The 71,545-nt window shown below is 40.3% G+C and overlaps 5 protein-coding genes across 6 annotated transcripts in view; all 5 read right to left on the bottom strand.

Moving 5' to 3' along the window:
- LOC121400818 (vomeronasal type-2 receptor 26-like) overlaps window positions 1-8,444 on the bottom strand; it is a 13,136-nt gene extending 4,692 nt beyond the window's left edge. Inside the window, exons 1-2 of the mRNA XM_041584777.1 lie at window positions 8,407-8,444; window positions 6,899-7,025 (exon numbers count right to left, since the gene is read on the bottom strand). Of these exons, the coding sequence (XP_041440711.1) occupies window positions 6,899-7,025; window positions 8,407-8,444 (165 nt within the window). The remainder of the gene's footprint in view (window positions 1-6,898; window positions 7,026-8,406) is intronic.
- A 17,158-nt stretch (window positions 8,445-25,602) lies between these two features.
- LOC121400817 (vomeronasal type-2 receptor 26-like) lies at window positions 25,603-32,471 on the bottom strand. The gene is made up of 4 exons (XM_041584776.1): window positions 30,768-32,471; window positions 28,465-28,698; window positions 27,765-27,888; window positions 25,603-26,501 (listed from the first exon to the last, which is right to left on the bottom strand). Exons 1-4 carry the CDS (start codon window positions 31,623-31,625, stop codon window positions 25,603-25,605), a joined length of 2,115 nt encoding a protein of 704 aa, XP_041440710.1. The 5' UTR covers window positions 31,626-32,471.
- Window positions 32,472-32,624: 153 nt separating this feature from the next.
- On the bottom strand, window positions 32,625-39,228 carry LOC121400738 (taste receptor type 1 member 2-like). The gene is made up of 2 exons (XM_041584695.1): window positions 37,291-39,228; window positions 32,625-33,995 (listed from the first exon to the last, which is right to left on the bottom strand). The coding sequence occupies exons 1-2, from the start codon at window positions 37,656-37,658 to the stop codon at window positions 33,596-33,598; spliced, it is 768 nt and encodes a 255-aa protein (XP_041440629.1). The 5' UTR covers window positions 37,659-39,228; the 3' UTR covers window positions 32,625-33,595.
- Window positions 39,229-39,612: 384 nt separating this feature from the next.
- On the bottom strand, window positions 39,613-50,347 carry LOC121400739. 2 transcript variants are annotated; one of them, XM_041584696.1, is made up of 2 exons: window positions 49,775-50,347; window positions 39,613-40,590 (listed from the first exon to the last, which is right to left on the bottom strand). In XM_041584696.1, the coding sequence occupies exons 1-2, from the start codon at window positions 50,274-50,276 to the stop codon at window positions 40,421-40,423; spliced, it is 672 nt and encodes a 223-aa protein (XP_041440630.1). In that variant the 5' UTR covers window positions 50,277-50,347; the 3' UTR covers window positions 39,613-40,420. The 2 variants fall into 2 exon arrangements, with proteins under 2 accessions (XP_041440630.1, XP_041440631.1); XM_041584697.1 differs by lacking the exon at window positions 39,613-40,590 and adding an exon at window positions 46,033-46,499.
- Window positions 50,348-59,326: 8,979 nt separating this feature from the next.
- On the bottom strand, window positions 59,327-66,193 carry LOC121400740 (vomeronasal type-2 receptor 26-like). The gene is made up of 5 exons (XM_041584698.1): window positions 65,970-66,193; window positions 63,021-63,845; window positions 62,284-62,517; window positions 61,566-61,689; window positions 59,327-60,257 (listed from the first exon to the last, which is right to left on the bottom strand). The coding sequence occupies exons 1-5, from the start codon at window positions 66,159-66,161 to the stop codon at window positions 59,353-59,355; spliced, it is 2,280 nt and encodes a 759-aa protein (XP_041440632.1). The 5' UTR covers window positions 66,162-66,193; the 3' UTR covers window positions 59,327-59,352.
- Window positions 66,194-71,545: the final 5,352 nt, after the last annotated feature.

Below are 71,545 nucleotides of genomic sequence, written 5' to 3'. Positions count from 1 at the left end.
TTATTTAGGAACAAGAACTGTAGCAGCTCCTGTAAGATCATGAAAAGTAGAAATGAAATGGAAAGTAGGAATAACTGAGCGGCTCAGAGCGCAACTATACGGAAGTTTGAAGAGTTTATTTGGACTCAAGTACCTTTTACTGAAAAAGGTTTTAGGCGCAACTCACTGCAGGGAAAAGCACAAGTTGCCCAATGCACTGGCTGATGTAAATGAGTCCTATAGGTCTACACTGATGGAACTAGATTTGTCTGACCACATCATATGAGACACTGGGATATTTATTACAATGGGATTTGGCTCTGGTGCGGTGATCCTTTTTATGAGTATTTGTCTATAATGTCCTCTAATGTACTTGTAAAGTCTAATCATGTCCCCTCACAAGCGCCTTTTTTCCCCCAGAGAAAACAACCCCAACCTTGTCAGTCTCCCCTCATAATTTAACTCTTCCCTCCCTCTAACCAGTTTAGTTGCACTTAGTCTCTGCACTCTCTCCAGCTCATTTATATCCCTCTTATGGACTGGAGCGAGTGAGTGAGAAGTGGATGAATGTAGAGTATTTGATAAAGTAAACTGAGACATTTCGAGGTGATTCCTGACAGTTTTTGTTACTGTTAGGGGCAAGTTGCTATTTCTGAGTTTTCTTTGTCTCATCCCATTTGTGCAGTTGTGTTCACAATCACCTGAGCTCTGTGTGTAACTCCTGCTGCTACACTGCTCTGGGCAGATCTGTTACATATAAAACCATAAATTGAAGTCAAGTATCATCTCTTATTAGCCCTTCTAAAAGCTTTCCTACCACTGATGTCAGACTAACCGGCCAATATTTACAGGCTAAATAGCAGCACCACATTAGCAATTATATAGTGTCCCGGCACTGTGCTAGACCTCAATAATTCCCGAAAGAGTAAATAAAGAGGTTTGGCCATCACAGAGCTGATCTTGTTTAGTACCCTGGGGTGAATATCATCTGCTCCCAGAACTTTGGCCGATTCCCAAATATTGCATGGAAGTATCCCTTCAGTTCAGTTGGGTGCAGTCACACTTTGGCTCAGAAATGCTCAAGTTTGCATCAAAATAACAGTCAATAAAATATACTTATCCTTTTCAGGATTTTCTTGACAAAGCCGCCAGCTTGTTATTTGCCATAGGCCTATGTAAATATTATATTTCAAGGCAGAAAGGTTGTTACAGGCCTAGGCAAGGGATTTCAACAACAATGCACTGAAAGGTCTAATTGGCTAAAAGTTCCAGTCCATCATAATGACAATAAAAAGCAAATCATGCCCCGTTGGATTGAAATTATATCATTGTTACAGGTCAAAAGACAACATTAATCACATAGCACCTTGTTTTAATAACCGTAGTTTACTACATTTGCTAACAACCTGACCAAAGAAAGTGATCTATTCTTATGTTCCTGGTTAAAGTTCTACATAACAATGCAGTAGCTGAGGGTAATGGTGGGACCCAGTGAGGACAGACTCAGTCAGGGTAAAGTCAGTGAGGAGCCCCACTATAGTACCTGAGGGACTGCTACAAGTTAGTGAGGAAAGAAACATAGAACATTGCTAAAATATGAAGAAACTCCTTGCAGTACAGTACCTGAGGGTAATGGTACAAGCCAGTGAGGTGGGACGTTATGAAGGAAGAGTCAGATGTCAAATCTCCAATGAAACCAGCCAGGACTCCCCTCGGCTCACACTCATAATTAGGAACTAATTCTCTTCCTCCTGACAGTATTGACATCACAGACCTCATTGATCTTCCTTCTAGAGCCCATGTATTACACACCATATATCCCAGGGTGATGTTGGGTAAAATGTCAGTTCTTTGATTTATCTCGTCAATGGTGAACTTGAGTGCCAGATAGTGATGATAGTAATATTCAGCACTGCTGTAAAGGAAATGACATTCTTACTCAAATCCCATACCATAATTCATCATATTCCATACTCTACTGGATACATTTAATGTAAGGATCTTTAATCCTGTTGAAAAGAAGTGGCATTTAGACAAGATTCCCAGGTCCATTGTTTGGGGATAGATTCCACTCGTGTATCTAATTAGTAATGTGAAAGTAGAAGATTTATATAGTGCTTTTCTCCAGTGGTACTCTTTAAATGGTCTTAGCAAACAAGCCATCATTTCCAATCTAAGCATGCCAGGGCACCATGAGATCAAGTGACTTGAGCAGGGTAAGATACATGTAATACACTCCATCATGGAGTAACACAATATGTGATGTTCATGGTGGAATCCTGTGTGGGTCCAATCTGCAGACCAGTGCCTAACCTGGACCTGCTGACCTGCAACTTAACCTGCACCCACCACCACCCCAATAAGTTCCCCTACCTAGACTCGCTACCTGAGCCAGCCGTAAATAGTTTACTTACCTTCTGACCCAGGACCCATGAAACCGTAAATGACATTACTAGTGATGGGACAAATTGTGTACAAACCTCAGGGGAGGGATCAATCCAGCACCTTAACCTGTTACCCAGGTGGGTTACCCATGGAATACCCACAAAATCAGGAAATCTGAACATGCTGCTAAAACCCCTGATCACTTTGCAGGTATTCGTCTGGTACCCGACCTGATGTAGGACTCAAGTTAATGGTCACATCACATAGACAAGAGCTTCTCTCAACTCAACCCATTATCATTATATTAAGTGAAAGTGATTGGAGCATTTGCCAAACTAGGAATGACTTTGACATCCCCAGTTTCCAATATTGAGGAATATGCCCCTTAGAGGCCCATTTATTAAAGGTCAAATTTAAACTGTATTTCTCTAAAACCACAAATGTCATGAAAATTTATTAAGAGATACAAATTTAAAAAGTATAAAAGGGAAAAAATGATGTGGAAAACATACGACTTTCTCTAAAACCTCTATAAAATTTAGTTTTTTAGATAATTACAAGTAAAAACAGAAATCCTGAAAAGTCTGAATGGTTAAAAAAAGGTCCGATAGGATGAGTGCAGCTCTCATTGACCTTTATGGGACCTCAGCTGCTTTTACTTGAATAAGTTTTATTTTAGAGTTTTTATGGGTTTACACTTAATAAATATAAAATTTTTATAGAAATTTAAAAAAACACAAAAATACCATTTGTGTGAAAAAAAATCAAATCTGAATGTTATTCAATTATTCCCTTAGTGATATTTTTAATCACTTAAGACTTTCCTCTGTAGATTTCATTTCTAAATTGGATCTGTTGTCTGGTCGTCAAGATCCTTTGCTCCAGAACCTCTCATAATACAACGTGTATTCAACTCAGAATTCATGCAGTGGACTTACATTTTATGGTCAAATTGGACAAAATTAATTTTCTGAACACTAAGCGGAAGATTTATCAAGGGGCAAATTTCGAGTTTATGGGCGTTATTAAAAACTCCCAAAAACTTGAAATTCGAAACAATAAACCCAATCAAAATTTATTAAAAATCTATTTTTTTGGTTTTGTGAATATTATGGTCCTGCAAAACCAAATTCCAATTGTATTTGATCAAATTCGATTTGAGTTTTAACAAAAAGAATTTGATTTTTGAAAGTCCACCAAATAACTCCAAATTGTTTGTAAGAGGTTCAAGGGCTTGAGAAATGGCTTTTGCCCGAAACTTGTTGTGTGGATCCACCTCCCAATAAAGAGAATTGCAGTTAAAGTTTGCTGCTTTGGATTTGTCCTACACAATTTATCTTCTTCAGATGAACCTATTTGGGATATGAGCACAGGATAATCCGTGGGACAAGCCACTAAGACTATTTGGTGAGCTGCGCCTGTTTTTCAATTTGAATTATTCCCTAGTCAAATTACACTACAATAAACTTGAAATACGAATTTAAAAATGTGAATTTTCAATTTGACCCTAGATAAATCTGCCCCTAAAACATGAAGCAATCAGAGAAGCAATATCTGTAGAACATGAATACTGTGACTGCAATGTTTCTGTCTGCCCAAAGCAAATTCTTTTCATGCAGAAATGGAGCAAATGCAATGAAATGGTTCATCACCGGAAAGCGCTCACTGCACATTAACTTCCTTTATATAAACAGAAAATGGACATTTTTTCAATACAAAATACATAAAATTGTGCCCTCCATATTAGAAGTTGCAGAAGTTACCTATTGACGTTTAAAGAGAATTATCAGGCACATAACAATTGTTTCTGCTGCAGCTTGAAAAACACTGAATACATTAAAGGCATTTTCGCATTTTTTTCTGACATTTCAGTTCAAGGCCAAAGTGTTTCCCTGTGTGAAATCTCTCCCAACACAAAACTGCAGTTAAAGCTACAAGTCTGTAAAGGAACCGTCCAATGTAGTCTGTATAAAGGAGAAGCAAATTAATTAAAAAAACCTTACCCCTTATCCTTCATAGACCCCCCAACCTGCTCCTCTTCCAGCCTAGGTGGTACCCTTGGTGCCCCTAACTCTTTACTTACCCCTCGGTGAAGTTTCTGAGCAGTGGAGATAGGGGGATAAGGTTTTTTCAATTAAGGGTTTGCTTCTCCTTTAAAAAGAACACAGAATCTGGAGAGCAGCAGATGAAGCCATCACTGAAGGGTAGTTCCATCCAAAACACTTCTTATATCACTTATTTTAACATGAGCCACATAATACAGGTATGGGATCCTTTATCTGGAAACCCATTTTCCAGAAACATCCGAATAAAGAAAAGGCCATCTTCCATAGACTCCATTTTATCCAAATAATCCAAATTTTAAAAACAGTCGCTTGTAGTTGATCCCAACTAAGATATAATTAATCCTTATTGGAGGCAAAACCAGCCTATTGGCTTTATTTAATATGATTTTCTAGTAGACTTAAGGTATGAAGATCCAAATTACAGAAAGATCCATTATTCAGAAAGCCTCAGAGCATTCTGGATAACGGGTCCCATACCTGTACTGACATTTCACTTGTAAAGACTGAAAGAAAATTTTGTTTATAGATAAATGAAGACACAGGGGTCTGACTTGTATCTCAGTTTGTTCTTACTCAAACCCTTGGCTACAGAGATCTGTATTTGAGAGAACTAATAGATCATTTGTATGGATAGTTTATGTGTTTAAGTATTAAAATGTATTGTTTGGTTTAAAACATTGGTACTATCAGTAATATGAGTATCAGTGGGACAGAGCTTCATACATGAGTGGTATCATTTCTCTCACAATGTTTTATACAGTGATTTTCCATTAAATACAAGTGGACACTTACTCAAAGTTAAACTTTGACCTGAAAGCATTAACCATTGGTATATTATCAGGTTCTAATCGTTTTCGATCAAAGCTCATCTGCATTATTCCTCCCAGTAAAATGTCCCCAGCCTGGTACAGATGATCACTTTCGAAGTAATTATTTAAGGAACATTGGGGGTTCAACTTCTCCTCAACAACAGCAGAGACAGCAGCAGAGACAGCAGAGATAATTAACAGAGACAGGTCACAACAAAATAGCAAGAGGAAAGGATTCGTGTGCATGTTGTACTGTTGTCTCAGTAATGTAATAGCAGAAACTTGTCTGACACAGACACAGACTTCCAGACAGTTGCAAGTCACCAGCCTTTTTCATATTGCCCATGTTTCATATAGTCAGATATAACAATCACATCTCAGCCTTGGCTCAGAGAAGCAGTGGGGAACTCGGCTCTGACAAACCTCTGTTTATATAACAAATCCACTACATTCTATTCACTACCCTGTACAATATACAAACACTGATTAGCTTTTGCTAAAACAGAGAGATCCCTGGGCTGTTGCTAAATCAGTTTCATACAAATCTTGTTTAATTGCTGCTTTGTGTCTGAAGCCAAATATATCAGTTCTACAAGGAATGGGAAGCAGAAAAAACAGAAAGTAATAACATTATTCTTCCTTTTTTATGGTATTGTATTGTGTGACTGTGAACTGGACTGTGGTTTCCAAAGGTCCAAGAATTATACTTCCATATTCCTTAAATATGATCAGAATGTGGTCATTATTCCATATATGCGACGAGCTACATAGAGACTTGCTTTATTTCACAATAATGTAAATCTCATTGTGGTTACCACATCCTTAGTACCACCTACTAGCATTACGGGCCACAAGTGCAGTTGTAGTAACGTAGTATTAATGTAGTCAATGCAAAAAAATGCCATTCCTTAAAGGTAGTTGCTTTTAAAAGCACTTCCATTCATTGGCACAGCGGAACCCTGGAGCTATTGCCACGTCCGCAGGTAGAACTGGGAGCACACAGAATTTAATGCCAAAATTTACTTAAAGATTTGTATGAGGAAAATGTTAACTTTATGAACAGGAATGACTCTCAGCTTATTTATCAATAGGGTTTGGATCTGCTCCCTTAACTGAAGGCTCAGATATGTGAGCTTCCATGTTTTTGTTGAGGTATGTGAATCTACTTTGGGATCTTGATTGTCTCTATTAAAAGTTAAGCCATCATTCGTTGGTGTGTAGACAGATAGAAATAACAGTTCAAAATCTCTGCTTTTCCTCTGTTCTCATCAAACAATCGGCCTCCCTCTGAAACCAAGGAGCTAATTTATAAAAAAAACTGAGTTAGCATTTTTTCCACAATTTGAGAAAATCACAGAGAAAAAAGGTTAGTTAGTTAGTTCATGGGAATAGTTTCTAACTACTTTATTTATTTATTTTTCCAGTTCATGAAAAATTTAATTTTTTTGCCTTGTTAATCCTTAATCACGTGCTGACACGCAAATTCTCAGGCTGCAAAGAATGTACAGCATACGTTCTTTAGCAGCTGAGCTTTTTCTCTGCAGCAGTGGCTTTTGCTGCCTCCACAGAGAGTGGGGAGGTAAGACAACCCCCTAGGCAACGAGGCTAGGGGACTGTCAATTCTACGACATCACAAGGAACGTCTGCTACTTCACTTACCTTCTTCCTCCCTGCAGAGCCGCCCACGCACTTCCTTCTGCACAACAGCTCTGCACACCCACTGCCCAGGACTCCTCCAGCAATTCCAGTGATCCTCCTGCTCCAAAAACGTGTCCAAGTGCAAAAACTGGGAAGCAACATAAAGACAAAAGATCCTCTAATGCCCTAGACATGAGCCCACCCTAAGACAAATGTGGCATGCCCCTCAAATGGTTGGGAAAAAAAATGTTAACACAAAAAAACAGTTAGAACTTTTGAAGGCAATCCCACTTTAAAATATAAAATAAACTCCAGCAATCTTTAGATCTTTTTGACTTTCCAGAATACAGGCTATGATGTGTCTCACATAAGATTGAGAAGGGTGTAGCTTCATCTTATCAGTTTGCCAAGGAAACTCTGGTGAAAGAGGTTCTGTAAAACTCATAATAGTGAATTTGGGGAGTAACGATTGTTTGGCTGAGCGAAAATTCGCCTGGTGATAGGGTGCAAAACTGCACTAGCGACCATCTCATTTGATAGCGAATTGTTCTCTACACCTGTTAGTAAATTGGTGATGTCCCTGTGGATGGGATTTCTGGGAAATTTTCACTAGTGACGGCCACTTCATCCTTTAATAAATCTGCACTAGAGAGTGTGAGAGGAGTCTAGACTGAAGGAATCAGCACTTGCAAGGGATTCCCATCTGAGTATTGACTGTGTGTCCATAAGTGTTTGACTCACCTGAAGAGTGACTGTAACAGACCCAAAGAGACTTTTGGAGTAATTAAAGTGACAGTAATCTATAGAGAGTGCTTGAAGATTTCAAAGACTGTGTTTATTTGGAAATACATCAAATGACTTTGTGCCAGTTAGCAGTACTGCTTGTATTAGCTGCTCCTTTACATTTATTTTAGATAAACAGTTATTTAGTTTACCAATGACTGTGTTTGAATTATTACTGTGTTCCTAGCGGGGCCCCCGCAGGTGCATTCCCGGATCCCATTAGGTGGAGGCGCTAGTAAGTACCAGGTACCCAGTCTCTCCCAATACCACTGTAGAGTGGCTCAGGTTTGTCCCCTGCCATCAGGTAAGTACCACACGTGGGGGTGACAGATGGTTCTTACTAACCGCCATTCAGAATGGAAGACGTTGCCCTGTAGCCTTGTCAATTGTCTTGCCCTTTCATGTGTCTTTGGGTTCCTTGTCTGCTATAGCATAAAAAGGTTAGAAATATAGAATCTTATGTCTATTGATTAATCTACTTATTTATACTGAAATATTTTGAAGCACGTAATGCGCAAATGACACTTGTCTAAAAAATACACAGGGCCAAACAACAACATTACTATGATTCTGCTGGAAAAAAGAAAGTGATTACAGTGTTATATAAATGACATGAAATGAAAATGAACATGTTAATAACAAGGTAGTAGCACGTTTGTAAGCTAAATATCTCATGTGTAAGAGCACTTGAAATGAATTACAAGAGAAGTGTCCATGAATGATTTGTTGCTGGAACTGGTTCTTACGTTGGCTGCATCTGCCGGATAAACAGGAGGATCTTCATGTTGCTCCTCATCAATAGCTTCAGGTAAGTGTAGATCCCCCATAAGCTGATTGTCCGCTGCAATATTATGTAAAAGGCAGACTGCTAAAATGATATGGCTCACTTTACTAGGGGAATACTGCAGAACACCCACAGAATGGTCCAAATGGCAGAATAACCCAAAAACACACACATAATAACTTGTCCAGTATGTCAATTCATCAACCATTCATCAACCACGTATTTACATAAGAAATGATTTGAGTGTTGATTGAATGAAACTGCTTTCTGTCCCAGAAAATTTGCTCCTCACCAAAAAGGGGCAATAAAGCCACATGAGCAGGGGTGCTTCGCCAATGAGGTGAGTTGAAGATGTCGCCTCAGGCGGCAGTGCCCCACTAGTTACCAGGGGCAGCAAAAATGCTGCTCCTGGTACTTTAAGAGCGAATTTCCGGGGGAGGGGGGGCAGCAGCAACTGCTGCTGCCTCAGGCGGCAGAGGGGCCAGGAACGCCCCTGCACAGGAGTACAATCTATTGCACCCATGACGTTACGCAAATTTACTCGGACATAAAAGTGCCTTTTCACTTTCAAACACCCCTCTCTGGTGTTGGGAAAATTGATAAATAAACGAAATCTTTTATAAAGAGCTTGTAGAACTTGAATCAGTGAGCCAGAGAAAGTGGATTGAGACATGTCATTGACTAGACCTACTGATGACTGAAAACTGACAGATACCAGAAAATGACAGTTGCCAATAACTTAGTGAAGGTCAGAATTGCCCTATTTGTTGCTGCCAGAAAATTTATTTCATTTTTCATAAGCTCATAAAGATCCACGAGACACTGGCTATTTAGTCTATAGTAAGAAATCAATTAATTTTTATAAAAAATATAACATATGAAGGAACTTTTGTTAATGAAATATATATTGGTGTAGCTGTAAGTGCCATTAAAAAGCTTGTGCAGTAGGACATGTGTGAGAATAGAAAACAGAAAGAAGGAAAAGCTTAAGGACAGGAGAAAGAGCATTTCCACCAGTTCAAATTGGCATAAGGGAAACTGGAAGTTATTGCAAAAGATTTGATGCGATAACTGGTTTTTGGGTTGAATTGAATTAGGAAAAGTAAGTGTTCCCAGTACTTTCAATGGGTAGGTGGCAAAAACATAGCTAACGATAAGATTAGAGATGGGCGAATTTGCGCTAAACGGACGGCTAAAAATTTGCGTTTTTGACGCCGGTGCCCGTTTTTGACACTGGGGCCCATTTTTGATGCCGGCTAATTTTTTCGGGCGAATTTTCGCAAATTTATTCGCTGGCGGCGAATCACGCAAATTCGCTGCGAAGTCGCGCCTGCCGAATAAATTCGCCCATCACTAGATAAGATATATTGGTTAATGTGATTAGTGTTTAGCCAAATGAATTGCATATTGGACACAAGGAAAGTTGAACTTATCACACAAAATGTACCATATTGAATTAAATTGAATCAAGTCCATTGTCAGAAGTCTGCCCCAAGGGTCTGCAGTGTGGGCACAGGGAGCCTCTGTGTATGATTTTGACCATCATTTCTGCATAAGTAGCAGCTCCAGAAGGGACATTTCATCCTCTGTAGCTTTTAGAATGTTTGGCCTTCCATTGTGATAAATTGGTTGAGATAGTAGATCGGTTATGTATTTTACTTATAAATGCATAAGCTGATGAGATGGATGGATGGAGATGGATGGAACGTTAGCATTTTCAGGGAACTGACAAACCTGAAGGCTCAAAGAAAAGACATACGTAGTAACATAGTAACATACTGTAGTAAGGAAGGTTGAAAAAAGACACACGTCCATTAAGTTCAACATTTTAGTTTTTTTTTTAATCTGCCTAACTGCCAGTTGATTCAGAGGAAGGCAAAAAAAACCATCTGAAGTCTCTCCAATTTGCCTCAGAGGGGAGAAAAATTCCTTCCTGACTCCAAAATGGCAATGGGACCAGTCCCTGGATCAACTTGTACCATGAGCTATCCAGGTCTGGACTGGGAGTCAAAATAGGCCCTGCCATTCTAAGTACATAGAGGCCCAAACAGCCCCTTACCAGCCCAAACAGCCCCCTACCAGCCCACTATATGGTAACTTTCTATGGAACCATAGAGCAGCCCCTCTGGCATTTGCCAGAACCCACAGATTGCCAGTCTGGGCCTGGAGCTATCTCCCATATCCCTGTATTCCCTCACTTGCTAAACACCATCCAGCCCCTTCTTATACCTATCTAATGTATCAGCCTGTACCCCTGATTCACTTCCCAGCTCTCCCTGTAACACCCCTTTCCCTCCTCTAATCTCATTGGCTCCCTCCTGTCTGCTGGGAGGAGCTACTGGTGAATAAAGCATCCCTTAAGCACCTCTTCTCCAGAGTGAACATCCCCAATTTGGCCAGTCTTTCCTCATAGCTAAGATTTTCCCTTTACCAGCTTAGTTGCCCTTCTCTGTCCCCTCTCTAATACAATAATGTCTTGTTTGAGTGATGGAGACCAAAACTGTACGGCATATTCTAGATGGGGCCTTACCAGTGCTCTATACAGTGGGACCCCCTCCTCCCGTGACTCTCTGCCCCATTTAATACAAGTCAAGACCTTATTTGCCCTTGATGCTGCTGACTGGCATTGCTTGCTACAGACAAGTTTATTATCTACAAGGACTCCAAGCTCCGTCTCCATTATGGATTTGCCTAGTGCAGTCCCATTAAGGGTATAAGTGGATATTGTTACATCCCAGGTGCAGGACTTTACATTTATCAACATTGAATCTCATTTGCCACTTAGCTGCCCAGATTGCCAGTTAGTCAAGATCCTGTTGCAAGTGCCACATCCTGGATGGAATTAATTGGGCTGATAGTTTTGTGTCATCTGCAAACACTGATACATTACTTACAACACCCTCCCCTAAGTCATTAATGAACAAGTTAAATAAAAGTGGACCCAATACTGAGCCCTGGGGGACCCCACTAAGAACCTTACTCCAAGTAGAGAATGTCCCATTAACAACCACCCTCTGTACCTGATCCTGTAGCCAGTTTCCTATCCACGTGCAAACGCCTTCATTAAGCCCAACAGACTTAGTTTAGAAAGCAGTCGGTTGTGGGGCACAGTATCAAACGCTTTGGCAAAATCCAAAGAGATCACATCTACTTCCCCCCCACTGTCCAGAATCTTACTTACCACATCATAAAATGCAATCAAATTCGTCTGACATGACCTATCCTTCATAAAGCCATGCTGATTGTTGCTCATAATGCCATTGACTAGGACAGAATTTTGAATGTGATCCCTTAACAAGCCTTCAAATAATTTGCCCACCACAGATGTCAGACTTACTGGCCTATAATTGCCAGGCTGAGATCGTAATCCATTTTTAAATATTGGAATAACATCAGCTTTTCTCCAATCCATAGGCATCATACCAGATGACAGTGAATCTGAGAAAATCAGACATAAGGGCTGGTCTAAAACTGAACTAAGCTCTCTTAGAACGCGGGGGTGTATGCCATCAGGCCCTGGAGCCTTGTTTACATTAATTTGTATTAAAGCTTTATGAATCATATCCTGAGTCAGCCACTGACTAGATTGAGCTGAGCCATTAGTGCAGCTATAAAGTGAGCCTGGGAACTCACACTCCTCTATTGTATACACTGAAGAAAAGAACTGATTTAAAGGAAAACTATACCCCCCAAACAATGTAGGTCTCTATTAAAAGATACTGAGTAAAACAGCTCATGTGTAAAACCCTGCTTCATGTAAATGAACCATTATCATAATCATATACTTTTTTAGTAGTATGTGCCATTGGGTAATCATAAATAGAAAATTGCCATTTTAAAAAATAAGGGCCGCCCCCTGAGATCGTAAGATTCACTGTGCACACATACAAACCACATGTAAGGTCACATGAGCCAATTAACAGACAGAGTTCTGCCTTTTGCTTCCTCACTTCTTCCTGTTACAGTTAGTGTTGTAGTATTTCTGGTCAGGTGATCTCTGAGGCAGCTCAGATAGAGTCACGAAATGGTGGTTCAAGGCAAGAGATGTAAAAGGGCAATATTTATGTAAATATATATTCCAGTTTGGTAAGATTCTTTAATATGTCATTCAATTTGATATAAACTATCTGTTGCTTAAGTATTCATTTTGGGGGTATAGTTTTCCTTTAACACATTTGCCTTTTCTGTATCTGTTACAACCATACTGGTACCATTATTTAATGGAGCAACACTCTCAACCTGCATCTGTTTACTATTAATATATTTAAAAAACTGTTTAGGGTTAGTTTTCACCTCCACCACAATTAACTCTTTATTTCTTTTATTAATCTTCGGGATTGCTGATTTACAACATTTATTACAGTGTTTATATTCATTAAATGCAGCTTCTGTCCCTACAGACTTGTAGTTATTAAATGCCTTTCTCTTCTTTCCCATTAACTTCTTTACTTCTGTATTAAGCCACACAGGATGATTCTTAGAGCTTCTACGTTTAGTCCTTAAGGGAATAAATTGAGAACAGTAATGATTTAATATCATTTTAAAGGACAACCATTTCTGTTCTGTGTTTTTAGCTGAAAACCTAATGCCCCAATCAATACTCTGTAGGGCAGCCCTCAAGGCACTAAAATTAGTGTAGGGACCTATAGGATATCCTATCCCTATAGAGTTAATCCCCTACCTTTTGTATGTAGTTCTCTTTTCCCTTGTTATTGGGCCAAGCCCTTCTAACTGGTAAAGTGTAACATCCACACCTATTGGACAAAGAGTGTAATGACACTCCCCTGCCACACTGCTATATAGTGTTGTGCAGGGAGTGGCCTCTTCCTCTTTGGCTCCTGGTGCTGCTGCTAGGTGAATCTCCATTGAGCCTGGGATCACCATAGGCCCCAGTAAAGCCTTTACCCTAAAGGGACCTGACACCTTTAGTGCTAAGTCGGGGACCAGGTAAACCCCGTGAACGAGGACCAGCTAAATAGTAAGATACTGTTATAGTTCTCTCTAGGAGAGAAAGACAGAGAGGTGTAGCAGAAAGAGCAGCTGTCGCTCCAACGAGGATTGTAGTAGGGAGTAGCTTCCCACAAGGCCTGTTTGCCTTTAGAGCAGGGAACTCAGTTGTTAGGGCAGTAGGTGAGCAAAGGACTACCTGACCCCTACCTGATTGATCCCAATCCCCTCACTGTGCAACGTCGGTTGAACTGGGATTTGATGTACACCTATCTGCAATATCTTTTGGGAGTCGCACCTGTTTGACTGTGAACCTTGTACTGTCCAAAGTGATTCCACCTGCTGTGTCCTCAGTACTTTGTAAGTAAACCTGTGGTCATTTGCCTCTGGCATAATAAACCTGTGCTCCTGTTTAACCTTTTAAAAGAACCTCCTGGCGTCCATTATTCTATTTGCACTTAAATGCCTGTGAGTTGTAGTTCAACTATAGTTTAAAGGGGAAGCTTCCATTTGGCGAAGGCTCTGCCCTGGGTGAAGATTCGCATTGTAACCCATGCTCACTACCTAGCTGGTCACCCTTAACTCCTAATTGGCAGATTAGGCCAGAAAAGCGTTACATTTTGGCGCCCAACGTGGGGCCACGCCCCTTAATCCAGGCTATTTTTGTATTTTTGTGATTTAGTGTTTTTGTGCACTGTCGCTTTAAAATTTTCGTGACAGGCGGCGGACCCGATTGGAAAAAGGCTGCCTGCACGTCTTTTCTATTAAATTGCTAGGTATTTTTCCCCTAGTATCTCAGGGCCGTGGGTTCGGGCTTGGAGGTTCTATTTCCCGATACACGAGCCTGCGCCATAGCTCAAGTCTCGCTAGCGCGAGATTTCGCTGGCGCCAATCTTTTTCCCGCGCAGTAACTGTTGGCGCGCTTTGGGATTAAGGCGGTCCCTGACGTCACGTCCCGCCGCCATTTTGTGAAGAGACTTTACAGGGAGAAGACGTGTGCATCACAGCTCCCCCTGTTTGTGCCTGTGGACTTCTGGCGGCTGCCTAGAAAGTTTCACCGCACTTCCACTCTTCACACCAGCTGTACCAGCTACTTTACAGTTTTCCATTTCAGCAAAACCGGAGGATTTCTGCATCGCTCCTGGTTCAAGGTGCTGCACCATCACGGACCACGGCTGTGGCCCATCCACGTGCAGACCTTCCGGACTTCACTACTGACTGCCCTGCGGCTGCGGGCATAGTGGAGGACTATTCTACATTCTTCATTCCGGTAAAACCCTTTCCAGTTATTATGGCTGACCATTCCTGGGAGGGTTGGGCGGATGCGGAGGAAAACCTATCTGGGGCTCCGTTGTTCTCGGATGAGGACATAGAAGATGTAGACTTTGGCCTTAGATATATTTGGGCCGGGACATATGGTGAAAAGCTCAATGTCCACTATAACCGGATAGTTGTTCCCTATTGCGGGCACTGTACCCGTGAACTATCCACAGAGACCTGTAATTTCCACTCTTCGTGCCCCCATTGCTTTCACGAGTGTTGGTTAGGTCCCTATGTACTTTATGCTGATCCTAAAAAGGGCATAAAGACAAAATCCATCGCTACAGACACAGATGGACTGTCTTCAGTGTCAGGAGACTCTGCTCCTGCACCTGTTCCCGCATATCCTTTTCACTTCTCCTCAGGGTGTCCACCCAGCAAGCAAAGCCTGATCGTTCCTATAAAAGCTTTGTCTATTTCACCTGGAGTAGGCGCTAGTGGGGATGCAGCCACAAAGAGTGCGGATACATGTGTTCCATCACTCCTAGGCCGGCCACACCCAAGCCTGCCGTGCCTAGGCCTGCTACTCCAAAGCCAACCACTGCACCAAAGGATGAGGCTTCATCCACAGTGGTTCCTTCAGAGCTTCCAAAATCTCAGCAGCCTGTTGCCTGCTTGTCAACTCCCTTGCTTTCTCCAGAGGCACAAGGTTTCTGGGTCGCTCAGGGAAGGGCCGACCCCAAGAAGGCACGCACAGTTTCACGGGTGCAACGCATCATCAATGCCCGTGTTCGTGACCGTTGGGGTTATCCAATGCCCTATGCGCCTGAGTGGGTTTACGACGAAGTAGAGAAGAATTTGGAAGAATGGCTTTATGGAGAACTGTTAAAGAAAACAGATGTGGGACCCAAGGGGTTGTTTCAAAGCGATCCACAGAAGCGGCAGCGTGACATGGTCTTCCTCTGTGACACCCTCAGCGAATGGTGGTATGGGCGTACCATCTTAAAGCACCATGTTAAAAGTTGTGGGAAGTTTCAAGAGGACCGCTTCTTCAGCCTGTCAACCACTCTGCCTAATGGAGGGAAGGTAGATAAGCCTCACCCTTCTTACTATCTATCCTATGAACATACCCTGGAAAAGTATGGGATGATTTCTTAAGCTGTCCACAGTGGATCCGGCTGGACCCTGTGTGTTGTAACTTTTCAGTATGCCTCTAAGAGTGAGAATTCCTCTTAGAGATGATTTGTTTACACTTGAGGACATCGTTTGATTGCCCCAAGTTTTGGGCCTTCTTCATTTCCTGATGTTCTGCAAGATTTGATGCCCCAAGTTTTGGGCCTTCTTCATTATTTTGTTCACTCATTGTTCCATTTCTGGACTTCTGAACATTGTCTGGAACTTGTAAATAGTTGGGTTCATGAGACAAAGACTGCTGAGCCCCCACCAAAACTCTTCTACCTCTAACTACTCGCTGAGTAGCACCTTTATTCTTCACCTTACTACTCCCCAAGTGGCTCTCAGTGACTTTGTACACTTGGGTAGGGGGGGGTGTGATATGAATAAAGCTTTTGGTTATGGTGGGGTCATGTAACTCAACTGCAATTAAAATGAGTGTTCATGTGTGAAAAGAAAGCTATGCTAATTTTTCTTTTCAGCCAAGCCTGTGCCTGGACCTCCTGATACATTATGGATGGTTCAAGTATCGTAAGTTAAGTGCCTGAGTGTTCCTTTAAGGACCTCATGAATGTAATAAAGTTATGCAACTGAAGTTATTTGCACTGAAACTTATCCAATACAGTATTGCACTTTTGCTCTTTACTGTTCTTTTCTCCACAGTACCCATTGTTACCAGGTATTCCTCAGGAGAGGATACCAGAAGAGTGATGTTCAATGGTATTGTTGGTTTGCACTTATATATTCACTTTGTTGCTATTGTGTCTATATCATTTCACCATTGTCGGGACGAAATGGGTTTTTCCCCCGGGTGTATGTAGGGACCTATAGGATATCCTATCCCTATAGAGTTAATCCCCTACCTTTTGTATGTAGTTCTCTTTTCCCTTGTTATTGGGCCAAGCCCTTCTAACTGGTAAAGTGTAACATCCACACCTATTGGACAAAGAGTGTAATGACACTCCCCTGCCACACTGCTATATAGTGTTGTGCAGGGAGTGGCCTCTTCCTCTTTGGCTCCTGGTGCTGCTGCTAGGTGAATCTCCATTGAGCCTGGGATCACCATAGGCCCCAGTAAAGCCTTTACCCTAAAGGGACCTGACACCTTTAGTGCTAAGTCGGGGACCAGGTAAACCCCGTGAACGAGGACCAGCTAAATAGTAAGATACTGTTATAGTTCTCTCTAGGAGAGAAAGACAGAGAGGTGTAGCAGAAAGAGCAGCTGTCGCTCCAACGAGGATTGTAGTAGGGAGTAGCTTCCCACAAGGCCTGTTTGCCTTTAGAGCAGGGAACTCAGTTGTTAGGGCAGTAGGTGAGCAAAGGACTACCTGACCCCTACCTGATTGATCCCGATCCCCTCACTGTGCAACGTCGGTTGAACTGGGATTTGATGTACACCTATCTGCAATATCTTTTGGGAGTCGCACCTGTTTGACTGTGAACCTTGTACTGTCCAAAGTGATTCCACCTGCTGTGTCCTCAGTACTTTGTAAGTAAACCTGTGGTCATTTGCCTCTGGCATAATAAACCTGTGCTCCTGTTTAACCTTTTAAAAGAACCTCCTGGCGTCCATTATTCTATTTGCACTTAAATGCCTGTGAGTTGTAGTTCAACTATAGTTTAAAGGGGAAGCTTCCATTTGGCGAAGGCTCTGCCCTGGGTGAAGATTCGCATTGTAACCCATGCTCACTACCTAGCTGGTCACCCTTAACTCCTAATTGGCAGATTAGGCCAGAAAAGCGTTACATTAGCTTTTGCAAAATTCCTGGTTTTTGTTGCCCCAGTATATATTTGTTTTTTGCACCAGACATTAAATGATATAACATTATGGTCACTATTACCCAGGGGTTCAATGACTTGCACATTTGCTATAAGTTCTGGCTCATTAGGGATCACTAGATCCACAATAGCATTTTTTCTGGTTGGCTCCTCAACAACCTGTGCCATAAAATTGTCATGTAACAGTTTATAAACTTGTTCCCATTAACTGATCTAGCAGTACTGTTGCTCCAGTCAATATCTGGGTAATTAAAATCCTCCATTATCATTACTTTACCCAAACTAGCAGCCTTTTCTATTTGCATCAGGAGCTTCGCCTCCTCCTCGTCACTTACATTAGGGGGTCTATAGTGACCCCTACAATTAATTTGCTGGACTCTTTACAATTGGTGAAGAACTCCACCCATACGACTTCTGCCCCCTCATTTTCTAACATAACCTCCTCCTTTATATTAGATTTAAATCCTGCCTAACATACAGACATACCCCTCCTCCTTTTCTATTGCCTCTGTCCCTGGGAAACAATGTATAGCCACTGATATTTACTGCCCAGTCATGTGACTCATTCAGCCATGTTTCAGCCAATCACATCATATTTTCCCTCCAGCACCAGCAGCTCCAGTTCTCCCATTTTACCAGTCATACTCATTGCATTTGCCAACATACATTTAATACTGGTCCCATATTGAACATGTGACATGTGCTCCTCCCTATCCTTAACCCCCAGCCAAATCTCCTCCCCCATTTTCCCTTTCTTTGCCCACTATCTCATCTAACCTGTCTTCCACTGAATCTTTTACTGAGCCCCCCCCACACCTAGTTTAAAATCTCCTCCAACCCTCCAGACATCTTCTCCCCCAAAACAGCTGCACCATCGAGCGTTGCTCGTGACTCAGGGAATATCTCTGAGAAAATTACCTTGGAAGTCCTCGCCCTCAACTTTAAACCTAATTTTTTTAAATTGTTCTTGAGGACTTCACCACCTCCTCTAACTTTGTCATTGGAACCCTTAGAAACAATTTCGGGATTTAACACAAAAAGAAAAATGCACTAAATGTATCTACGCGTTGACCCCAAAGAGAGAAAAGAAAAGGCTGTTTGTCTCAGTCAGATACTCACAGAACCCACAGCAGTCAGTGCACTTACTCCCTTCTTGCACCAGCACTCCCAGCATGCACAGCAAACACTAACGCCTTAAGGTTTTGATTTTTTTTATAATTCTTTCTTTATTGTATTTTAAACTGGGAGGGGGTTCAGAAGACAAAAAAGGGGGGGGGGAGGAAACAGGGGAAAAAAATCTACACATCAGTTTGACATCATTTGCAATAACATAAAAATTGAAATAAGTTAGCGAACAAGTCATAGTTTACTTTAAGATATACATTTCAGTGGTATGAATTTCACTTCTAAATTTTCTGTAACTAGTGATAAATGAAGGGTGAATGGGTTCACTTGTCATAGACTTTAATTGGTGGTCAAGCCTTATGTTGTTTGGTTGCTTTCTTGAGATAATTTACCCATGGGGCCCATATTTTCCAATATATAGTGCGCTGGTTATGTAATAAGTATGAGATTTCTTCTGCCTTATTTCTTCTATGGGAGCCCACCATTCTCTAAAGCTAGGAGCAACCGGTGTTTTCCAGTATCTTGGAATCAATACTTACTTACTTTGTAAGGTAAGGGGATCCTTTATAATCTCTTGTGTATCTGCCATGACATTCAATAGTATTGTCGTCTTGTTTTCCATTTTAAAAGTATTTTGGGTAACTTTGTTTACAACCTCTAGAACTTACCTCCAAAACTGTTGTAAATAAGGGCATGTTAACCAAATGTGAGTGTGATTCCCCTCCTCCTTTTCACAGTTACCTGAACTACTGGGGAACATCCTTTTCAATTATATAGGGGTGTAATGCCACCGTGTGGCTGCCCTGGAAGTTTTTGTGTACCCTCTTGATTATATTGTTCCACATATATTGTGTTATGGTAACTCCTAGTTCTTTTTCCCATATTTGGAGTAAATTGCCCCAATTAGCAGCTCATACATTTTGGAGAGGGGTTTGGTTATTTCTACTTGTGTAGCTACCAGCCTTTCCCAATGTGTTTCAGGTCTATCCCAATCATCAAGATTTAAATATTTGATATAAAAGTGGAGTTGGTTATACTCCCAGGAGTCTCTGGTGTGGCAGCCCCATCTTTTCTGAATCTCTGCCAACAGTATCAGCCTGTTATTTTTCATAAGATCTTTTACTCTGGTTTCTCTGTCACCGCATTTACCCCATCTCATGAATGACCCTTCCTCCATACTAGATTTAAAGTCTAGATTGTATACTAAAGCTTTTAGTATATAGGGAGAAGATGTTAATTTATATTCTTTTTTATTTTTGTGCCACACTTTCAATGTGGCGCCCACTAAGGGCTGTTGCTTTGATATCATTTTCTGTCCACACATTGTGCATCAGCGGGTTCCCTATCAATGATTGTTCCAGAGTGCACCAGTCTTTTTTCTTCTTCTCCAATCTCCAATTAAGGAAACGGACAAGGTGAACAGCTACATAATAAAGGTATGCATCTGGTAAGCTTAGGCCGCCTTTGTCTTTAGGCTGTATTAGTAAATTATGTTTCAGTCTGGGGCTTTTCTCTGTCCACACAAATCTAGATATCATGGACTTTACGGAAGCAAAGAAGGACTGGGGCACCAATATAGGAAGTACCTGTAAAAGATATAAGAGCTTCGGTATAAGAAACATCTCAATAGTTTGTATTCTCCCAAACCACAAAAGTTGTAATTTCGCCCAATTGCTGACTGATGTTTGAAAATATGTTAATAAGGGCATATAGTTATCTTGGTAGAGTTTTCCTAGGTCAGTTCTAATTTTAACACCCAAATATTTGCTGTTTGGATCAGCCCATTTAAATGGGAAGCTTTGTTGTAGTACTTTGGTTCTTGCCTCTAGGACTGTTATATTGAGTATCTCCGATTTGGAGTAATTAACTTTGAAATTAGATAGCATACCAATTTCTCTCATTAAATGCATAATGTTTGGTAGGGAAAGGTTTGGTTATACAAAGTAAAAGATCATCTGCAAAGGCCACACACTTAAACTCCTGACCTGCAGCAATTATGCCTGAGATATCGGGGTCCTGTCTGATATGCGCTAACAATGTTTCCATCACCATGATAAATAGGACTGGTGAGAGGGGGCATCTTTGCCTTGTACCATTTAAAATTGACACCTTTGAGGACATGTTTCCATTTACTCTAATGCGTGCCGTGGGTTTCTCATATAGAGCCATTATCCTTTGCTATTATGTCTTGTTTTTGGGTGTGTTTAATCAGTGATATAATCTTAGCCTTATTGTCCTTTTCTTCTCTTTTAGGCACAAACCCTGCTTTATCGGAATGAATAAGTCCAGATAAGTATCTCTTAATTCTATTAGCTATCATTTTTGCGTACAACTTCAAATCTATATTAATCAGGGAAATGGGTCTATAGCTAGAGCATAATTGGGGGTCTTTGTCTGGTTTGGGGATAATTGTTATGTGGGCCTCCTGGGCTTGTGAGTGAAACCCAGTTTCTTTGGTTATGCTATTAAAGTATTTAAGCAGAACTGGAATTATATCATGTTTGAAGGCTTTATAGAAAAGTGCAGTGTATCCATCCGGTCCAGGGAAAACCCTGGAGTGAGGGAATCTATGGACTCCTCTATTTCCTTTGATTCAAAAGGGGCTACCATTTTTTGGGTAATTTCCGGAGTAAGTTGGTTTAGGCCTGCCTCTTTAATAAATGTTTCTATTTTGCTAATTTCTGTCTTTTTAGGTGCGTCTGAGTTCAATTAATAGAGTGCTTGGTAGTAGTCTTGAAAAGCCCTTGCTACTCCTATAGTGTCCTGATGTAATGTATCATCCGTGTCTTCAACAGACATGATCTGCATTTGGGGTTGGATTTTTTTGGTAATTCTAGCAAAATGCTTATTACATTTATCGCTTAGTTCATAATATCGCTGCTTCGTCCTCATATAAGCTTTTTGTACTGTATGATAAAGAAGGGCCTTCAATTGTGATCTCTTGCTTTTAAGTGCAACTAACGTCCCTTGGGCTATAGTTTCTTTATGGGATTGTTCTAGGATCATTATTTCTTTTAGTAGGGTATTAATCTCCTTATCTTTTTCTCTTTTCAAGTTGCTCCCCATGGCAATCAGACTACCTCTCAGAACACATTTACCAGTTTCCCACAGTGTCACCGGTGAAGTATCAGCAGCACTGTTATTTTGTATCATTGAATCTATCCAAGATTGGATCTGTTTCTTTCTACCTTCTGTATGCAACAACCTTTCATTCAAGCGCCATGTAAAATCCGCTCTCCATGTTTGGGGGACTGTGAATGTAGAAGTTAACGGGGAGTGATCAGATAAGATGGTGTTCCCAATGTCTGCTCTTAGAAACCATTTCAACCAATATTGTGATGTAAATATATAATCTATTCTCGAATAAATAGAATGGACTTGAAAAGTGCGTATGGTCCTTTTTTGCTGGATTGAGTGTTTTCCAGACATCAATCAATTGCAACTCAGACAATGCCTTTTTTTACTTCCTTTAAACCCTTGTAGGATACATTTGTTTTCCCAGAAGATTAATTAATTAGGGGGTTAAGTGTTAGGTTAATGTCTCCCCCTAATATGAGGAGGCCTTCCTTGCAATTTCCTAGAACTTTCAAGAAGTGTTTCATTTGCTATTGTGCAAGGTTGTTCCATTAGTTTTCCCTTTAAAATAAGAAAGCGCCCCTCCTTATCAGTAATTGTATCTAAATGTTTGAATGGGAGGTCTTTATGGATAAGGCTTAATACTCCCAAAGATTTTTTTAAAGGGTTGTTGCTCATAAAAACATGGGGGTAGTGCTTAAGTCTCAAAGTTGGTATGTGTTTTCCTTTGAAGAGAGTTTCTTGAATCACTATTTTTGACTTAAGTTTAATTTACTCGTGAAAAATTGGAGCCCTTTTAACATATACCCAACAGATGGTTTAAACTTGTTGGAAACTTGTGTGGAAGTGAAAAACAAAGGAAGGGGAAGGTATAAAACATGAGGAGAGTTCTTATTGGGAAGGGTAGGGACATTAATGGGTAATAGTTGCCACACTTATCGGAGTTTTTCACCCCGGCTGGGATGGTTTAAGAGCGGCTTGGGTGAACTGCACCTTGACTGTGGAGGTAGGTGGTTGAATGGAGTGTAGGTAGTACATAAATGGTGTTAAAGGAAGTGTATCTCCACTGACCCCCGCCAGCTTACAAGACATCTTTACCTAAATGTTGAGGTGGGATAATAACTATAAAAAACAGCATAAATGTCTGAAACTGAGATATCAAATCAGAAACATGAAAACAACATGAAATCAGTATGATGAGTAAGATCAAAAGTAGTACACCACATTGAACTGTCTTCTAAATGTCCAGATCAAAATCAGTCCAAACTCAAACCAACACCTGATCCTTCAGCAACTGAGAGCTACAGTATATTATTACCGGATAAACGTCTGTCTGGTCTATCATGTAGGTTATTCTTCAAGAATCAGTTTAAAGTGTGAGTCGACCACCCGACATTCGGGCATTGGGTTAATTGTTAGTCCTGATGTGGTGTTAGGTATGAAGACTTTATTCCTTAAAGTGGTATCAGATTGAAGGAAGTTTCAGTCTCTCTCTACGTATTCTAGGTGTTCTCAGTGTTCTAGGTATTCTCAGTGTTCTAGGTGTTCTTTTGAGGGCGGGATTTGTGACCATTCCTCTTGCAGATCCAGGTTTAATTCCGGAATTTTGCTTGAGTCTGGAATCCATCCAGGTATGCTCATCTCAGGAAGGTGCAGCTTTTTATGAAAAGAGTTTGTGTCGGCAGGAACTGTAATCACAGCAGTAGTGTCATCTCTAGTTGCAGTTAGTGAGAAAGTACATCCCCATCTGTACAACATGTTATGTTCTCTCAATTTGTCTGTTAGAGGCTTTAGTACTTTTCTCTTGTACAATATTGTCCTTGATACATCCTGGAAAAGTTCGATGTTGTTATCTTCATATGTCAGGAGACCAACTTCTTTGGCTTTGGTTAAGATCTCATCTTTCAGTTAACTGTGTAAGCAACATAAGATGTCTCTAGGTACATTCAGAGGTGCTGCCTTTAGTTTCTGAACTCTATGGGCCCTATCTATGTTTATGTCCACAGATGACTCCCTCTTCAGAATAGAGTTGAAAATTTGTAGCAGTGCAGTGTGAATGTCTTCAGCTTGAAGTGCTCCAGGCACCCCCCCTTATTCTTATATTATTCCTCCTGCTCCTATTTTCCTGATCTTCCATCTGCCTTTGTAGTTCCTGGATGATAGTGTCTTGCTGCTGTATGTGCTTATAGATGGATCTCTGATTGTCATTGCACTGACTTAGGTTGCGTTCTACTCCATCTGTACATGCTGACAGGGATAACATATCCCTCTTTATATCCAGGATTTCTTCCTTAATGTTGGCAGTGACCTCCTGGAGCATTTCTTTAATCTCCTTTTTCTAGGGGAGACTAGTAATGCAGGACCGCAGGTCCAATTCAACCTCAGCTTCACTCCCCCCCCATCTGATTGCTCTGTTGGAGTCTGCTTCCTCATCTCTCGGGTCTCGTGCAGGCGCCATCTTGGATTCGGCGCAACTTACTCCTCTCTTTAGAAATAGTGGTGCTATGTCGCTGGAAGCTGCTGCCAGGTGCCTCCCAGGAGTTCCCTCCTTCTCGCTCTTGGTTTGTGAGTTTTCCCCATCTCAAAAAAAATGCTGTTTGCTACCACCAGTAAAACAACCCCTTATTAACGTTTTTTTTTTTTGACAAAATAAATAGGAGAAAACTGAATTGATGGAACACAACAATAATAATATTTAGCAAAAGGTTAGTGTAGGGACAGTGAGATTTGGGTTAAATTACTCAGGCAGTTCCCCTTTAGTATTTGGACACCTAGGTGGTCCTTTAGAATGCCCAGACAGCTATGTCTCCCTTCCTGGGTCCATTGGGATTATTCTATACAGAGTTTGTCAACTAGGTGGCACTGTTTGATCATATAAAGGGGTTTAGCACCATGTGGTCTGGGTCTTTCCCTTGGGACCGTGCCTCCCAGTGAGGTGTTACAGGATCAGGGCTCTGGTTCTTCGAGAGTTAAATTTAGACAGTTGTAGCAGTCACTGTGATAGTTTGTTGTAGCTAGAGAGCAGTTGTGGCTCCAACAAGGAGAAATTGTGGGGTTAGGACCCCGTGGTGTGTGAACCACTAGATCAGTGACACCAATGGGTGAGTTGAGGACCAGAAACTAGACCCCAGACTGGGAAATCCAGGACCTAGTGTTTTCCACCTGAGAAGGGGTATTACCTAGTGAGAGGGTAACTATCCTGTGAAGTGTGAATCTTTGCTGCTGGCTATTTGTATTGCATATTGTCTATCCTAGAACATACTTTATCCCACTGGAGGGAATATCAAAGTACTCTACTACACTGTTCAGTTAAATAAATCAGTTGTTTTGCTGCAAAGAACTGTGTCTGACTTATTATCCTGCTGCATTGACCTATACCAGGTGCCGGGAGTTGCAGGGAGTTGCACTTGTACACTGGGGTCCGGGACACATTACAAGCAGTTTAGCCTGGACACACACAACCTTAATACATAGCAAAAGTACACTCAAGGGTGCGCTACCTTAGCAATAAACTTTCATAGAGGTTTCTCAGTAAGGTGTCTCCTGGTGTTCTGCTTATGGAACAGGTTAACAAAGCACTTGGGAATGAATATACAGAATACATAAGAATTAAATGAAAAGGATGAGATTAACAAAGACCATGAAGATGGAATGATGCAAAACAATCATGGGTATACTATTGATAAACCTGGAGATCCACATTTTGGAGCAGAATGCTAGTGTTAAAACTAAAAACACTTAATAATAACCAGAATCATATAACCACATTTATAATAATAATGATAGCAATAAATCACTGTCAGGGTTTTCCAGTTATGTAGCTCCGAGTGTTCTTCTGAGGGTGGAAGAGGATAATGTGGCACTTGGGAATGAAGATACAGCCCAGCAGCCCTGCACTGGAAGTCAGGATAGCAAAGATCTCCACAGCCACCATGTATTTGCCCTTGGTGCTCAGGTACGCTGGGATGAAGGACACCCAAACACTGCAGAACACCAGCATACTGAAAGTGATCAGCTGGGCCTCATTGAAACTGTCTGGTAACTTCCTAACCAGGAAAGCAACAATGAAACTTAATGCAGACAGGAATCCCATGTAACCAATCAAAGTGTAGAATGCAGTGACAGAACCTTCATTACATTGTAATATCATCTTCCCAGTGTAAGTGTGAGTGTCATAGTCTGGGAATGGTGGAGAGGAGATCAGCCAGACCAGGCATATCCCAACCTGGACCAGTGAGCAGAGAAGGACCAGCCAGATGGACACTCTGGTTCCCACCCATTTCTTTATCTTGCTTCCAGGCTTTGTGGCATTAAAGGCAATGACAACTGTGACCGTTTTAGCCAGGACACAAGAGACAGAAAGTGTAAAATTGATCCCAAATGTAACTTGTCTGAGCAGGCAGGTGACTTTCTGAGGTCGCCCAATGAACAAGAAGCAGCAGAGGAAGGACAATGTGAGTGAGAGGAGGAGCGTGTAGCTCATGGTTTGGTTATTGGCCTTGACCAATGGAGTTTTGTGATGTTTTATGAAAATCAGAACAACTAATGTGACAATTAGACTAAAGAAAACTGAGACTGCAGCCAGAGACTGTCCCAATGGATCTTCATATGAAAGGAATTCTATTATTTTCTGGATGCAAACAGTTCTATTGTCATTGGGCCACTGACTTTCTGGGCATTGGATACAGGTTTCCATATCTGTGGGATATCAAAGAGTATTATGAAATGCCATGTTGAGACCACTGTAATGTACATGTTTTGGCTATGGATTAAAGAAATACATAAAATTAACATCATACTGTCCTAACATCTTCTTTTCTTGTTTTTTTTTAAATCAGTTGAAATGTATTATGATGTGATAGCAGGAAAAAAACCACATTGCGTCCATTTAAATTATCTATATTATTCCTCCAAAGTTCATACATTTTTTTGGTCAGATGGTGCATCAGAAACATGTCAATGGATCTCAGTTCATTGACAAGTTTCTGAAGCCAGTTGGAAACATGAGATCGCTATGGACAGTCAGTAGGAGAGACATAGAAGATATCTGTACTGCTGGATGGGAAGGACTATAAGTAGAAAAAGTACTGTCTCTCTCATTCATGCCTTCATATATTTATATACATAGCAATTTAGGTTGGAAAAAAAGACACGTCCATCCAGTTCAACCTTTTTTATCTCTATAAAACCTGCCTAACTGTTAGATGATCAAGAGGAAGGATAAAAAAACACTTCTGGAGCTTCTCCAATTTGCCTCAGAGGGGAAAATTCCAGACTCCAAGATGGCAGTCATCCAATCCAACTTTGTACTAAGAGCTTTTTTTTGTATCCCATGATTTTCATGCCATCCAACCCCTTTTTTGAAACTATCTAATGTATCTCCTAGTAGAACTGATTTTGGGGAGGGGGCTTCCCATATCTTCCCAGCTCACACTGAATCATTTCTAAATGTAAAGAAGGAACTGAAATCTATTCCCCTCAGTTAGCTAGTGGCTAACCTGTGAGCAGTCTATTCTTCTCCATGTTAGCAGCCCCCTTCAATGCAAACTGCCACCTCAGATTCTGCAGTTCAGATTTCAAGAGGAAAACTCATTTGCAGTGACCCCCAGAACAGCTCCTACAAGATCACATCCATGCGTCGATATAAATACTAACTGGCTCCAACAAACTCACTAAAACTCTGCCTTACACAGGTTTCTTACTGCTGCCTCCCAAGTACTATTCCTACCTAACACTTTTCCAGGCAACAATGTGCCTCAAACATAAAGGTTTATTAGAAGAAGATAGGGAAAGAGGAGAGCCATGCGACCTCAAGTAAAATGCATCTGACGATGCAATTATATTATATATACCAAAATAATTAACATAAAGTGCTTTATATTTAAGTCAGCCCAGGTCAGACAACCATTTTTTTGGGATAAAACGTTGGTTAATATCCCCCTTTCTGATGAGATTGGTGACCTGTTGTGTTGGAGATATGTCCTTCTGCGCAGGGCACACAGTCATAACAGCAGGAAAACTGTACTTCTCTGGATTTTTTTTGGTATCCTGGGATACAACTTTCACTGCAGAAAGACTGAGGAACCTGAAACCAAAAACCATACGAGCAGTAAGACCAGGAGTTGTACCTTCTGGACAGGAGGATAATAACTGAATAATTATTTTGAGATATACAGTGAAGCAAAACCTTCAAAAAGTTGAAATGTAGAGGAGTGCTGCTCTTGCCAACCTTACGCAGCCGACAATAGTGCTGAGAGGGGAAAATATTGTGTAGTGAACACAGTGGCTATTTATTGATTGTAAACGTATCAGCCCCTATTTGACCACAAGTAGCAATTTAAGGGCACATGATGCACATATATTGGCCTCCAAACATTCTCCAAACAGTTTCAACTTGCAGGTAAAACATATTCACTATAAAATTCATAGTGAAATACAAGATATTTTATGAATCAGACAAGGTAAGTGTAGGATTGACAAGGAATGGTTTTATGTAGTTGACCAGTTTGAATACATTACAATATGTGGCATAGCATTCTTGTTTTGTTTGAAGGGGAGGAAACTCTTAGTAGCTTCATGTTCATAATATACTGATATGGGAGAGTGAAGAGGATATTTTTGCTTGTGAGTTTCTCTTTGTTAAACCTTACTAGGAACTCACCTCTGTAAAATCTGGGTGCCACAAGATGACTCTGTCATTGACAATCAGCTGATCAGGGGTCAACGTGTTGAAGCTTCCCACTTCAATCACACTCATTATACTGCTGCTTTGATCAGGGAACATGACCAAGTTTTTGAGATCATATTGTCCTTGAGTTTCTCCTTCATCATTGATGTAAATCTCTTCTTGTGATGATGAAGATGTGAAATGAACGTTTCTCAGCAAGTGATTCAGCTAAGGGAAAACCACATCATTATTTTATGGTAATCAAAATGGTGGATTAAGAAAGGTGTGAGCATTGGGACTCTAATACCGTTTGGGGCCATATTGAAAATGTACGATCCTTGGGGAGTCATCTCAATTGTCAAATATGGTCCCACGCCAGCAAGCCGAGGCCACTGTCCGCTCTTCTGCATTCTACACAACACACTCTAAGACTCTGGTCTGCCCTCAAGGCGAAATTTAAGCTAACATCGGCTTATTCCTTGAATGTACTGTACTTGAGAAACCCAGATTTCTACCCGGGTACCTTACAGGGATTTTATTCTAGGTGGCAAGCAACGAACATGTGCAGGATCAAGGATTTGCTAACCACCACTAACTCACTCCTGTCCTATGGAGAACTCTCCCAAAAAGCCCCACAGGCTCATCTTCAACTCTTTGAGTACTTCCAACTCCGTCATTTTTTGCAACCGTACATACAGCAGGCTAAAACTGCGCTTCCTACACCATTCGAACTTTTAGCTAGGTCGGGCCTGCCGCAGAAGGGCTTGATCTCCAGGATCTACAAAATTTTGCTGGATACACCGCTGAACAGCCGCCCCAATCACCCATATATGCTCAAATGGGAAGAGGCCTTAGAGAAACAATTGAGTGCAGAGGAATGGTCTGCAATCTGGTCTAATGCACAGAAAATGGTCACCTGTGTTAGGCAAAAGGAAAGTGTATACAAGGTGCTTATGAGATGGTACCATACCCCGGATAAATTGCATGCGTTATTCCCAGACCATCCGAATACATGTTGGAGGCAATGTGGTGCTGTTGGTTCGTTGCTCCATACTTTTTGGTCCTGTCCTAAATTGCATACATTGTGGGGCGATATTGAGACCTTACTAACCAAACTAACCACCTCTGTCTTGCCCAGAGACCCTTTGACCTACCTTCTGGGTCTGCCGTTCCCTCGACTGCCCAAACATTCTCAGACCTTAATCAATCAGATTTTAACTGCAACAAGATTAGCTATCGCAGCTAAATGGAAATCCACAGACCCTCCAACCTTGACTGAAGTGATAGCTAGGGTTAATAGTAACCGCTCCTTCGAGGAACGAATTGCTTTTCTTCAGAACAAGTCACCACAATACTTAAAGGTCTGGTCTGTTTGGGTACTTGGGGGTCTGGCTGCTTGAAACAAACATGCTTGTACGTTAATTGGTTTCAGGTTGCTCCCACTGTCATTTACATTTGTGCTTCATTGCTGCTGTCTTGCAAACCGCTCATGACCCAAGGCTGACTGTTCTGTTCTGGTTTGTTTTATTATTTTATTCCCTTCTCTCCCTCTATTACCCCCTCCCTTCACCCCTTTTCTTTTCTTTCATCCCCCTACTTCCCCCTCTGCTCCCCTCTTCTTTTCTTCCCCTCTTTAATTATCCATTGATCTTGTAGGAGCCTCATGGACCCTGTGCTAGCTCAACACTGTTAGTGATGACTTGTGTTATTTTGTATGGCTCATGATTCTGTATGATTCCTTTTTCCTAATAAAAAATATAAGTTACAAAAAAAAAAAAGAAAGGTGTGAGCATGGGGTGAGGAAACCACTTCCAACTGGGATGGGATTAGATAAAGAAAATACAGAACAAAAGAACTTCTGCACACACAGAACAACTGCCGGTAACCCTGAAAAGTTCAGTTGCATGTAGCACAACGTTTTGGGGGCACCCCAATTGTCAAGCACAATGTTTCTCTGGAAAGAAGGTGCTTGTGAAGGGCTTTGATTAATCATTACAAGAACATTATAAAGTGAATAATAAAATAAAATAAAGTGAGCAAAGGACAAAAAACAAGACTTAAAGAACTGAACTTTCTTTCAAGCAAAAAAATACCCTACTGGGTAATGCTGTAGTGGCTCATTCTACTAAAACTACTAAATTGTTTGAACCCAAATTAACAATGTAGCCATATGAAAAAAACGAACTAAAATACATATAAAAAAATGATAAACATGCTTAGCAGTTTCTGCAAATGTCTATGTCAGATTGGACTGATCAAAGGATCCTATAGTTTGATAACTGAAACCAACATCCCACCTTCCATGGATTCAGTTTGCTCTCCAGTTGGTCTTTGTCTGTAGGTGCCCCATGAGAGAGTAATAGATGTAGCGCATGGGCCAACAAATACACAGCTTTGTACACACTGTATGATACTCTGAGATCTATCTCTTGAAAGTGAAGAACCGATGCAAGACTTTCATTTCCAGAGCATGTCATTGTTATATTGTCTTGACTGGGTAATTTAATTATATTCAATGTTTTATTTTGCATTTGAGGAATTTGAGAAAGGCTACAATTAAATGCAATATACCAGATCGAGAATATGTAGGGATCTTCTGGATACTGATCAGGGTTTACACTAAGGAGGAAGTCATGAAATCCGGCAATGTCACCAGCAGAAAGTAGAAAAATCAAACTTCCATTCAAGATTTCTGCAAGGTCATAATATAAAATATCAACATATAATGATGTGACTGTCATAATCCATAGTCTTCTTAAATTAGAATTTCCATGTGTAAAGGCCAATACTTCCATTAGCTTTTCTTTGGAAACACAGATTATAATAACTCTGGCAGTTGATTTTAGGATTATACGTTCCCAACTGACTGTTTCCCATTGATTCCAATCTAATTCATGAACAAATCCCACACACATCCCATTGCTTGTAATGAGGTCTATTAGTTCTCTCTTTATATAATCACTCTCACTATCTGATATTATGACTCCCACCCAGGTCCAACCAAAGTGCTTCAGCAGCTGAATGAGAGCTCGATGGATATATCCTTCATTAGGGACCACTCGGTAGAAGTATGGGAACCTCGATCTGTCAGTGAACATGACATCTGTGGCTCCATAGCTGATCTGAAATATTAAAGTTAAGATTGTTTCCTTCATCACAAACCAAAACAACTGGTATTATGTTGCAGCCTCCTAACAAAACAGGTGCAACAGAGAAGTAAATAGTAGCTTAGTTTGAAAAAAACAATTTTCATCTAAAGAACAATCAAGGTGATCATTTGAGACATTGGGGGTCAATCAACCAGGACACTAAGGGGTGCAGAATTTGTACTTGTGTCTGTGGAAGTTGGCAAGGAGAAGGCATCAATGGACTATTCAGTTTAACTCTTTTCGTACAGCTCCTCCCAATGGCCACTCCTCATGCATACAACTAAAACACCCTTCTACCACCACACTAGCCCCATCTGGGTAACCAATGTAACACATGAGCTACTGGGAGTTGGTGGGAGATTTTATCCACCTGCCCATGTGACAAATTAGGGCTGATTTGGGTTGGGTGCTAAGTCAAAGAAATAACACACTGATCAATATAGCATTACAAAAGATTTCCATTATTTAGGAACAAGAACTGTAGCAGCTCCTGTAAGATCATGAAAAGTAGAAATGAAATGGAAAGTAGGAATAACTGAGCGGCTCAGAGTGCAACTATACGGTTACTATATAAGTTACTATACGGAAGTTTGAAGAGTTTATTTGGACTCAAGTACCTTTTAATGAAAAAGGTTTTAGGCGCAACTCACTGCAGGGAAAAGCACAAGTTGCCCAATGCACTGGCTGATGTAAATGAGTCCTATAGGTCTACACTGATGGAACTAGATTTGTCTGACCACATCATATGAGACACTGGGATATTTATTACAATGGGATTTGGCTCTGGTGCCGTGATCCTTTTTGTGAGTATTTGTCTATAATGTCCTCTAATGTACTTGTAAAGTCTAATCATGTCCCCTCACAAGCGCCTTTTTTCCAGAGAAAACAACCCCAACCTTGTCAGTCTCCCCTCATAATTTAACTCTTCCCTCCCTCTAACCAGTTTAGTTGCACTTAGTCTCTGCACTCTCTCCAGCTCATTTATATCCCTCTTATGGACTGGAGCAAGTGAGTGAGAAGTGGATGAATGTAGAGTATTTGATAAAGTAAACTGAGACATTTCGAGGTGATTCCTGACAGCTTTCGTTACTGTTAGGGGCAAGTTGCTATTTCTGAGTTTTCTTTGTCTCATCCCATTTGTGCAGTTGTGTTCACAATCACCTGAGCTCTGTGTGTAACTCCTGCTGCTGCTGCTACACTGCTCTGGGCAGATCTGTTACATATAAAACCATAAATTGAAGTCAAGTATCATCTCTTATTAGCCCTTCTAAAAGCCACTGATGTCAGACTAACCGGCCAATATTTATAGGCTAAATAGCAGCACCACATTAGCAATTATATAGTGTCCCGGCACTGTGCCAGACCTCAATGATTCCTGAAAGAGTAAATAAAGAGGTTTGGCCATCACAGAGCTGATCTTGTTTAGTACCCTGGGGTGAATATCATCTGCTCCCAGAACTTTAGCAGATTCCCAAATATTGCATGGAAGTATCCCTTCAGTTCAGTTGGGTGCAGTCACACTTTGGCTCAGAAATGCTCAAGTTTGCATCAAAATAACAGTCAATAAAATATACTTATCCTTTTCAGGATTTTCTTGACAAAGCCGCCAGCTTGTTATTTCCCATAGGCCTATGTAAATATTATATTTCAAGGCAGAAAGGTTGTTACAGGCCTAGGCAAGGAATTTCAACAACAATGCACTGAAAGGTTTAATTGGCTAAAAGTTCCAGTCCATCATAATGACAATAAAAAGCAAATCATGTCCCATTGGATTGAAATTATATCATTGTTACAGGTCAAAAGACAACATTAATCACATAGCACCTTGTTTTAATAACCGTAGTTTACTACATTTTCTAACAACCTGACCAAAGAAAGTGATCTATTCTTATGTTCCTGGTTAAAGTTCTACATAACAATGCAGTAGCTGAGGGTAATGGTGGGACCCAGTGAGGACAGACTCAGTCAGGGTAAAGTCAGTGAGGAGCCCCACTATAGTACCTGAGGGACTGCTGCAAGTTAGTGAGGAAAGAAACATAGAACATTGCTAAAATATGAAGAAACTCCTTGCAGTACAGTACCTGAGGGTAATGGTACAAGCCAGTGAGGTGGGACATTATGTAGGAAGATTCAGATGTCAAATCTCCAATGAAACCAGCCAGGACTCCCCTCGGCTCACACTCATAATTGGGAACTAATTCTCTTCCTCCTGACAGTATTGACATCACAGACCTCATTGATCTTCCTTCTAGAGCCCATGTATTACACACCATATATCCCAGGGTGATGTTGGGTAAAATGTCAGTTCTTTGATTTATCTCGTCAATGGTGAACTTGAGTGCCAGATAGTGATGATAGTAAAATTCAGCAGCATTACTGTAAAGGAAATGACATTCTTACTCAAATCCCATACCATATTTCATACTCTACTGGATACATTTAATGTAAGGATCTTTAATCCTGTTGAAAAGAAGTGGCATTTAGACAAGATTCCCAGGTCCATTGTTTGGGGATAGATTCCACTCGTGTATCTAATTAGTAATGTGAAAGTAGAAGATTTATATAGTGCTTTTCTCCAGTGGTACTCTTTAAATGGTCTTAGCAAACAAGCCATCATTTCCAATCTAAGCATGAAAGGGCACCATGAGATCAAGTGACTTGAGCAGGGTAAGATACATGTAATACACTCCATCATGGAGTAACACATTATGTGATGTTCATGGTAGAATCCTGTGTGGGTCCAATCTGCAGACCAGTGCCTAACCTGGACCTGCTGACCTGCAACTTAACCTGCACCCACCACCACCCCAATAAGTTCCCCTACCTAGACTCGCTACCTGAGCCAGCCGTAAATAGTTTACTTACCTTCTGACCCAGGACCCATGAAACTGTAAATGACGTTACTAGTGATGGGACAAATTGTGCACAAACCTTAGGGGAGGGATCAATCCAGCACCTTAACCTGTTACCCTGGTGGGTTACCCATGGAATACCCACAAAATCAGGAAATCTGAACATGCTGCTAAAACACCTGATCACTTTGCAGGTATTCGTCTGGTACCCGACCTGATGTAGGACTCAAGTTAATGGTCACATCACATAGACAAAGGCAAGAGCTTCTCTCAACTCAACCCATTATCATTATATTAAGTGAAAGTGATTGGAGCATTTGCCAAACTAGGAATTACTTTGACATCCCCAATTTCCAATATTGAGGAATATGCCCCTTAGAGGCCCATTTATTAAAGGTCAAATTTAAACTGTATTTCTCTAAAACCACAAATGTCATGAAATTTTATTAAGAGATACAAATTTAAAAAGTATAAAAGGGAAAAAAATGATGTGGAAAACATACGACTTTCTCTAAAACCTCTAAAAAATTTAGTTTTTTAGATAATTACAAGTAAAAACAGAAATCCCGAAAAGTCTGAATGGTTAAAAAAAGGCCGATAGGATGAGTGCAGCTCTCATTGACCTTTATGGGACCCCGGCTGCTTTTACTTGAATACGTTTTATATGAGAGTTTTCATGGGTTTACACTTAATAAATATCACATTTTTATAGAAATTTAAAAAAACACAAAAATACCATTTGTGTGAAAAAAAATCAAATCTGAATGTTATTCGATCATTCCCTTAGTGATATTTTTAATCACTTAAGACTTTCCTCTGTAGATTTCATTTCTAAATTGGATCTGTTGTCTGGTCGTCAAGATCCTTTGCTCCAGAGCCTCTCATAATACAACGTGTATTCAACTCAGAATTCATGCAGTGGACTTACATTTTATGGTCAAATTGGACAAAATTAATTTTCTGAACACTAAGCGGAAGATTTATCAAGGGGCAAATTTCGAGTTTATGGGCGTTATTAAAAACTCCCAAAAACTTGAAATTAGAAAAAATAAACCCAATCAAAATTTATTAAAAATCTATTTTTTTGGTTTTGTGAATAGGATGGCCCTGCAAAACCAAATTCCAATTGTATTTGATCAAATTCGATTTGAGTTTTAACAAAAAGAATTTGATTTTTAAAGTCCACCAAATAACTCCAAATTGGTTGTAGGAGGTTCAAGGGCTTGAGAAATGTCTTTTGCCCGAAACATGTTGTGTGGATCCACCTCCCAATAAAGAGAATTGCAGTTAACGTTTGCTGCTTTGGATTTGTCCTACACAATTTATCTTCTTCAGATGAACCTATTTGGGATATGAGCACAGGATAATCCGTGGGACAAGCCACTAAGACTATTTGGTGAGCTGCGCCTGTTTTTCAATTTGAATTATTCCCTAGTCAAATTACACTACAATAAACTTGAAATACGAATTTAAAAATGTGAATTTTCAATTTGACCCTTGATAAATCTGCCCCTAAAACATGAAGCAATCAGAGAAGCAATATCTGTAGAACATGAATACTGTGACTGCAATGTTTCTGTCTGCCCAAAGCAAATTCTTTTCATGCAGAAATGGAGCAAATGCAATGAAATGGTTCATCACCGGGAAGTGCTCACTGCGCATTAACTTCCTTTATATAAACAGAAAATGGACATTGTTTCAATACAAAATACATAAAATTGTGCCCTCCATATTAGAAGTTGCAGAAGTTACCTATTGACATTTAAAGAGAATTATTGGGCACATAACAATTGTTTCTGCTGCAGCTTGAAAAACACTGAATACATTAAAGCCATTTTCACAAGTGTTTCCCTGTGTGAAATCTCTCCCAACACAAAACTGCAGTTAAAGCAACAATTCTGTAAACGAACCGTCCAATGTAGTCTGTATAAAGGAGAAGCAAACCCTTAATTAAAAAAACCTTACCCCTTATCCTTCATAGACCCCCCAACCTGCTCCTCTTCCAGCCTAGGTGGTAGCCTTGGTGCCCCTAACTCTTTACTTACCCCTCGGTGCAGTTTCTGAGCAGTGGAGATAGGGGGATAAGGGTTTTTTCAATTAAGGGTTTGCTTCTCCTTTAAAAAGAACACAGAATCTGGAGAGCAGCAGATGAAGCCATCACTGAAGGGTAGTTCCATCCAAAACACTTCTTATATCACTTATTTTAACATGAGCCACATAATACAGGTATGGGATCCTTTATCTGGAAACCCATTGTCCAGAAAGATCCGAAGAAAAGACCATCTCCCATAGACTCCATTTTATCCAAATATTACAAATTTTAAAAACAGTCGCTTGTAGTTGATCCCAACTAAGATATAATTAATCCTTATTGGAGGCAAAACCAGCCTATTGGCTTTATTTAATATGATTTTCTAGTAGACTTAAGGTATGAAGATCCAAACGACAGAAAGATCCATTATTCAGAAAGCCGCAGAGCATTCTGGATAACGGGTCCCATACCTGTACTGACATTTCACTTGTAAAGACTGAAAGAAAATCTTGTTTATAGATAAATGAAGACACAGGGGTCTGACTTAGTCTCTCAGTTTGTTCTTACTCAAACCCTTGGCTACAGAGATCTGTATTTGAGAGAACTAATAGATCATTTGTATGGATAGTTTATGTGTTTAAGTATTAAAATGTATTGTTTGGTTTAAAACATTGGTACTATGAGTAATATGAGTATCAGTGGGACAGAGCTTCATACATGAGTGGTATCATTTCTCTCACAATGTTTTATACAGTGATTTTCCATTAAATACAAAGTGGACACTTACTCAAAGTTAAACTTTGACCTGAAAGCATTAACCATTGGTATATTATCAGGTTCGAATCGTTTTCGATCAAAGCTCATCTGCATTATTCCTCCCAGTAAAATGTCCCCAGCCTGGTACAGATGATCACTTTTGAAGTAATTCTTTAAGGAACATTGGGGGTTCAACTTCTCCTCAACAACAGCAGAGACAGCAGCAGAGACAGCAGAGATAATTAACAGAGACAGGTCACAACAAAATAGCAAGAGGAAAGGATTTGTGTGCATGTTGTACTGTTGTCTCAGTAATGTAATAGCAGCAACTTGTCTGACACAGACACAGACTTCCAGACAGTTGCAAGTCACCAGCCTTTCATATTGCCCATGTTTCATATAGTCAGATATAACAATCACATCTCAGCCTTGGCTCAGAGAAGCAGTGGGGAACTCGGCTCTGACAAACCTCTGTTTATATAACAAATCCACTACATTCTATTCACTACCCTGTACATTATACAAACACTGATTAGCTTTTGCTAAAACAGAGAGATCCCTGGGCTGTTGCTAAATCAGTTTCATACGAATCTTGTTTAATTGCTGCTTTGTGTCTGAAGCCAAATATATCAGTTCTACAAGGAATGGGAAGCAGAAAAAACAGAAAGTAATAACATTATTCTTCCTTTTTTATAGTATTGTATTGTGTGACTGTGAACTGGACTGTGGCTTTCCAAGGTCCAAGAATTATACTTCCATATTCCTTAAATATGATCAGAATGTGGTCATTATTCCATATATGCGACGAGCTACATAGAGACTTGCTTTATTTCACAATAATGTAAATCTCATTGTGGTTACCACATCCTTAGTACCACCTACTAGGATTACGGGCCACAAGTGCAGTTGTAGTAGCGTAGTTAATGTAGTCAATGCAAAAAAATGCCATTCCTTAAAGGTACTTGCTTTCAAAACCACTTCCATTCATTGGCATAGCGGAACCCTGGAGCTATTGCCACCTCCGCAGGTAGTGGCAGCTCCTGGACTCTCACACTTGATGCAGAAAACTAGTGCCTAAAGAACTGGGAGCACACAGAATTTAATGCCAAAATTTACTTAAAGATTTGTATGAGGAAAATGTGAACTTTATGAACAGGAATGACTCTCAGCTTATTCATCAATAGGGTTTGGATCTGCTCCCTTAGCTGAAGGCTCAGATATGTAAGCTTCCATGTTTTTGTTGAGGTATGTGAATCTACTTTGGGACCTTGATTGTCTCTATTAAAAGTTAAGCCATCATTAGTTTAGCTCTCTGTTGTGTAGACAGATAGAAATAACAGTTCAAAATCTCTGCTTTTCCTCTGTTCTCATCAAACAATCGGCCTCCCTCTGAAACCAAGGAGCTCATTTATAAAAAAAACTGAGTTAGCATTTTGTCCACAATTTGAGAAAATCACGGAGAAAAAAGGTTGGTTAGTTAGTTCATGGGAATAGTTTCTAACTACTTTATTTATTTATTTTTCCAGTTCATGAAAAATTAAAAAATGTTTTGCCTTGTTAATCCTTAATCACGTGCTGACGCAAATTCTCAGGCTGCAAAGAATGTACAGCATATGTTCTTTAGCAGCTGAGCTTTTTCTCTGCATCAGTGGCTTTTGCTGCCTCCACAGAGAGTGGGGAGGTAAGACAACCCCCTAGGCAATGAGGCTAGGGGGCTGTCAATTCTACGACATCACAAGGAACGTCTGCTACTTCACTTACCTTCTTCCTCCCTGCAGAGCCGCCCACGTACTTCCTTCTGCACAACAGCTCTGCACACCCGCTGCCCAGGACTCCTCCAGCAATTCCAGTGATCCTCCTGCTCCAAAAACGTGTCCAAGTGCAAAAACTGGGAAGCAACATAAAGACAAAAGATCCTCTAATTCCCTAGACATGAGCCCACCCTAAGACAAATGTGGCATGCCCCTCAAATGGTTGGGAAAAAAAATGTTAACACAAAAAAACAGTTAGAACTTTTGAAGGCAATCCCACTTTAAAATATAAAATAAACTCCAGCAATCTTTAGATCTTTTTGACTTTCCAGAATACAGGCTATGATGTGTCTCACATAAGATTGAGAAGGGTGTAGCTTCATCTTATCAGTTTGCCAAGGAAACTCTGGTGAAAGAGGTTCTGTAAAACTCATAATAGTGAATTTGGGGAGTAACGATTGTTTGGCTGAGCGAAAATTCGCCTGGTGATAGGGTGTAAAACTGCACTAGCGACCATCTCATTTGATAGCGAATTGTTCTCTACACCTGTTCTGGGAAATTTTCACTAGTGACGGCTACTTCACCCTTTAGTAAATCTGCACTAGAGAGTGTGAGAGGAGTCTAGACTGAAGGAATCAGCACTTGCAGGGGATTCCCATCTGAGTATTGACTGTGTGTCCATAAGTGTTTGACTCACCTGAAGAGTGACTGTAACAGACCCAAAGAGACTTCTGGAGTAATTAAAGTGACAGTAATCTATAGAGAGTGCTTGAAGATTTCAAAGACTGTGTTTATTTGGAAATACATCAAATGACTTTGTGCAAGTTAGCAGTACTGCTTGTATTAGCTGCTCCTTTACATTTATTTTAGATAAACAGTTATTTAGTTTACCAATGACTGTGTTTGAATTATTACTGTGTTCCTAGCGGGGCCCCCGCAGGTGCATTCCCGGATCCCATTAGGTGGAGGCGCTAGTAAGTACCAGGTACCCAGTCTCTCCCAATACCACTGTAGAGTGGCTCAGGTTTGTCCCCTGCCATCAGGTAAGTACCACACGTGGGGGTGACAGATGGTTCTTACTAACCGCCATTCAGAATGGAAGACGTTGCCCTGTAGCCTTGTCAATTGTCTTGCCCTTTCATGTGTCTTTGGGTTCCTTGTCTGCTATAGCATAAAAAGGTTAGAAATATAGAATCTTATGTCTATTGATTAATCTACTTATTTATACTGAAATATTTTGAAGCACATAATGCGCAAATGACACTTGTCTAAAAAATACACAGGGCCAAACAACAACATTACTATGATTCTGCTGGAAAAAAGAAAGTGATTACAGTGTTATATAAATGACATGAAATGAAAATGAACATGTTAATAACAAGGTAGTAGCACGTTTGTAAGCTAAATATCTCATGTGTAAGAGCACTTGAAATGAATTACAAGAGAAGTGTCCATGAATGATTTGTTGCTGGAACTGGTTCTTACGTTGGCTGCATCTGCCGGATAAACAGGAGGATCTTCATGTTGCTCCTCATCAATAGCTTCAGGTAAGTGTAGATCCCCCATAAGCTGATTGTCCGCTGCAATATTATGTAAAAGGCAGACTGCTAAAATGATATGGCTCACTTTACTAGGGGAATACTGCAGAACACCCACAGAATGGTCCAAATGGCACAAGCGCATATTGACTAACCCAAATGCACACTCAATAACTTATCCATTCATCAACCACGTATTTACATAAGAAATGATTTGAGTGTTGATTGAATGAAACTGCTTTCTGTCCCAGAAAATTTGCTCCTCACCAAAAAGGGGCAATAAAGCCACATGAGCAGGGGTGCTTTACCAATAAGGCGAGTTGAGGATGTCGCCTCAGGCGGCAGTGCCCCAGTAGGTACCAGGGGCAGCAAAAATGCTGCTCCTGGTACTTTAAGAGCCAATTTCTGGGGGAGGGGGGGCAGCAGCAACTGCTGCTGCCTCAGGCAGCGGAGGGGCCAGGAACGCCCCTGCACAGGAGTACAATCTATTGCACCCATGACGTTACGCAAATCTACTCGGACATAAAAGTGCCTTTTCACTTTCAACCACCCCTCTCTGGTGTTGGGAAAATTGATAAATAAATGAAATCTTTTATAAAGAGCTTGTAGAACTTGAATCAGTGAGCCAGAGAAAGTGGATTGAGACATGTCATTGACTAGACCTACTGATGACTGAAAACTGACAGATACCAGAAAATGACAGTTGCCAATAACTTAGTGAAGGTCAGAATTGCCCTATTTGTTGCTGCCAGAAAATTTATTTCATTTTTCATAAGCTCATAAAGATCCACGAGACACTGGCTATTTAGTCTATAGTAAGAAATCAATTAATTTTTATAAAAAATATAACAAATGAAGGAACTTTTGTTAATGAAATATATATATTGGTGTAGCTGTAAGTGCCATTAAAAAGCTTGTGCAGTAGGACATGTGTGAGAATAGAAAACAGAAAGAAGGAAAAGCTTAAGGACAGGAGAAAGAGCATTTCCACCAGTTCAAATTGGCAGAAGGGAAACTGGAAGTTATTGCAAAAGATTTGATGTGATAACTGGTTTTTGGGTTGAATTGAATTAGGAAAAGTAAGTGTTCCCAGTACTTTCAATGGGTAGGTGGCAAAAACATAGCTAACGATAAGATTAGAGATGGGCGAATTTGCGTCGTTTTGCTTCGCCGAAAAATTTGCAAATTTCGCACGAAATTCGCAAAAACTGCTAAAAATTCACAAAACGGCGCCAGCGTCTCGTTTTTGACGCCGGTGCCCGTTTTTGACGCTGGGGCCCGGTTTTTGACGCCGGCACCCGTTTTTGATGCCGCGTCCGCAAAGTCGATCCTGCCAAATAAATTCGCTCATCACTAGATAAGATATATTGGTTAACGTGATTAGTGTTTAGCCAAATGAATTGCATATTGGACACAAGGAAAGTTGAACTTATCACACAAAATGTACCATATTGAATTAAATTGAATCAAGTCCATTGTCAGAAGTCTATCCCATGATTTTGACCATCATTTCTGCATAAGTAGCAGCTCCAGAAGGGACATTTCATCCTCTGTAGCTTTTAGAATGTTTGGCCTTCCATTGTGATAAATTGGTTGAGATAGTAGATCAGTTATCTATTTTACTCATAAATGCATAAGCTGATGAGATGGATGGAACGTTAGCATTTTCAGGGAACTGACAAACCTGAAGGCCCAAAGAGAAGACATACGTAGTAACATAGTAACATACTGTAGTAAGGAAGGTTGAAAAAAGACTTAAATCTGCCTAACTGCCAGTTGATTCAGAGGAAGGCAAAAAAAACCATCTGAAGTCTCTCCAATTTGCCTCAGAGGGGAGAAAAATTCCTTCCTGACTCCAAAATGGCAATGTTACCAGTCCCTGGATCAACTTGTACTATGAGCTCTCTCCCATATCCCTGTATTCCCTCACTTGCTAAACACCATCCAACCCCTTCTTATACCTATCTAATGTATCAGCCTGTACCCCTGATTCACTTCCCAGCTCTCCCTGTAACACCCCTTTCCCTCCTCTAATCTCATTGGCTCCCTCCTGTCTGCTGGGAGGAGCTACTGGTGAATAAAGCATCCGACCCTTCCTTGTACCTATCTAATGTATCAGCCTGTACCACTGATTCACTTCCCAGCTCTCCCTGTAACACCCCTTTCCCTCCTCTAATCTCATTGGCTCCCTCCTGTCTGCTGGGAGGAGCTACTGGTGAATAAAGCATCCGACCCTTCCTTGTACCTATCTAATGTATCAGCCTGTACCCCTGATTCACTTCCCAGCTCTCCCTGTAACACCCCTTTCCCTCCTCTAATCTCATTGGCTCCCTCCTGTCTGCTGTTACGAGCTACTGGTGAATAAAGCATCCGACCCTTCCTTGTACCTATCTAATGTATCAGCCTGTACCACTGATTCAGGGAGACAATTCCACATCTTCACAGCTCTCACTGTAACAAACCCCTTCCCAATATTTAGCTGGAACCTCTTTTCTTCTAATCGGAAGACCTACTGGTAAATAAATCATTAGAGAGATTATTATATGATCCCCTTATATATTTATACATAGTTATCATATCACCCCTTAAGCGCCTCTTCTCCAGAGTGAACATCCCCAATTTGGCCAGTCTTTCCTCATAGCTAAGATTTTCCCTTTACCAGCTTAGTTGCCCTTCTCTGTCCCCTCTCTAATACAATAATGTCCTGTTTGAGTGATGGAGACCAAAACTGTAGGGCATATTCTAGATGGGGCCTTACCAGTGCTCTATACAGTGGGACCCCCTCCTCCCGTGACTCTCTGCCCCATTTAATACAAGTCAAGACCTTATTTGCCCTTGATGCTGCTGACTGGCATTACTTGCTACAGACAAGTTTATCATCTACAAGGACTCCAAGCTCCGTCTCCATTATGGATTTGCCTAGTGCAGTCCCATTAAGGGTATAAGTGGATATTGTTACATCCCAGGTGCAGGACTTTACATTTATCAACATTGAATCTCATTTGCCACTTAGCTGCCCAGATTGCCAGTTAGTCAAGATCCTGTTGCAAGTGCCACATCCTGGATGGAATTAATTGGGCTGATAGTTTTGTCTCATCTGCAAACACTGATACATTACTTACAACACCCTCCCCTAAGTCATTAATTAACAAGTTAAATAAAAGTGGCCCCAATACTGAGCCCTGGGGGACCCCACTAAGAACCTTACTCCAAGTAGAGAATGTCCCATTAACAACCACCCTCTGTAGCCGATCCTGTAGCCAGTTTCCTATACATGTGCAAACGACTTCATTAAGCCCAACAGACCTTCGTTTAGAAAGCAGTCGTTTGTGGGGCACAGTATCAAACGCTTTGGCAAAATCCAAATAGATCACATCTACTGCCCCCCCCACTGTCCAGCATCTTACTTACCACATCATAAAATGCAATCAAATTCATCTGACATGACCTATCCTTCATAAAGCCATGGTGATTGCTGCTCATAATGACATTCACTAGGACAGAATTTTGAATGTGATCCCTTAACAAGTCTTCAAATAATTTGCCCACCACAGATGTCAGACTTACTGGCCTATAATTGCCAGGCTGAGATCGTAATCCATTTTTAAATATTGGAATAACATCAGCTTTTCTCCAATCCATAGGCACCATACCAGATGACAGTGAATCTGAGAAAATCAGAAATAAGGGCTGGTCTAAAACTAAACTAAGCTTTCTTAGAACTTGGGGGTGTATGCCATCAGGCCCTGGAGCTTTGTTTACATTAATTTGTATTAAAGCTTTTTCAATCATATCCTGAGTCAGCCACTGACTAGATTGAGCTGAGCCATTAGTGCAGCTATAAAGTGAGCCTGGGAACTCACACTCCTCTATTGTATACACTGAAGAAAAGAACTGATTTAAAGGAAAACTATACCCCCGAAACAATGTAGGTCTCTATTAAAAGATACTGAGTAAAACAGCTCATGTGTAAAACCCTGCTTCATGTAAATGAACCATTATCATAATAATATACTTTTTTAGTAGTATGTGCCATTGGGTAATCATAAATAGAAAATTGCCATTTTAAAAAATAAGGTTCTGCCTTTTGCTTCCTCACTTCTTCCTGTTACAGTTAGTGTTGTAGTATTTCTGGTCAGGTGATCTCTGAGGCAGCTCAGATAGAGTCACGAAATGGTGGTTCAAGGCAAGAGATGTAAAAGGACAATATTTATGTAAATATATATTCCAGTTTGGTAAGATTCTTTAATATGTCATTCAATTTGATATAAACTATCTGTTGCTTAAGTATTCATTTTGGGGGTATAGTTTTCCTTTAACACATTTGCCTTATCTGTATCTGTTACAACCATACTGGTACCATTATTTAATGGAGCAACACTCTCAACCTGCATCTTTTTACTATTAATATATTTAATAAACTGTTTAGGGTTAGTTTTCACCTCCACCACAATTAACTCTTCATTTCTTTTCTTAGCCTTCCGGATTGCTGATTTACAACATTTATTACAGTGTTTATATTCATTAAATGCAGCTTCTGTCCCTACAGATTTGTAGTTATTAAATGCCTTTCTCTTCTTTCCCATTAACTTCTTTACTTCTGTATTAAGCCACACAGGATGATTCTTAGAGCTTCTACGTTTAGTCCTTAAGGGAATAAATTGAGAACAGTAATGATTTAATATCAGTTTAAAGGACAACCATTTCTGTTCTGTGTTTTTAGCTGAAAACCTAATGCCCCAATCAATACTCTGTAGGGCAGCCCTCAAGGCACTAAAATTAGCTTTTCCAAAATTCCTGGTTTTTGTTGCCCCAGTATATATTTGTTTTTTGCACCAGACATTAAATGATATAACATGGGATCAGTAGGCATGAACATTTAAACATAAGGAACCGTTCTTAGCAAAATAAAACATAAACACTTTGTTTTGTGTGGAGAAAGGCCACAGCCAAGTTTATTAAACAGCATCTGTAATTACTCCATTAACATTCACTGCTTAAATTAACAGTAATAACCAAGCCCAGCTCCGTACAATTGCAGAGCTTGCCATTCAGTGTATATATGAGCCCCGCCATGGTATCGGCCAGGAGCCAATTAACATTTTAAACATCCGCCACGCCAAGACCAGTTAAAACCTTAACTTGGGCTTGGCCCCCCTCCACAAAACAAGGCTTTTTCCACTGCATTTTGCAGTCCAACATTGAAAATATCCAATCCTATTTCTGACAAGTGGACCTTGTCCTCTCTAAACAATCCTTCAAAACCATTCTCTAACTCATGGTGTCTAGGGATGGGCGAATTTTTTCGCCTCGTTTCGCCGAAAAAATGACGCCCATAGACTTGTATTGTGATGTGCGTCAAAAAAAAAGACGCGCGACAAAATAATTTCGCCGCGCAACAAATTGTTTTTGACGCCCATAGACTTTAATGGGCGTCTGCGACATTTCGCCGGTGGCGAATTTTTGGCGAAACGAAACGGGTCAAATTCGCCCATCCCTGATGGTGTCTGTATACAGTTATGTTCAACTTGCCTGCAAACTTGGCAATTGAATGGTTAATTTTACGTCTGCATTTCTCAAGTGGTTTTAATAGTTGGGATTGCCAGCACAGCCGAGGGACAATTTCAGACCAAATCAAATAAACATCAGGCATAAATAAAGAAATTTGGCACAAATCTTGTTTTATGGACTTAATCAATTGGATTGTTTTTATAAACCCTATATCATTTCCACCTAAATGTATCACAATCACCTTAGGGTATCCCCATGTTTTTAACATCACTGTTAGAGTTTGGAAGAGCTTCTCCCATCTCATGCCCCTAATACCATTCCATATTACTTTGTACTTTTTATCTGAAAGGTATAAATTTGCTGCCCCTTCCGGATCTGTGCTCTCAGCTCTGCCCAGTGTACATAAGAATGTCCTAAAATCCAAATTCTCTGAATGTCGCCTGTAAAACAATTGTAAATGTCAATGACAAAACCTCATAACAGAGAAAATTAGACCATTGTAGGTCTCACGTATAACCTGTAGCGATTTGATTTCCACCGTCCTATCTTCTTTATTGATTGTTCACTTAGGCCCCAAAGGGCTGCCTGCGTTGCTGCCCCAATCCGAAAGGAGTGTGAGCGGTATTTCTTATCTGCTAAACCAAGGGTTTCAAAACAAAAACTGAGAATTCTGCTGAATTGGAATTTCGATAAAAATTGCAAATTTTCATGTATGAACAATGGGCCTTCAACTGTCGGCCGTCTTTCAATGAAATTCTTGTAATTGGTAACTGGGCACATTAAGGGGTCAACAAACTGACCTAACCAAATTAAACAACCTCTTGCTTCTTGGTCAGTTTTGGAAGAACGTATGTTAATACGCAATCTTCCATTTATTAACTGGATGTCATTTTGAAAAATACCTCCAGGCCTAAATTTGGATGGGGAAACCACCTCGCTAAGCCTTAGTGCAGCAAAATATGACAAAGAAAAAACCAATCTGAATAAAGACGTCTCGTATTCATTTCTACAAACTTGCGGCAGCACCAACATCAGTTTGTTCAGCACTGTTACAGTAATAGGTTGTCTATCATCTTTTCTGGCATTATGACGGGCTAACCCTTTAATTATTTGTTGCACCATCGGGTTCTTTGTTACATTAGCTGGTAACAGTAATTTAGCCCAAAAGGAAATTCCTGCTAATTTCTTCTTGATAGAAGCTATGGACTGCCCATTCTGGCTACATTCCAATATGAAAATAATTAAAAGATCCTCTTCACTTAAATTAAACTTATTTTGGCACTTAAATTGTTGCCATTCCGACCAAGATGATTTATAATCCAACCAAGTTTTACAAGCCACAGAGCCTTGTAAAATGGCTATCACATTGGATATATCAGGTTCCAAAGGTGAGTCGGATAAGGGGTCCCAACCGCGCTCGCTTGTTCCTCTAGTTGCCAAAAAATATCGAACTGCATACGAGATAGAGAATCAGCAGTTCGGTTAACTAGACCTGGAATATGCTTAGCCTTTATCATTAAATTGTGTTTAAGGGCTCTGAGAACTAACTGGCGTAATAGGTTTAATACTGGTGGTAATGAAGATGTTAAATTATTTATTACATGTACCACTCCAAGGTTGTCACAGTGAATAACTATTTTCTTATTTGCCAAATTTGGGCCCCAAATATCAATTGCTGCTAGGACAGGAAAAAATTCCAACAGGACTATATTTTTAGTTAATCCCGAAGAAATCCAATCTTCTGGCCATGTTCCCACGCACCACTGGTTTTGGAAGAATATTCCAAAACCAGTTGATGCTGCGGCATCAGTATACAACTGCAGGGCCTCATTGTCTATGAATTCCTCTTGCCAACATGTCTTTCCGTTATATTGTTCTAAAAATTGTTGCCAAATTCGCAAATCATCTTTCACTTCAGATGTGATGCGAATATGCCAGTTAGGCTCAGTCACTCCAGCAGTCAATGAGGACAAACGCTTTAAAAACACTCTACCTATTGGCATTATTCTGGTGGCAAAGTTTAAATGACCAATAAGGCTCTGCAGCTGTTTCAGCTTCATTTTTGTGGCTGATAAGGCATTAGCAAGCAATATTCTCAATTTTACTATTTTATCAGATGGCAACCTACTCTCCATATTAACTGAATCCAATTCAATACCCAAAAAGGTTATAACTGTTTCTGGGCCGACAGTCTTTTCTGGGGCCAAAGGGACCCCAAATTCCTGTGCTATCCACATAAAAGTATGTAGAAGTCTTTTACAAGTGTCTGTCCCCTGGGGTCCCATAAATAAAAAATCGTCCAGATAATGGATGACGAACTGGGACCCAGATTCTGTTTTTAAGGTCCACTCCAAAAAAGTTGCAAAAGACTCAAAATAAAAACATGAAAGGGCGCACCCCATGGGCAGACACCTGTCAAAGAAGAACTTGCCATCAAAGTGGAATCCTAATAAATGAAAACAGTCTGGGTGTATAGGAAGAAGACGAAAGGCAGATTGTATGTCGCATTTTGCCATCAATGTGCCTTTACCGCAGATGCGTAATAATTTAATGGCTTCTTCCACTGAGGAATATGATACCGTGCAAAGCTCAATATCGATGCCCTCATTCACCGAGTTCCCTGATGGAAAAGACAAGTGGTGTATTATCCTAAAAGTACCCGGCTCCTTTTTGGGTACTACACCTAATGGTGAAACTTTGAAATTTTCAAAAGGAAACTCGCTGAAAGGACCCATGATTCTCCCCAGAGACAACTCCTTAGAGAGCTTGTCTCTGACAACCTGAGGGTGATTGTAAACAGATTGTAAATTATCGGTTACTGATACTGATAGCTGAATTCTAAATGTTGGAATCCAAAATCCAAACTGAAAACCGAACTTAATTAGATCCGCCTTCACTTTGTTTGGATACTTGCTTAGCCAAGGCAACATTTTTGCTAAATTCACCGGCGATGTTGCCTTTGGCCATCTGTTCTTTTGTATTGGTTTTGCTGTTGGCAGAGAATTTTCGTACGCAGCGAAAGGCTGGGTGATTGCCTGCGCAGTGAGAACACTCGTGTTTGTACCTACATGAGTTTTGAAATTTGCATATGGTCTCGTTGAATGCCCAACATGTGTTGGGTTTTGGTGGTACTTGACGGGATGTGGATGGAAATGCCGGCTTTGGTGCCAACATTCCCATCCAAAGGTCCACATCCTTTTGTCCCCATGACAACCCTGGGTGTACTGCTAACTTCTGACGAAAACGATCATCATAGATGAACCATGAAATACCGCCATATGTGCGGTAAGCTTCCAAAATGATGTCAAGGTATTTAAATAAATGAGGGGATAGTTGAGGTTTACTAGAACATAGAACATTGGCAAATATGCAAAACGCTTGTAGCCAATTGCTAAATGTTCTTGGGACTGGGCGTCTACGGATTTCTTCGCTATCTCCTTTCTTATCAGATTTGAGGAACTCCTTGTAGGCTGGTAACAATGAGAGAATATCTATACAGTATAATCACCCTTTACTATCTTGTCCTTCACTGAGGTGGACAAATGTAAACCTAATGGGGTTGGCTGACATGTCACTATATCCCTTAAACTGGTTTCTGCCACTCCAGGGGGCAACCCTCCTTCTTGCCTATTGACTCTTTCCTGCATATTATCAAATACATCTGATAAACATGTTAAAGCATTTTTCAGAGCATTCATTTCAGTAGCATAATTACCTGCTTGCTGAATGGAGGGTCCTGGTTGTTCCCTGCTCACACTGCCTGTGTCACTCGGTGCCTGCTGGAAAGAGAATAGGGGAGGGGAAGACATAACAGGCAGCGTTTTATTAAACATTTCACTGGACTCAGTGGGCTGGAAAAACTCCCCCTGCACAGCCTGACTAGTGCTAGCCATAGGCGGGGACATAGCTGGCCACGCGTTCCTGCTGTTAACAGTCTTTATTGCAGCCTTCTTTGTCTTTGCTGCATATCTCTGTGTGGAACACTTCAGAGCCAGCTTTCTCTTCACAGTGGGTCTGCCTAACGGACTGGGGGCGTCTTCTGAATCAGGAGTAGCCGCCTCCTCCACGTCCTCATTGGTGTGCGACGCAATGCCTGTCTGCTGCATCATTCGGCTCAGTTCTTCCGGCCGTGCTGTCTGTATCCAGCTCATTATGCGCTCCCTATCAGTCGGAGCAAGTCCCACAGCCTGTCTATTGCTGCTCCCTGGTGCTGACATCTTCCCAGCGACGAGCAGGTCAGAGGTGAAATTCTTCTGAAGCTATCCCCAGGCTGCGCTGACACGGGTGCTGTGAGGGGGGCTCTATATATAACTTCTTTTCGCGGGCTTTCAGCCGGCAGGGGGCCCTCCAATCACATACCTGCTGGCCCAGCTGTGCATTTAAAGCTATAGGCTGCCCTGTAATTAAACTTTTATAATTAAACTTATATAATGATATGAATGTATCTGGGATCTGAGCCCATCTACCACCTGTCATGCCACCATCCCATGCCCACAAGAGGCTAATTTGGCCCCCAATGGGACATTATGGTCACTATTACCCAGGGGTTCAATGACTTGCACATTTGCTATAAGTTCTGGCTCATTAGAGATCACTAGATCCACAATAGCATTTTTTCTGGTTGGCTCCTCAACAACCTGTGCCATAAAATTGTCATGTAACAGTTTATAAACTTGTTCCCATTAACTGATCTGGCAGTACTGTTGCTCCAGTCAATATCTGGGTAATTAAAATCCCCCATTATCATTACTTTACCCAAACTAGCAGCCTTTTCTATTTGCATCAGGAGCTTCGCCTCCTCCTCGTCACTTACATTAGGGGGTCTATAGTGACCCCTACAATTAATTTGCTGGATTCTTTACAATTGGTGAAGAACTCCACCCATACGACTTCTGCCCCCTCATTTTCTAACATAACCTCCTCCTTTATATTAGATTTAAATCCTGCCTAACATACAGACATACCCCTCCTCCTTTTCTATTGCCTCTGTCCCTGGGAAACAAAGTATAGCCCCTGATATTAACTGCCCAGTCATGTGACTCATTCAGCCATGTTTCAGCCAATCACATCATATTTTCCCTCCAACACCAGCAGCTCCAGTTCTCCCATTTTACCAGTCAGACTCGTTGCATTTGTAAACATACATTTAATACTGGTCCCATATTGAACATGTGACATGTGCTCCTCCCTATCCTTAACCCCCAGCCAAATCTCCTCCCCCATTTTCCCTTTCTTTGCCCACTATCTCATCTAACCTGTCTTCCACTGAATCTTTTACTGAACCCCCCCCCCCCCACACCTAGTTTATAATCTCCTCCAACCCTCCAGACATCTTCTCTCCCAAAACAGCTGCACCATTGAGCGTTGCTCGTGGCTCAGGTAATGTCTCTGAGAAAATTACCTTGGAAGTCCTCGCCCTCAACTTTACACCTAATTTTTTAAAATTGATCTTGAGGACTTCACCACCTCCTCTAACTTTGTCATTGGAACCCTTAGAAACAATTTCGGGATTTAACACAAAAAGAAAATAAATGCACTAAATGTATCTACGAGTTGACCCCAAACAGAGAAAAGAAAAAGCTGTTTGTCTCAGTCAGATACTCACAGAACCCACAGCAGTCAGTGCACTTACTCCCTTCTTGCACCAGCACTCCCAGCATGCACAGCAAACACCAACGCCTTAAGGTTTTGTTTTTATTTATAATTCTTTCTTTATTGTATTTTAAACTGGGAGGGGGTTCAGAAGACAAAAAAGGGGGGGGGGAGGAAACAGGGGAAAAAAATCTACACATCAGTTTGACATCATTTGCAATAACATAAAAATTGAAATAAGTTAGAGAACAAGTCATAGTTTACTTTAAGATATACATTTCAGTGGTATGAATTTCACTTCTAAATTTTCTGTAACTAGTGATAAATGAAGGGTGAATGGGTTCACTTGTCATAGACTTTAATTGGTGGTCAAGCCTTATGTTGTTTGGTTGCTTTCTTGAGATAATTTACCCATGGGGCCCATATTTTCCAATATATAGTGCGCTGGTTATGTAATAAGTATGAGATTTCTTCTGCCTTATTTCTTCTATGGGAGCCCACTATTCTCTAAAGCTAGGAGCAACCAGTGTTTTCCAGTATCTTGGAATCAAAAAAAAACCAAGAAAAAGATCGCTGGCTACTAATCTCAAGTGGACATTTGAAGATGGATGTATTTATGCAAGTTAACCCCAATCGCTTAAACCAATTTAAACAATTTAAGCAGATCAAGCATAACGCTCTTTTAAAAACGATTGAGGTAACTAGCAGCCACACGGTAATCCTTACCGCATGGAACGGGATGGCCTGGGTGTCCAAACCCCAGGCCTTTCACTTGCAATCAAACAGTTCTTATCCAAATCAAAATGAACTCAGCTTTAGCTTGGCACTCACCGCGTCTATCTGATGGCCCGGGTGCTGTGCCCCGAACCCGTAGCTTGGGCGAATAAAATCTTCAGACAAGAGAATGCACGCACTCCTGCAGCCTACTTTTAACATGAAGAAATAAAATTACTCTTTTACCTCAACTATCAAGGCTGCAGGAGTGCGTGCATTCTCTTATCTTGGAATCAATACTTACTTACTTTGTAAGGTAAGGGGATCCTTTATAATCTCGTGTGTATCTGCCATGACATTCAATAGTATTGTCGTCTTGTCTTCCATTTTAAAAGTATTTTTGGGTAACTTTGTTTACAACCTCTAGAACTTACCTCCAAAGCTGTTGTAAATAAGGGCATGTTAAGCAAATGTGAGTGTGATTCCCCTCCTCCTTTTCACAGTTACCTGAACTACTGGGGAACATCCTTTTCAATGATATAGGGGTGTAATGCCACCGGGTGACTCATTTCTAGATTGCCTGTTTCGTTCTGGCTGCCCTGGAAGTTTTTGTGTATCCCCTTGATTATACTGTTCCACATATATTGTGTTATGGTAACTCCTAGTTCTTTTTCTCATATTTGGAGTAAATTGCCCCAATTAGCAGCTCATACATTTTGGAGAGGGGTTTGGTTATTTCTACTTGTGTAGCTACCAGCCTTTCCCAATGTGTTTCAGGTCTATCCCAATCATCAAGATTTAAAGATTTGATATAAAAATGGAGTTGGTTATACTCCCAGGGGTCTCTGGGGTGGCAGCCCCATCTTTTCTGAATCTCTGCCAACAGTATCAGCCTGTTATTTTTCATAAGATCTTTTACTCTGGTTTCTCTGTCACCGCATTTACCCCATCTCGTGAATGACCCTTCCTCCATACTAGATTTAAAGTCTAGATTGTATACTAAAGCTTTTAGTATATAGGGAGAAGATGTTAATTAATATTCTTTTTTATTTTTGTGCCACACTTTCAATGTGGCGCCCACTAAGGGGTGTTGCTTTGATATCATTTTCTGTCCACACGTTGTGCATCAGCGGGTTCCCTATCAATGATTGTTCCAGAGTGCACCAGTCTTTTTTCTTTTTCTCCAATCTACATAATATTAACATAATAAAGGTATGCATCTGGTAAGCTTAGGCCGCCTTTGTCTTTAGGCTGTATTAGTAAATTATGTTTCAGTCTGGGACTTTTCTCTTTCCACACAAATCTAGATATCATGGACTTTACGGAAGCAAAGAAGGACTGGGGCACCAATATAGGAAGTACCTGTAAGAGATATAAGAGCTTGGGTATAAGAAACATCTCAATAGTTTGTATTCTCCCAAACCACAAAAGTTGTAATTTCGCTCAATTGCTGACTGATGTTTGAAAATATGTTAATAAGGGCATATAGTTATCTTGGTAGAGTTTTCCTAGGTCAGTTCTAATTTTAACACCCAAATATTTGCTGTTTGGATCGGCCCATTTAAATGGGAAGCTTTGCTGTAGTACTTTGGTTCTTGCCTCTGGGACTGTTATATTGAGTATCTCCGATTTGGAGTAATTAACTTTGAAATTAGATAGCATACCAATTTCTCTCATTAAATGCATAATGTTTGGTAGGGAAAGGTTTGGTTATACAAAGTAAAAGATCATCTGCAAAGGCCACACACTTAAACTCCTGACCTGCAGCTATTATGCCTGAGATATCGGGGTCCTGTCTGATATGCGCCAACAATGTTTCCATCACCATGATAAATAGGACTGGTGAGAGGGGGCATCCTTGCCTTGTACCATTTAAAATTGACACCTTTGAGGACATGGTTCCATTTACTCTAAGCGTGCCGTGGGTTTCTCATATAGAGCCATTATCCTTTGCTATTATGTCTTGTTTTTGGGCGTGTTTAATCAGTGATATAATGTTAGCCGTATTGTCCTTTCCTTCTCTTTTAGACACAAACCCTGCTTTATCGGAATGAATAAGTCCAGATAAGTATCTCTTAATTCTATTAGCTATCATTTTTGCGTACAACTTCAAATCTATATTAATCAGGGAAATGGGTCTATAGCTAGAGCATAATTGGGGGTCTTTGTCTGGTTTGGGGATAATTGTTATGTGGGCCTCCTGGGCTTGTGAGTGAAACCCAGTTTCTTTGGTTATGCTATTAAAGTATTTAAGCAGAACTGGAATTTTATCATGTTTGAAGGCTTTATAGAAAAGTGCAAAGTGTATCCAGATCCATTATAGAAAAGTGTATCCATCCGGTCCAGGGCTTTTCCCTGGAGTGAGGGAATCTATGGACTCCTCTATTTCCTTTGATTCAAAAGGGGCTTCCATTTTTTGGGTAATTTCCGGAGTAAATTGGTTTAGGCCTGCCTCTTTAATAAATGTTTCTATTTTGCTAATTTCTTCCTTTTTAGGTGCGCCTGAGTTCAATTAATAGAGTGCTTGGTAGTAGTCTTGTAAAGCCCTTGCTACTCCTATAGTGTCCTGATGTAATGTATCATCCCTGTCTTTAACAGACATGATCTGCATTTGGGGATGGATTTTTTTGGTAATTCTAGTTTAATGCTTATTACATTTATCGCTTAGTTCATTATATCGCTGCTTCGTCCTCATATAAGCTTTTTGTACTGTATGATTAAGAAGGGCCTTCAATTGTGATCTCTTGCTTTCAAGTGCAACTAACGTCCCTTGGGCTATAGTTTCTTTATGGGATTGTTCTAGGATCATTATTTCTTTTAGTAGGGTATTAATCTCCTTATCTTTTTCTCTTTTCAAGTTGCTCCCCATGGCAATCAGACTACCTCTCAGAACACATTTACCAGTTTCCCACAGTGTCACCGGTGAAGTATCAGCAGTGTTGTTTTGTATTATCGAATCTATCCAAGATTGGATCTCTTTCTTTCTACCTTCTGTAGGCAACAACCTTTCATTCAAGCGCCATGTAAAATCCGCTCTCCGTGTTTGGCGGACAGTGAATGTAGAAGTTAACGGGGAGTGATCAGATAAGATGATGTTCCCAATGTCTGCTCTTAGAAACCATTTCAACCAATATTGTGATGTAAATATATAATCTATTCTGGAATAAATAGAATGGACTTTTGAAAAGTGCATATGGTCCTTTTTTGCTGGATTGAGTGCTTTCCAGACATCAATCAATTGCAAATCAGACAATGACTTTTTTTACTTCCTTTAAACCCTTGTAGGATACATTTGTTTTCCCAGAAGATGAATCAATTAGGGGGTTAAGTGTTAGGTTAATGTCTCCCCCTAATATGAGGAGGCCTTCCTTGCAATTTCCTAGAACTTTCAAGAAGTGTTTCAGGTATGTTATCTGTGCCGTATTGGGTACATACACATTTGCTATTGTGCAAGGTTGTTCCATTAGTTTCCCCTTTAAAATAAGAAAGCTCCCCTCCTTATCAGTAATTGTATCTAAATGTTTGAATGGGAGGTCTTTATGGATAAGGCTGAATACTCCCAAAGATTTTTTTAAAGGGTTGTTGCTCATAAAAACATGGGGGTAGTGCTTAAGTCTCAAAGTTGGTATGTATTTTCCTTTGAAGAGAGTTTCTTTTTTTTTCAACTTAAAATTTTTATTGAGATTCAACATTTTAAGTTTCCAAGTTTTACAGTATTTCTCAGAACAGGAATACAAAAATATAGACATATTAATATGAGCATGTTCTTTGAGGTTGTCGTGGATAATCTTGTACATGGTATGCAGACATTTATTTAACATGTATAACCAAAGAAAAAAGGAAAGGAAATCTATAACACGTTGCAAGGGCCTATTCTGTCTCTAGGGAATGGATCATCTATCTTATTTTTATAGTTTGGGAAATGTAGTAATCCCATTTGGACCATATTTCTTCGTGACGATGGATCGTCCCTCTCAGTTTGGCTGTCATCTCCTCCATTGATTTCATATCTCTGATACTGAAGAGAGTTTCTTGAATCACTATTTTTGACTTAAGTTTAATTTACTCTTGAAAAATTGGAGCCCTTTTAACTGGCTCATTTAACCCATTCACATTAAACGTAAGTACCGTGCATTGCAAATTTGAAACATTAGCCATCATTACATGTGCTAGTCATGATCATATACCCAACTGATGGTTTAAAACATGAGGAGAGATCTTATTGGGAAGGGTAGGGACATTAATGGGTAATAGTTGCCACACTAGACTTATCTGGGTTTTTCACCCCGGCTGGGATGGTATAAGAGCAGCTTGGGTGAACTGCACCTTGACTGTGGGGGTAGGTGGTTGACTGGAGTGTAGGTGGTACATAAATGGTGTTAAAGGAAGTGTATCTCCACTGATCCCCGCCAGCTTACAAGACATCTTTACCTAAATGTTGAGGTGGGATAATAACTATAAAAAACAGTATAAATGTCTGAAACTGAGATATCAAATCAGAAACATGAAAACAACATGAAAGCAGAATGATGAGTAAGATCAAAAGTAGAACACCACATTGAACTGTCATTCTAAATGTCCAGATCAAAATCAGCCCAAACTCAAAGCAACACCTGATCCTTCAGCAACTGAGAGCCACAGTATATTATTACCGGATAAACGTCTGTCTGGTCTATCATGTAGGTTATTCTTCAAGAATCAGTTTAAAGTGTGAGTCAACCACCCGACATTCGGGCATTGGGTTAATTGTTAGTCCTGATGTGGTGTTAGGTATGAAGACTTTCTTCCTTAAAGTTGACTTGTGGTATCAGATTGGAGGAAGTTTCAGTCTCTCTCTAGGTATTCTAGGTGTTCTCAGTGTTCTAGGTGTTCTCTGTGTTCTAGGTGTTCTTTTTGAGGGCGGGATTTGTGACCATTCCTCCATGTTTAATTCCAGAATTTTGCTTGAGTCTGGAATCCATCCAGGTATGCTCATCTCAGGAAGGTGCAACTTTTTATGAAAAGAGTTAGTGTCGGCAGGAACTGTAATCACAGCAGTAGTGTCTTCATATGTCAGGAGACCAACTTCTTTGGCTCTGGTTAAGATCTCATCTTTCAGTGCAAAACTGTGTAAGCAACATAAGATGTCTCTAGGTACAATCAGAGGTGCTGCCTTTGGTTTCTGAACTCTATGGGCCCTATCTATGTCCACAGATGGCTCCCTCTTCAGAATAGAGTTGAAAATTTGTAGCAGTGCAGTGCGAATGTCTTCAGCTTGAAGTGCTCCAGGCACCCCCCCCCTTATTCTTATATTATTCCTCCTGCTCCTATTTTCCTGATCTTCCATCTGCCTTTGTAGTTCCTGAATGATAGTGTCTTGCTGCTGTATGTGCTTATAGATGGATCTCTGATTGTCATTGCACTGACTTAGGTGGCATTCTACTCCATCTGTACATGTTGACAGGGATAATATATCCCTCTTTATAGCCAGGATTTCTTCCTTAAAGGTGGCAGTGACCTCCTGGAGCATTTCTTTAATGTCCTTTTTTTGAGGGGAGACTAGTAATGTAGGACCGCAGGTCCAATTCATCCTCCGCTTCACTCCCCCCCTCTGATTGCTCTGTTGGAGTCTGCTTCCTCATCTCTCGGGTCTCGTGCAGGCGCCATCTTGGATTCGGCGCAACTTACTCCTCTCTTTAGAAATAGTGGTGCTATGTCGCTGGAAGCTGCTGCCAGGTGCCTCCCGGGAGTTCCTCCTTATCGCTCTTGGTTTGTGAGTTTTCCCCATCTCAAAAAAAATGCTGTTTGCTACCACCAGTAAAACAACCCCTTATTAACTTTTTTCTTTTTAGACAAAATAAATAGGAGAAAACTGAATTGATGGAACACAACAATAATACTATTTAGCAAAAGGTTAGTGTAGGGACAGTGAGATTTGGGTTAAATTACTAAGGCAGTTCCCCTTTAGTATTTGGACACCTAGGTGGTCCTTTAGAATGCCCAGACAGCTATGTCTCCCTTCCTGGGTCCATTGGGATTATTCTATACAGAGTTTGTCAACTAGGTGGCACTGTTTGATCATATAAAGGGGTTTAGCACCATGTGGTCTGGGTCTTTCCCTTGGGACCGTGCCTCCCAGTGAGGTGTTACAGGATCAGGGCTCTGGTTCTTTGAGAGTTAAGTTTAGACAGTTGTAGCAGTTACTGTGATAGTCACTCTAGGAGTGAAAGGAAGTTCGGGGTAGCTAGAGAGCAGTTGTGGCTCCAACAAGGAGTGGGGTGGGGTTAGGACCCTGTGGTGTGTGAACCACTAGATCAGTGACACCAGTGGGTGAGTTGAGGACCAGAAACTAGACCCCAGACTGGGAAATCCAGGACCTAGTGTTTTCCACCTGAGAAGGGGTATTACCTAGTGAGAGGGTAACTATCCTGTGAAGTGTGAATCTTTGCTGCTGGCTATTTGTATTGCATATTGTCTATCCTAGAACATACTTTATCCCACTGGAGGGAATATCAAAGCACTCTACTACACTGTTCAGTTAAATAAATCAGTTGAAGTTTTGCTGCAAAGAACTGTGTCTGACTTATTATGCTGCTGCAGTGACCTACACCAGGTGTTGGGAGTTGCAGGGAGTTGCATGTGTACACTGGGGTCCGGGGCACATTACAAGCAGTTTAGCCTGGACACACACAGCCTTAATACATAGCAAAAGTACACTCAAGGGTGCGCTACCTTAGCAATAAACTTTCAAAGAGGTTTTCTCAGTAAGGTGTCTGCTGGTGTTCTGCTTATGGTGGAACAGGATAACAAAGCACTTGGGAATGAATATACAGAATACATAAGAATTAAATGAAAAGGATGAGACAAACAATCATGGGTATACTATTGATAAACCTGGAGATCCACATTTTGGAGCAGAATGCTAGTGTTAAAACTAAAAACACTTAATAATAACCAGAATCATATAACCAGAATAGTTACATTTATAATAATTATGATAGCAATAAATCACTGTAAGGGTTTTCCAGTTATGTAGCTCCGAGTGTTCTTCTGAGGGTGGAAGAGGATAATGTGGCACTTGGGAATGAAGATACAGCCCAGCAGCCCTGCACTGGAAGTCAGGATAGCAAAGATCTCCACAGCCACCATGTATTTGCCCTTGGTGCTCAGGTACGCTGGGATGAAGGACACCCAAACACTGCAGAACACCAGCATACTGAAAGTGATCAGCTGGGCCTCATTGAAACTGTCTGGTAACTTCCTAACCAGGAAAGCAACAATGAAACTTAATGCAGACAGGAATCCCATGTAACCAATCACAGTGTAGAATGCAGTGACAGAACCTTCATTACATTGTAATATCATCTTCCCAGTGTAAGTGTGAGTGTCATAGTCTGGGAATGGTGGGGAGGAGATCAGCCAGACCAGGCATATCCCAACCTGGACCAGTGAGCAGAGAAGGACCAGCCAGATGGACACTCTGGTTCCCACCCATTTCTTTATCTTGCTTCCAGGCTTTGTGGCATTAAAGGCAATGACAACTGTGACCGTTTTAGCCAGGACACAAGAGACAGAAAGTGTAAAATTGATCCCAAATGTAACTTGTCTGAGCAGGCAGGTGACTTTCTGAGGTCGCCCAATGAACAAGAAGCAGCAGAGGAAGGACAATGTGAGTGAGAGGAGGAGCGTGTAGCTCATGGTTTGGTTATTGGCCTTGACCACTGGAGTTTTGTGATGTTTTATGAAAAGCAGAGCCACTGATGTGACAATTAGACTAAAGAAAACTGAGACTGCAGCCAGAGACTGTCCCAATGGATCTTCATATGAAAGGAATTCTATTATTTTCTGGATGCAAACAGTTCTATTGTCATTGGGCCACTGACCTTCTGGGCATTGGATACAGGTTTCCATATCTGTGGGATATCAAAGAGTATTATGAAATGCCATGTTGAGACCACTGGTATGTACATGTTTTGGCTATGGATTAAAGAAATACATGAAATTAACATCATACTGTCCTAACATCTTCTTTTCTTGTTTTTTTTTTAAATCAGTTGAAATGTATTATGATGTGATAGGAGGAAATAAAAAACACATTGCGTCCATTTAAATTATCTATATTATTCCTCCAAAGTTCATACATTTTTTTGGTCAGATGGTGCATCAGAAACATGTCAATGGATCTCAGTTCATTGACAAGTTTCTGAAGCCAGTTGGAAACATGAGATTGCTATGGACAGTCAGTAGGAGAGACAGAAGATATCTGTACTGCTGGATGGGACTATAAGTAGAAAAAGTACTGTCTCTCTCATTCATGCCTTCATATATTTATATACATAGCAATTTAGGTTGGAAAAAAAGACACGTCCATCCAGTTCAACCTTTTTTATCTCTTTAAAACCTGCCTAACTGTTAGTTGATCAAGAGGAAGGATAAAAAAAACACTTCTGGAGCTTCTCCAATTTGCCTCAGAGGGGAAAGTCCCAGACTCCAAGATGGCAGTCATCCAATCCAACTTTGTACTAAGAGCTTTTTTCTGTATCCCATGATTTTCATGAGCTTCAAAGCCATCCAACCCCTTTTTTGAAACTATCTAATGTATCTCCCAATAGAACTGATTTGGGGGGGGGGGGCTTCCCATATCTTCCCAGCTTTCACTGAATCATTTCTAAATGTAAAGAAGGAACTGAAATCTATTCCCCTCAGTTTCCTTAATTTTCCAATTTTCATCCCAACTTCTCTGGTCCATGCTAGTGGCTAACCTGTGAGCAGTCTATCCTTCTCCATGTTAGCAGCCCCCTTCAATGCAAACTGCCACCTCAGATTCTGCAGTTCAGATTTCAAGAGGAAAACTCATTTGCAGTGACCCCCAGAACAGCTCCTACAAGATCACATCCATGCGTCGATATAAATACTAACTGGCTCCAACAAACTCACTAAAACTCTGCCTTACACAGGTTTCTTACTGCTGCCTCCCAAGTACTATTCCTACCTAACACTTTTCCAGGCAACAATGTGCCTCAAACATAAAGGTTTATTAGAAGAAGATAGGGAGGAGAGCCATGCGACCTCAAGTAAGATGCATCTGACGATGCAATTATATTATATATACCAAAATAATTAACATAAAGTGCTTTATATTTAAGTCAGCCCAGGTTAGACAACCATTTTTTTGGGATAAAACGTTGGTTAATATCCCCCTTTCTGATGAGATTGGTGACCTGTTGTGTTGGAGATATGTCCTTCTGCGCAGGGCACACAGTCATAACAGCAGGAAAACTGTACTTCTCTGGATTTTTTTTGGTATCCTGGGATACAACTTTCACTGCAGACAGACTGAGGAACCTGAAACCAAAAACCATATGAGCAGTAAGACCAGGAGTTGTACCTTCTGGACAGGAGGATAATAACTGAATAATTATTTTGAGATATACAGTGAAGCAAAACCTTCAAAAAGTTGAAATATAGAGGAGTGCTGCTCTTGCCAACCTTACGCAGCCGACAATAGTGCTGAGAGGGGAAAATATTGTGTAGTGAACACAGTGGCTATTTATTGATTGTAAACGTATCAGCCCCTTTTTGACCACAAGTAGCAATTTAAGGGCACATGATGCACATATATTGGCCTCCAAACGTTCTCCCCAAGTGACTTGCAAACAGTTTCAAGTTGATGGTAAAACATATTCACTATAAAATTCATAGTGAAATACAAGATATTTTATGAATCAGACAAGGTAAGTGTAGGATTGGCCAGACAAGGAATGGTTTTATGTAGTTGACCAGTTTGAATACATTACAATATGTGGCATAGCATTCTTGTTTTGTTTGAAGGGGAGGAAACTCTTAGTAGCTTCATGTTCATAATATACTGATAGGGGAGAGTGAAGAGGATATTTTTGCTTGTGAGTTTCTCTTTGTTAAACCTTACTAGGAACTCACCTCTGTAAAATCTGGGTGCCACAAGATGACGCTGTCATTGACAATCAGCTGATCAGGGGTCAACGTGTTGAAGCTTCCCACCTCAATCACACTCATTATACGGCTGCTTTGATTAGGGAACATGACCAAGTTTTTGAGATCATATTGTCCTTGAGTTTCTCCTTCATCATTGATGTAAATCTCTTCTTGTGATGATGAAGATGTGAAATGAACGTTTCTCAGCAAGTGATTCAGCTAAGGGAAAACCACATCATTATTTTATGGTAATCAAAATGGTGGATTAAGAAAGGTGTGAGCATGGGGTGAGGAAACCACCTCCAACTGGGATGGGATTAGATAAAGAAAATACAGAACAAAAGAACTTCTGCACACACAGAACAACTGCCGGTAACCCTGAAAAGTTCAGTTGCATGTAGCACAACGTTTTGGGGGCACCCCAATTGTCAAGCACAATGTTTCTCTGGAAAGAAGGTGGAAGCAAAGGACAAAAAACAAGACTTAAAGAACTGAACTTTCTTTCAAGCAAAAAAATACCCTACTGGGTAATGCTGTAGTGGCTCATTCTACTAAAACTACTAAATTGTTTGAACCCAAATTAACAATGTAGCCATATGAAAAAAACGAACTAAAATACATATAAAAAATGATAAACATGCTTAGCAGTTTCTGCAAATGTCTATGTCAGATTGGACTGATCAAAGGATCCTATAGTTTGATAACTGAAACCAACATCCCACCTTCCATGGATTCAGTTTGCTCTCCAGTTGGTCTTTGTCTGTAGGTGCCCCATGAGAGAGTAATAGATGTAGCGCATGGGCCAACAAATACACAGCTTTGTACACACTGTATGATACTCTGAGATCTATCTCTTGAAAGTGAAGAACCGATGCAAGACTTTCATTTCCAGAGCATGTCATTGTTATATTGTCTTTACTGGGTAATTTAATTATATTCAATGTTTTATTTTGCATTTGAGGAGTTTGAGAAAGGCTACAATTAAATGCAATATACCAGATTGCGAATATGTAGGGATCTTCTGGATACTGATCAGGGTTTACACTAAGGAGGAAGTCATGAAATCCGGCAATGTCACCAGCAGAAAGTAGAAAAATCAAACTTCCATTCAAGATTTCTGCAAGGTCATAATCTAAAATATCAACATATAATGATGTGACTGTCATAATCCATAGTCTTTTTAAATTAGAATTTCCATGTGTAAAGGCCAATACTTCGAATAGCTTTTCTTTGGAAACGCAGATTATAATAACTCTGGCAGTTGATTTTAGGATTATACGTTCCCAACTGACTGTTTCCCATCGATTCCAATCTAATTCATAAACAAATTCCACACACATCCCATTGCTTGTAATCAGGTCTATTAGTTCTCTCTTTATATAATCACTCTCACTATCTGATATTATGACTCCCACCCAGGTCCAACCAAAGTGCTTCAGCAGCTGAATGAGAGCTCGATGGATATATCCTTCATTAGGGACCACTCGGTAGAAGTATGGGAACCTCGATCTGTCAGTGAACATGACATCTGTGGCTCCATAGCTGATCTGAAATATTAAAATTAAGATTGTTTCCTTCATCACAAACCAAAACAACTGGTATTATGTTGCAGCCTCCTAACAAAACAGGTGCAACAGAGAAGTAAATAGTAGCTTAGTTTGAAAAAAACGATTTTACTGCGTCCATCTAAAGAACAATCAAGGTGATCATTTGAGACATTGGGGGTCAATCAGCCAGGACACTAAGGGGGGGAAGAATTTGTACTTGTGTCCGTGGAAGTTGGCAAGGAGAAGGCATCAATGGACCATTGAGTTTAACTCTTTTTGGACAGCTCCTCCCAATGGCCACTCCTCATGCATACAACTAAAACACCCTTCTACCACCACACTAGCAAGGAGCCATCTGGGTAACCAATGTAACACATGAGCTACTGGGAGTTGGTGGGAGATTTTATCCACCTGCCCATGTGACAAATTAGGGCTGAATTGGGTTGGGTGCTAAGTCAAAGAAATAACACACTGATCAATATAGCATTACAAAAGATTTCCATTATTTAGGAACAAGAACTGTAGCAGCTCCTGTAAGATCATGAAAAGTAGAAATGAAATGGAAAGTAGGAATAACTGAGCGGCTCAGAGCGCAACTATACGGTTACTATATAAGTTACTATACGGAAGTTTGAAGAGTTTATTTGGACTCAAGTACCTTTTACTGAAAAAGGTTTTAGGTGCAACTCACTGCAGGGAAAAGCACAAGTTGCCCAATGCACTGGCTGATGTAAATGAGTCCTATAGGTCTACACTGATGGAACTAGATTTGTCTGACCACATCATATGAGACACTGGGATATTTATTACAATGGGATTTGGCTCTGGTGCGGTGATCCTTTTTATGAGTATTTGTCTATAATGTCCTCTAATGTTCTTGTAAAGTGTAATCATGTCCCCTCACAAGCGCCTTTTTTCCCCCAGAGAAAACAACCCCAACCTTGTCAGTCTCCCCTCATAATTTAACTCTTCCCTCCCTCTAACCAGTTTAGTTGCACTTAGTCTCTGCACTCTCTCCAGCTCATTTATATCCCTCTTATGGACTGGAGCAAGTGAGTGAGAAGTGGATGAATATAGAGTATTTGATAAAGTAAACTGAGACATTTCGAGGTGATTCCTGACAGTTTTTGTTACTGTTAGGGGCAAGTTGCTATTTCTGAGATTTCTTTGTCTCATCCCATTTGTGCAGTTGTGTTCACAATCACCTGAGCTCTGTGTGTAACTCCTGCTGCTGCTGCTACACTGCTCTGGGCAGATCTGTTACATATAAAACCATAAATTGAAGTCAAGTATCATCTCTTATTAGCCCTTCTAAAAGCCACTGATGTCAGACTAACCGGACAATATTTATAGGCTAAATAGCAGCACCACATTAGCAATTATATAGTGTCCCGGCACTGTGCCAGACCTCAATGATTCCTGAAAGAGTAAATAAAGAGGTTTGGCCATCACAGAGCTGATCTTGTTTAGTACCCTGGGGTGAATATCATCTGCTCCCAGAACTTTAGCAGATTCCCAAATATTGCATGGAAGTATCCCTTCAGTTCAGTTGGGTGCAGTCACACTTTGGCTCAGAAATGCTCAAGTTTGCATTAAATAACAGTCAATAAAATATACTTATCCTTTTCAGGATTTTCATGACAAAGCCGCCAGCTTGTTATTTGCCATAGGCCTATGTAAATATTATATTTCAAGGCAGAAAGGTTGTTACAGGCCTAGGCAAGGGATTTCAACAACAATGCACTGAAAGGTTTAATTGGCTAAAAGTTCCAGTCCATCATAATGACGATAAAAAGCAAATCATGCCCCATTGGATTGAAATTATATCATTGTTACAGGTCAAAAGACAACATTAATCACATAGCACCTTGTTTTAATAACCGTAGTTTACTACATTTGCTAACAACCTGACCAAAGAAAGTGATCTATTCTTATGTTCCTGGTTAAAGTTCTACATAACAATGCAGTAGCTGAGGGTAATGGTGGGACCCAGTGAGGACAGACTCAGTCAGGGTAAAGTCAGTGAGGAGCCCCACTATAGTACCTGAGGGACTGCTGCAAGTTAGTGAGGAAAGAAACATAGAACATTGCTAAAATATGAAGAAACTCCTTGCAGTACAGTACCTGAGGGTAATGGTACAAGCCAGTGAGGTGGGACGTTATGAAGGAAGAGTCAGATGTCAAATCTCCAATGAAACCAGCCAGGACTCCCCTCGGCTCACACTCATAATTAGGAACTAATTCTCTTCCTCCTGACAGTATTGACATCACAGACCTCATTGATCTTCCTTCTAGAGCCCATGTATTACACACCATATATCCCAGGGTGATATTGGGCAAAATGTCAGTTCTTTGGTTTATCTCGTCAATGGTGAACTTGAGTGCCAGATAGTGATGATAGTAAAATTCAGCACTACTGTAAAGGAAATGACATTCTTACTCAAATCCCATACCATAATTCATCATATTTCATACTCTACTGGATACATTTAATGTAAGGATCTTTAATCCTATGAAAAGAAGTGGCATTTAGACAAGATTCCCAGGTCCATTGTTTGGGGATAGATTCCACTCATGTATCTAATGAGTAATGTGAAAGTAGAAGATTTATATAGTGCTTTTCTCCAGTGGTACTCTTTAAATGGTCTTAGCAAACAAGCCATCATTTCCAATCTAAGCATGAAAGGGCACCATGAGATCAAGTGACTTGAGCAGGGTAAGATACATGTAATACACTCCATCATGGAGTAACACATTATGTGATGTTCATGGTGGAATCCTGTGTGGGTCCAATCTGCAGACCAGTGCCTAACCTGGACCTGCTGACCTGCAACTTAACCTGCACCCACCACCACCCCAAAAAGTTCCCCTACCTAGACTCGCTACCTGAGCCAGCCGTAAATAGTTTACTTACCTTCTGACCCAGGACCCATGAAACCGTAAATGACGTTACTAGTGATGGGACAAATTGTGCACAAACCTCAGGGGAGGGATCAATCCAGCACCTTAACCGTTACCCAGTTAATGGTCACATCACATAGACAAAGACAAGAGCTTCTCTCTACTCAACCCATTATCATTATATTAAGTGAAAGTGATTGGAGCATTTGCCAAACTAGGAATGACTTTGACATCCCCAATTTCCAATATTGAGGAATATGCCCCTTAGAGGCCCATTTATTAAAGGTCAAATTTAAACTGTATTTCTCTAAAACCACAAATGTCAGGAAATTTTATTAAGAGATACAAATTTAAAAAGTATAAAAGGGAAAAAAATGATGTGGAAAACATACGGCTTTCTCTAAAACCTCTAAAAAAATTAGTTTTTTAGATAATTACAAGTAAAAACAGAAATCCTGAAAAGTCTGAATGGTTAAAAAAAGGTCCGATAGGATGAGTGCAGCTCTCATTGACCTTTATGGGACCCCGGCTGCTTTTACTTGAATACGTTTTATATGAGAGTTTTCATGGGTTTACACTTAATAAATATCACATTTTTATAGAAATTTAAAAAACACAAAAATACCATTTGTGTGAAAAAAAATCAAATCTGAATGTTATTCAATTATTCCCTTAGTGATATTTTGAATCACTTAAGACTTTCCTCTGTAGATTTCATTTCTAAATTGGATCTGTTGTCTGGTCGTCAAGATCCTTTGCTCCAGAGCCTCTCATAGTACAACATGTATTCAACTCAGAATTCATGCAGTGGACTTACATTTTATGGTCAAATTGGACAAAATTAATTTTCTGAACACTAAGCGGAAGATTTATCAAGGGGCAAATTTCGAGTTTATGGGAGTTATTAAAAACTCCCATAAACTTGAAATTCGAAAAAAATATTTAAAAAAAATTGAATTTTTTGCTTTTGTGAATAGGATGGCCCTGCAAAATCAAATTCAATTGAATTTGATCAAATTGGATTTGAGTTTTAACAAAAAGAATTTGATTTTTGAAAGTCCACCAAATAACTCCAAATTGGTTGTAGGAGGTTCAAGGGCTTGAGAAATGGCTTTTGCCCAAAACATGTTGTGTGGATCCACCTCCCAATAAAGAGAATTGCAGTTAACGTTTGCTGCTTTGGATTTGTCCTACACAATTTATCTTCTTCAGATGAACCTATTTGGGATATGAGCACAGGATAATCCGTGGGACAAGCCACTAAGACTATTTGGTGAGCTGCGCCTGTTTTTCAATTTGAATTATTCCCTAGTCAAATTACACTACAATAAACTTGAAATACGAATTTAAAAATGTGAATTTTCAATTTGACCCTTGATAAATCTGCCCCTAAAACATGAAGCAATCAGAGAAGCAATATCTGTAGAACATGAATACTGTGACTGCAATGTTTCTGTCTGCCCAAAGCAAATTCTTTTCATGCAGAAATGGAGCAAATGCAATGAAATGGTTCATCACCGGGAAGCGCTCACTGCACATTAACTTCCTTTATATAAACAGAAAATGGACATTTTTTCAATACAAAATACATAAAATTGTGCCCTCCATATTAGAAGTTGCAGAAGTTACCTATTGACATTTAAAGAGAATTACCGGGCACATAACAATTGTTTCTGCTGCAGCTTGAAAAACACTGAATACATTAAAGGCATTTTCGCATTTGTATCTGACATTTCAGTTCAAGGCCAAAGTGTTTCCCTGTGTGAAATCTCTCCCAACACAGAACTGCAGTTAAAGCTACAAGTCTGTAAAGGAACCGTCCAATGTAGTCTGTATAAAGGAGAAGCAAACCCTTAATTAAAAAAACCTTACCCCCTATCCTTCATAGACCCCCCAACCTGCTCCTCTTCCAGCCTAGGTGGTACCCTTGGTAAATGCCCCTAACTCTTACTTACCCCTCGGTGCAGTTTCTGTGCAGCGGAGGTAGGGGGATAAAGGTTTTTTCAATTAAGGGTTTGCTTCTCCTTTAAAAAGAACACAGAATCTGGAGAGCAGCGGATGAAGCCATCACTGAAGGGTAGTTCCATCCAAAACACTTCTTATATCACTTATTTTAACATGAGCCACATAATACAGGTATGGGATCCTTTATCTGGAAACCCATTTTCCAGAAACATCCGAATAAAGAAAAGGCCATCTTCCATAGACTCCATTTTATCCAAATAATCCAAATTTTAAAAACAGTCGCTTGTAGTTGATCCCAACTAAGATATAATTAATCCTTATTGGAGGCAAAACCAGCCTATTGGCTTTATTTAATATGATTTTCTAGTAGACTTAAGGTATGAAGATCCAAATTACAGAAAGATCCATTATTCAGAAAGCCACAGAGCATTCTGGATAACGGGTCCCATACCTGTACTGACATTTCACTTGTAAAGACTGAAAGAAAATCTTGTTTATAGATAAATGAAGACACAGGGGTCTGACTTGTATCTCAGTTTGTTCTTACTCAAACCCTTGGCTACAGTGATCTGTATTTGAGAGAACTCATAGATCATTTGTGTGGATAGTTTATGTGTTTAAGTATTAAAATGTATTGTTTGGTTTAAAACATTGGTACTATGAGTAATATGAGTATCAGTGGGACAGAGCTTCATACATGAGTGGTATCATTTCTCTCACAATGTTTTATACAGTGATTTTCCATTAAATACAAAGTGGACACTTACACAAAGTTAAACTTTGACCTGAAAGCATTAACCATTGGTATATTATCAGGTTCGAATACTTTTCGATCAAAGCTCATCTGCATTATTCCTCCCAGTAAAATGTCCCCAGCCTGGTACAGATGATCACTTTTGAAGTAATTCTTTAAGGAACATTGGGGGTTCAACTTCTCCTCAACAACAGCAGAGAGAGCAGCAGAGACAGCAGAGATAATTAACAGAGACAGGTCACAACAAAATAGCAAGAGAAAAGGATTTGTGTGCATGTTGTACTGTTGTCTCAGTAATGTAATAGCAGCAACTTGTCTGACACAGACACAGACTTCCAGACAGTTGCAAGTCACCAGCCTTTCATATTCCCCATGTTTCATATAGTCAGATATAACAATCACATCTCAGCCTTGGCTCAGAGAAGCAGTGGGGAACTCGGCTCTGACAAACCTCTGTTTATATAACAAATCCACTACATTCTATTCACTACCCTGTACAATATACAAACACTGATTAGCTTTTGCTAAAACAGAGAGATCCCTGGGCTGTTGCTAAATCAGTTTCATACAAATCTTGTTTAATTGCTGCTTTGTGTCTGAAGCCAAATATATCAGTTCTACAAGGAATGGGAAGCAGAAAAAACAGAAAGTAATAACATTATTCTTCCTTTTTAATGGTATTGTATTGTGTGACTGTGAACTGGACTGTGGTTTCCAAAGGTCCAAGAATTATACTTCCATATTCCTTAAATATGATCAGAATGTGGTCATTATTCCATATATGTGACGAGCTACATAGAGACTTGCTTTATTTCACAATAATGTAAATCTCATTGTGGTTACCACATCCTTAGTACCACCTACTAGCATTACGGGCCACAAGTGCAGTTGTAGTAGCGTAGTTTTAATGTAGTCAATGCAAAAAAATGCCATTCCTTAAAGGTACTTGCTTTCAAAAGCACTTCCATTCATTGGCACAGCGGAACCCTGGAGCTATTGCCACCTCCGCAGGTAGTGGCAGCTCCTGGACTCTCACACTTGATGCAGCAAACTAGTGCCTAAAGAACTGGGAGCACACAGAATGTAATGCCAAAATTTACTTAAAGATTTGTATGTGGAAAATGTGAACTTTATGAACAGGAATGACTTTCAGCTTATTCATCAATAGGGTTTGGATCTGCTCCCTTAGCTGAAGGCTCAGATATGTGAGCTTCCATGTTTTTGTTGAGGAATGTGAATCTACTTTGGGGCCTTGATTGTCTCTATTAAAAGTTAAGCCATCATTAGTTTAGCTCTCTGTTGTGTAGACAGATAGAAATAACAGTTCAAAATCTCTGCTTTTCCTCTGTTCTCATCAATCGGCCTCCCTCTGAAACCAACTAATTTATAAAAAAAACTGAGTTAGCATTTTTTCCACAATTTGAGAAAATCACAGAGAAAAAAGGTTAGTTAGTTAGTTCATGGGAATAGTTTCTAACTACTTTATTTATTTATTTTTCCAGTTCATGAAAAATTTAATTTGTTTGCCTTGTTAATCCTTAATCACGTGCTGACGCAAATTCTCAGGCTGCAAAGAATGTACAGCATACGTTCTTTAGCAGCTGAGCTTTTTCTCTGCAGCTTTTGCTGCCTCCACAGAGAGTGGGGAGGTAAGACAACCTAGCAACGAGGCTAGGGGGCTGTCAATTCTGCGACATCACAAGGAGCGTCTGCTACTTCACTTACCTTCTTCCTCCCTGCAGAGCCGCCCACACACTTCCTTCTGCACAACAGCTCTGCACACCCGCTGCCCAGGACTCCTCCAGCAATTCCAGTGATCCTCCTGCTCCAAAAACGTGTCCAAGTGCATGTTTTTTACACACTTACATACACTTACATACACGTACATACACTTACAGTACATTTCTACACTTACACATTTTAGTAAAGATTATTTTAGCACACTTGCTCCCTTTTGTACACTTATTTACATGTATTTAGAAATGCACAAACATGTATACACAAAAAGTGACAAACAGGTGTTTTTTGTTTTTTTTACTTATTCATTGTACCGTTATCTTTTGTTTTTTTGCCTAAAAAC

Source organism: Xenopus laevis, chromosome 2S, assembly GCF_017654675.1.
Source record: "Xenopus laevis strain J_2021 chromosome 2S, Xenopus_laevis_v10.1, whole genome shotgun sequence".
Classification (NCBI taxonomy): domain Eukaryota; kingdom Metazoa; phylum Chordata; class Amphibia; order Anura; family Pipidae; genus Xenopus; species Xenopus laevis.
Note: the sequence above shows the minus strand (reverse complement) of the source record. Positions and strands in the feature narration are given on the sequence as shown.

Bases quoted from the DNA above. Each gene is read 5' to 3' on its own strand.
- LOC121400817 (XM_041584776.1), bottom strand. From the start codon at position 31,625: ATGAAGGAAACAATCTTAACTTTAATATTTCAGATCAGCTATGGAGCC. The intron at 28,699-30,767 runs GTGGGATGTTGG...GTTTTCCCTTAG, and splicing joins GCAAACTGAATCCATGGAAG to CTGAATCACTTGCTGAGAAA. The intron at 27,889-28,464 runs GTGAGTTCCTAG...TTTTGGTTTCAG, and splicing joins GGCACCCAGATTTTACAGAG to GTTCCTCAGTCTTTCTGCAG.
- LOC121400738 (XM_041584695.1), bottom strand. From the start codon at position 37,658: ATGAAACATGGGCAATATGAAAGGCTGGTGACTTGCAACTGTCTGGAA. The intron at 33,996-37,290 runs GTAAGTGTCCAC...TTTCCTTTACAG, and splicing joins AGGTCAAAGTTTAACTTTGA to TAATGCTGCTGAATTTTACT.
- LOC121400739 (XM_041584696.1), bottom strand. From the start codon at position 50,276: ATGTCAGCACCAGGGAGCAGCAATAGACAGGCTGTGGGACTTGCTCCG. The intron at 40,591-49,774 runs GTAATTATGCTA...ATAATATTGCAG, and splicing joins ACCCTCCATTCAGCAAGCAG to CGGACAATCAGCTTATGGGG.
- LOC121400740 (XM_041584698.1), bottom strand. From the start codon at position 66,161: ATGGTGTGTAATACATGGGCTCTAGAAGGAAGATCAATGAGGTCTGTG. The intron at 63,846-65,969 runs GTACTGTACTGC...TTAATATTTCAG, and splicing joins GCTTGTACCATTACCCTCAG to ATCAGCTATGGAGCCACAGA. The intron at 60,258-61,565 runs GTCACCAATCTC...GATATCCCACAG, and splicing joins ACATATCTCCAACACAACAG to ATATGGAAACCTGTATCCAA.